General features: G+C 36.1%; 1 protein-coding gene across 1 annotated transcript; it reads right to left on the reverse strand.

Annotated features, from left to right (window-relative positions):
• Window positions 1-20,643: 20,643 nt before the first annotated feature.
• LOC131146751 (BAG family molecular chaperone regulator 7-like) lies at window positions 20,644-43,127 on the reverse strand. The gene is made up of 3 exons (XM_058096523.1): window positions 42,095-43,127; window positions 21,699-21,989; window positions 20,644-21,170 (listed from the first exon to the last, which is right to left on the reverse strand). Exons 1-3 carry the CDS (start codon window positions 42,941-42,943, stop codon window positions 20,940-20,942), a joined length of 1,371 nt encoding a protein of 456 aa, XP_057952506.1. The 5' UTR covers window positions 42,944-43,127; the 3' UTR covers window positions 20,644-20,939.
• Between the last annotated feature and the right edge of the window lie 28,962 nt (window positions 43,128-72,089).

The raw sequence follows: 72,089 nt of genomic DNA on the forward strand, positions 1-72,089 counted from the left end.
TGCTAGCAAACTATCATCCTCACTAGCATGTTGTCTCATTTTTTCTTCTTCTTTTTGTTACATTCAGGACCTGCGGCTGTGAAGGGCGATTAGACAAGGCTGACTATCTAATGGTCTCTATTACCTGCTTCCTTTCTCAAATGGAAGTCACTCTACTGCATCTATTTTCAACTCTTCTTCTTCAAATAATGTACACCAGTTTGTTTGATCTTTGGCATCAACGACTGGATCATCTCTCTTCTGATTGGTTACATTTGCTACTAGACTGTATTTCATTTTCTACTTCAAATAATCATGATTCTTGTAATGTTTGTCCACTTGCAAAACAACACAAACTTCTATTTGATGTAGGACGGGAATGGTCAACCTATGTCCTACGATTCAACCCTCACACAAGCATATACACTTAAACACTTCAATTTAAGAATTTAATTATCTGAACATAAACACAACAAATCATGCTTTATTTCACATGGTCAAGGGTTTTGAAAAGGTGTATGACATGTCCAGAAATTAAGTCCCAATTGGTTCTTTCACAAAGGAATCAAGTTATTTGCTAAAAAGTTGTTATTTCAAAGATTCAAGAATAAAAGTTCTATGTTAGCAAATTAATATTCATACAATTGATTTTAACTAGCAAGTACCAATATTGCAATCTATGAATCAAATGGGTTATTCAAAATGTGATTTTAATCTACTAGAAAGGGTTCACAAAATATAAAAAGGATTCAAACACAAGTACTAAAGTTACCAAGATATTGGTTTGGATGACTTGACGTTGTTCCACACGTAGTTAGGTCACACCATTGGTCCTTCATACAAGCTTTGAATCACAAGATGAACGCAGCAATGAAGTGTAGATGATGATCGTCGTGTGGGTGTATGAAGGTTCTGGCCGTATGGTGTTGATGGGGGCCATGAGAGTATTAGATGGAGGAGGGGTTGATGGAGTCGTTGGATAGTTTAGTGGTCTCTCACCACTTGATCTCTGAAGAGAACGTCGTAGCCTCACACTACTCACTCACAAGGAGAGGAACAAGCTTTACAAACTCAAACAAAAAGATGTTTCTTCAATATTCAACTTCAACTTCATATATCTTGTTCTTACAATAAGAAGACTATTTATAGGCATAGCCTGAGAGACAAAGCACTAAACACTCAACAACTCTCAACAACTTTCAACAATAACTCTCAATAACTTTCAACAACTTTCAACAACTTTTAACAACTATTAACCTAACACAATTAATACTTACTAAAAAACAAGGAACTTCAACTCATAAGCACACAAGTCAAGCTTAGTTGTCTTGCATTAACAATTCAAATTTGAAATTTAAACACATTCCAAAAGGAAGGCCAAAACCGTGTGGGACCCATTGGAGCCATGTGGGGGCCACATGGGTTTTGAGTTTGACTTTGCTTCAATACTTCACTTGGGTCTTCAAGCACCTAATAATCTTGAAATAACATATCCACGAAAAATATAAATTAACACAATAGCAAAGTCTTCACATAAAAAAAGTCTTCCATCAAAGAAGTAGAAGATCTTCAATTAATCCCATGTGTTCCTATAAAATAGATATAAACAATAGTGGACATCTGGAGGTTGTCCACCTGTTAGCATGTCAGCAAAGGAGTGGAGATCGGGAGGTCGTCCATGTGTCATCATTTCAGTAAAAGGGATACATAAGGCATGATGATCCCCATCACTATTTCAACATAGTCAATTTATATCAACCTTTATTTTTCAATTGATTCATGCAGATATTTGGGGTCCTTTTGCAACTCCTTCGTTACAAGGTTTTCACTATTTTCTGTCTAATGTTGATGATTATTCCCGATGCACATGGATTTTTCTGATGAAATCTAAATTTGAAACTCGTATGTTACTTCATTCATTTTTTGCTTTAGTTAAAAATCAATTTTAGACCACTGATAAGATCATTAGAAATGATAATGGTCCTGAATTTAATATGTCTGATCTCTATCATTCAAATGGTATTAACCATAAAAAATCATGTGTTGCTACTCCTCAACAGAACTCAATCGTGGAAAGAAAACACCAACATTTGCTTAATGTTGCAAGAGCAATTCGTTTTCAAGCTCATTTTCCATTAGCCGTTTGGTCTGATTGTATTTTAGCAGCTGGATATATTATAAATCGCACACCTACTCCTCTTTTATCAAATAAAACTCTTTATGAAATTCTATTTGGTAATCCTCCTTCTTATTCTCACATGAGAGTCGTTGGTGCGCTTTGTTTTGCTTTTACTCTTCCTTTCAATTGTCATAAATTTGATGCTTGTTCTCGTCGTAGTATATTTCTTGGTTATCCTTTCGGCATCAAAGGTTACAAACTATTTGATTTACAAACCCATCAAATCTTTATTTCTCGCGACGTTATTTTCCATGGGCATGAATTTCTTTTTGCTTCTTTGCCATCTGATTTTCTTACAAAACCATTGATTACTGATGTTGTTTTGCCCACTCCTCCAATAGATGTTTCTCTTGATATTCCTATTTTTTTCATCAGACACTCCATCTTCATCAAACAATTTGCCTTCAACTTCCTCTACTTTGCCTGCTTTTCCTTCTAACTCTAATTCTCTTCCTCTTCAACATTCAACACGCCTAAGACAACCACCTTTTTATCTTTGTGACTACCACTATTCTCTGGCCAGCAATTTTAACTCAATCCTTTCTTCTCTTCACAACTCAGAATAGCCATCCTCAGGAAACCCATATTCTTTATCTTCTATTTATCATATTATAATCTTTCTTCAGCCTATTGTTCTTTTGTATTAAATATTTATGTTCACACGGAGCCTCAATATTATCATCAAGCTGTTAAAATTGCTGAATGGTGTGATGCCATGGCTGCGGAGATACGTGCACTTAAGGAAAACCAAACCTAGTCACTTACTTCATTACCTCTTGGTCACAAACCTATTGGCTGCAAGTGAGTTTATCGTATTAAATACAATTCCAATGGTTCTATTGAATGATTTAAGGCTCGGTTAGTAGCTTGAGGCTACACTCAACAAGAAGGCATCGAGTATTTTGAAACTTTCTCTCTGGTTGCTAAATTGGTTTCTATACGTTCTCTTTTAGCTGTTGCTGCAACCAAAAATTGGTTTGTTCATCGGCTAGATGTAAACAACACTTTTTTACATGGTGATTTATCAAAGGAAGTCTATGAAACTTCCTCCTAGTTATGGGATTCATGGGGTGCATGATTTGGTTTGTCGTCTTCATAAAAGTCTTTATGGTTTAAAGCATGCCTCAAGGCAATGGTTTTCTAAGCTTGCTACTACTTTACTTGCTTGTGGATTTTATCAGTCTAAGTCTAATTCGAGTCTCTTTATTCAAAATTCTGCTTCGGTTTTTACTGCCCTTTTAGTCTATGTCGATGATATTATAATTGCCAGTTCTAGTATGGCTTCTATCACTGCCATCAAACAGTTTCTCCATTCAGTTTTCAAGATCAAGGATCTTGGTTACTTAAGATATTTTTTGGGACTTGAAATTGCTCGTTCCTCCAAGGGATTTTTCTTTGCCAACATAAATATGCTTGGGACATTCTACAGGATCCTGGTTTTCTTGGCTCTAAACCTGTCTCTTTTCCTATGACTCAATATCTTAAGCTTTCTTAGTCTGAGGGTACTTTGCTTTCGGATCCTTTACAATATCGACGTCTTGTTGGTAGATTATTGTATCTCACAATTACTAGACCTGATATTGCTTTCTCTATTTAAATACTTACTCAGTTCATGGATACCCCACAGTTACCTCATCTTCATGCTGCTCACTGTGTGCTTAGGTATCTTAAATCCTCTCTTGGAGAGGGTCTTTTCTTTCCTGCTCATTCATCTCTCAAACTCACTGGTTTTACTGATTCTGATTGAGCCAGTCGTCCTGATTCTCATCGATTGGTTACTGGTTTTTGTATCTTCCTTGGTAACTCTCTTGTCTCATGGCGATCTAAGAAACAAACTGCTATTTCTCGGTCTTCTGCTGAGGCTAAATACCATGCTATGGCAACTACTGCTTGTGAGTTAACTTGGCTTGTCACCATGCTCAATGATCTTGGTGTTTCGGTGTCTTTACCTATTTCGTTATTCTGTGATAATCAAGTTGCCATACACATCGCATCTAACCCTGTTTTTCATGAAAGAACAAAACATATAGACATTAATTGCCTCTTGGTTCGCAACGAAGTTCAAGCTAGGTTTCTTCATCTCCTTCATGTTTCCACTCATCACCACTTAAAAGATATTTTTACAAAGGCATTAGGGTCTGATGTTTTTCATCATCTTTTGCACAAGATGGGTGTATTGAATCTTTAATCACCACAACCATCATGAGGGGGCGTATTAGCAGCCAGCTTATAGCAGTAGCACATGTCAGCTACATTATTTGTTACCTGCAGCAGTATATTTTAGTTAGCACAGCAGAAGCAGCTTTCCGATTGTAGCTTTCCATGAGCATAGCAATAATATTTTTCACTTGGCATAGCAGCCAGTAGCAAAGCATTATAGTTAGCACATCAGTAGCATTACAATTGACTCACTCTAAAATGAGCAGCGCAAGAGCTATCCCAAGTATAAGAGTTATGTCGTGTAATAATTAGCCCAAAAGGCCAGATCGTCTCCTTAGGAAATGGAAATTAATTTCAAACTTGTGTAAAACAAAAAATAAGAAAATAATTTTACTATACACAGTTCAAATTCGTAATTTTGGATTTTTGAGAATTTGTGACTAAATTAAAATAACACGAAACATAAACTAAGAACTTAACACGCATAAAATAAATGACAAGAAACGAGTAAAAGTAAATAAACGATGGGAAAATTAACACAACTAATATTTCTCACTCAATGATTCATCCACACAATAAGATAAACGATAACAAAGTTAAATGCAGAAAATAATCCTATGTTAAACATTCGGACAATAAATAAATCCTACGTTTGAAATTTCGGACAAAACCCCAATGACGAAAACTTTATTACTTAAATTAGGCATTCAACCATAAAATCTTTAATTAAACACTAACTCAAAAACTAAACTTAACCCGATCAATAACTTAAACAAAAAGTAAACTCAATCCAATAATAGATTCAAACAAAAATAAATTAACTTAAACTTCAATAATAGATTAACAAAACTAAATCCCATGATGAACTCAACACCGTAACAACTTAAATGGAAATTAATAATTAAAACACAATAATAACTAAGATTTCAAATAAACTGAACTTAAAAATAAATATAATCCAGAAAATATTTAAATAACAAAGAAAGACTTTAAATAAAACAAAAACTGAAATTAACAATAACATAAACAAATATTTAAATGCAGGGGAGAGAGAGAGAGACCCAACAATAACTTTAAGATATGAATATTCAGTGTAATAATCAACTTAAACTAACAATAAAGTAAATAACAAAGGAGCAAAACTAATTAATTAGAGAGAGAGAGAGAGAGATGCACACAGCAGCGACGAGCCCTGCTTCCAGCTCAAAAACACGGCAAGCCCAAAGAGACCCAGCCACATGCCTCTCCAAAGAACGTGATCACATCACCCCTCTTTAGGCCCAGCTCATCAAACCCTACGAGTTGCATGCATGGACGGCCCACTGCATTTTGAAGCCCAGCGCCTGCCTCTTTCTCTATTCGACTTGGCTCCTTGTGTCGTGCATGGGCCTTTCCCACGTTAAAACTCATGGCCAGCCTTGCTTATGGCAGCCCACGCGGCCTCAGCTCCTCTTTGTTGGTTCACGCACGGCTCATGCAAACCTCAGTACTCCACGACCTTCAAAACGCACGCCCAATTTGCATGCATGGCATGCGGCCCATTGCATGGCTTCTTCATGCATGAAGCCCACGGCCTTCTCTTGCATCACGGCTCTCCTTCATGGCCCGGTTTCCTTATTATTGCATGTATTGTCCAAATTTTTAAAAATTATCCAGCGATAATTAAACATGAATATTCGTAAATTTATGACAAAAATAAGATAATCATCTTAAAATTATCAAATAAGCTCAATGATTAAAATAATGGACATAATTAAATATTCAATTAAAATGGTAACACTTAATTAATACATTTTGTTGTAATAATGGATCGGATAAGTAGAATGCACAGGGGAATAAAATACAGAACAAGCAAATCAAACTCAACCAGAAAACGTGAAATAACAAGCACAACAACAAGATGTACGTGGTTTGACAAAGCCTACATCCACGGAATCAATCGGTATAAAAATTTCACTAAGAAATTTGCAAATACACAATATACTTCACAATGATCTCTCTCATGTCTCACAATACTCTCAAATAGGGATAAATAGACATTCCTTCGGAGGTTTCCCTCCAATTATCCAACCACCCTAACGTTCAAATTCAAATTTTAAATTTCTTTTCGTAGCCCAAGCGCACTCGTCGACAAAAACACGGATTCGTCGACGAGTCAAAGAAGCCCAATCGTTGACGAGTCTATCTTTTCGTTGACGAATCTTTAACTCTGAGATTTTTAGGCTCTCAGTATCTACTCGTCGACGAACACAGAACACTCATCGACGAGTCTTCTACTGCCAGCACAAGAAGACTTCTCTCATATGTTTTTTTTCCTTTGTTTGTGATCTCACTAAGTATAAGAGTCACATACAAATATAACAATCTCTAACTTGGCGATTATACGCCCCTTAGGAGAACCTGAAAAACATGACTGATTCTTGAACTTGAAACCTTCGGTTGGGACCGCCTCCCTTCTAGCTTTTGGAGACATGCACCAAGTCCAAGCAATGCCGCTTGAACTTCCCAATGGCAACTTCAGCTTCTACCATCAACCCCGTTACAGTTGTAGATTCAACACCGGAAGACTTTGACCTAAGCTTCCAATAAGACCTTTCCACAATAGCTGCTACAAGTCTTATATCACCAAAACCCCCCTGCATAGTCTTCAACAAAACTAACAACTGACGGTTCACTCTGTTGCTTGTTGAAACACTCCATTACACAATCATGGAGAACCTTTGACATATCTCGAACATCACAACCCATCCTTGGGTAACGAATGGTAGACATTCCACAACAATTCTCCACACAACCTCCTTGAGACGGCAAACAAAGTCTCCATACGGTTCTATCCACAAAGCCACCCTAAGATAACACCAATCTCCCTACAGCTCTATCTATGCAAATCAGCAAACCAAGACCCATCTTAGTCGTACCCAACACATACCTGTCAAAAACTTTCAACAAAGTTCCCAACTAATCAGCCTCAGTCAAAGCATTTCTAGTAAATAACATGGTATTCACATACAACAGATACATCACTTCATACGTCATAATCACCCTCTTTCCAATTGGAAGCCTTTCTAATTTATACCTAAATGGTGGTCTAAATGCACATGGGCCCACCGTGATCCTATTGATTTCCCAATCTGAAACTCCCTGCAATACAACCAATGTCATTGTTGCCTGAGTCTGTTGCTCCACCTGCATCACATGCCCATTCATATCGTGATACTGTTGACCCGAGATAGAACTCCCCGCATTTCTTCCCAGAGTCCCTAACTTCATCTGAATCACATGATTGTTACTGCTGCAATTTTCTGTCATTTGTTTCCCTTCCTTTACCTGAGTACACTGCCCCATGACTTTAACAAAAAAATTCATGTCCTCGAACACCCCTTTGTTTGCTACAGGATCACCCAGCTTGCACTCACTTTTCTTATAACCCAGAAAGATGTATTGTCTATACATAATACCAAGTCTAGATCTTCCATCACTAGAATCGTGCACGAGTGGACATCCACTCACAACCGAGTTATTTACTGCAAAACATGCCCACAATTCACTTGCAACTTTTTCATCTAGCAATACCTTTGACAATCGGTCACATGAGAAATGCGCCATACTCACTTACATTACCAAGAAGTACCCTGCAAGCCCTGCATATAATCTGCCCTAGTCACAAAACTCCTTGAACAAAACCAGCGTACTCAGTACCAATGGTTGACATGAGGATTTCTCTCCTGATCTGGTATTCCACCTCAACCACAACACCTCAGCATCAAGTTTGTGTCACATGAGATAAACCAAGACCTTTTGTGATACATTCATGAAAAATATATGTTTATCCTTTGATGCTATCATCATCGGTCCCCAAACATCTAAATACATGTAGTCATCCATAAGCTTCAATTGCATATGCCACAAAGTATCTGATTTAGATTCAACAGTTGTAGCTCCACCTACAACGGTAACACCTGGCAATACATAAATATTTCCTGCTATCTTTTCTCCTTTTATCACTATATTGTTGCCTTCACACACTTTCATTTCTCCTTTTTCAAACTTGTAACAAAATCCATTACAATCTAAAATACCCAATGAAATAACATTCTTTCCTAGACCCTTAACATGCCTTACATCACATATGGTTCTTGCAACACTATCATGCATTTTGATTTTGACATTTCCAATACCAACTATTTTGCATGAAATATTATTTCCCATCAAAACACAACCACTATTGATTGACCTGTAGGTGTCAAACCATTTTCTATTTGTTGTCATGTGATAAGAGCATCCGGTAACTAGGATCCAAGAATCATCCGTGAGGCACTCTGATCCTGATGAAATACATAACATATCCCCATCACTGCACTCTGAATCTTCTTCCACTACATTTGCGAATTCTGATGGACCTTGCTGATTTTTCAGAATTCCCTTTCTTCCACTCTGGACATTCCGGTCTTATGTGCCCAATTTTACCACACTAAAAACATTTCACATCCTTCTTATTTTTTTCGGACTGCAACCGAGATTTGCTTTGGAACTTATGTCTCCCATATTCTTGATTAATTTTCACAACAAGTCCTTCATCATATGAAGCTTCATCGCTAATCATTTTTCTTTGAAGAAAACTAAGCAATACACTTGTCACCTCTTCCAAATTCAGGCTATCCTTGCCCCATGTAAGAGTTGTAACCAAATTCTCATAAGTTTGAGACTTAGGTAGGGAATTTAATAGCATCAATGCTTTGTCTTCCTCCTTGAACTTTACATCAACACATGCCAAATCACTCACAATTTGATTGAAAGTGATGATATGTTGGTTCAAATCCAAACCCTCAACCATCTTAAGCCAATACAACCTTTGCTTAAGAAAAAGTTTATTCGACAAGGATTTAGACATGGCTTTCTAACTTTCGCCACACAATCACTGGAGAATCCTCCTCCATCACATGATAGAGAACTTCATCTGCCAAACACAAGCATATTGTAGAAACTGCCTTTGCTTCCAATTCTCCTCATGTTGCCTCATCTATTCCAACCGGTTGAACGCTAAGTAGAGCCTTAGTTATTCCTTGTTGCACAAGTATATTCTTCATTCTCCTCTGTCATGAACCAAAGTTCTCGGTTCCATCAAATTTGACGAAGTCAAATGTAACAACCTGCTCATCTAATCATTTAATAAAATATAATAAATAAAATAATCAACCCGAACCCGTGGGTAGTGGGGACACCTGTCATACAAAGTGGAACCTAGGCAACAGTAAGTGTAAATCATCAACCTCATTACCACAAAATATATAATACCAGAGTTAACTGTAATCCCAAAGCAAAGTATTTATATACAGTCTCCAAAAATGTGACGCCCCGATTTTCGTACAATTTTTTTTTTAATAAATAAATAATCACGTCATAAATCCACAACATCCACAAATCGACCACGTCAACAATCCTAGTACCATTCATACAACCCGACCCGCATTGGGTACCGGGTAAAAAGTATTTTATTATATTCAACCTAACAGCGGAAGACAATATACACATATCAGTCAGAATACAATACCCAGAGTATCAACATACATACAAATATTCACACTACCTTCCCATACTAAAAATTACTATTCAACTCTAGGGGAATTACATCTCCCCTAGTCCAAAAACTCACCCTGTGTATCAGGGTCTCAGCTCCCTACTATCACGGAGTTCTATCACCCGGCCGGTCTCTGTTCCCTGAAAAATTTAAATAAATTGGGTGAGACACATCTCAGTAAGAAGGAATAAATTATTTACAGTGTATGGCCAAATGAGTACAATTATAATACACTTTACTTTTCAAATCACCATTTCATTTGAGAAAATACACTGATATTCACATACATATAATCATATAGATATACAACACAAGCTTTTATAAGCTTAAAAATCATTTATCAAATTCAATGATTTCCAACACATATTTACACGCGAAGTTCCTGAGAATAGGGAAGATTACCCGCCCATACAGGTAGCTTCCCTCTGCCCTAACACGTTATGCAGCCGGGTATAGCCACATCTGATACCCATCAGGGCACTCACCTTACTTAGTAAGCCCTCAGGCGGAGAGTTTCACTTCGCCTTAATTATTTATATTATTAACTCACACTGTTCCATTTCTCAATTTTATCATTCTTTATTTCTCAATTTCTATTCTTTCTTTCATTTCTCATTTTAGCCAATTTTATCATTCTTTCACTTTTCATTTCCACTTTACTTTCCGGCTCATGAGTATCCTCGGTATCAAATACCAACATCGCGTCTGTAACTCATGGCCACCCTGAGGATCTTTCTATACACGCCATGCTTCCCCCCATGGTCAAGGTTGTGCGGCCCGAAGGCTGGATCTAACCGCGGTTGGCCGACCCGGTTAGATCAAATATCATATCACATATCGCGTCTGTAGTACGACTGGTCGGCCTAATACCCTGATCCGGACTCAGGGGGCCCAACAACCCTACACAATGGCACAGTCGACTATCACGCCACACGCTCCAAGAGTCAGTGTGGTTGCACTAACACTACTCGCAACGGTACCGTGCTAAATATCATAACCATTCAACAGGGTTTACCACCACATACCCGCAATCATTATGCGGTATTGGCATTTCATCAATTATATTCCAGTATATCACAATTTAGTTCAATATAAATATTCTCATCATTTTCTGTGCACATTTCATCATCTCGTAATATCATATATCACATTTCATATATTTTTCACATTTTCCCAAAATACTCATTTCTCATACAAATAATTTGCACTCACAAATAAATACCACATTTCATTATTTTCTAATATCAATAATTCACAAAATCCCCTTTTCCAGGCAAAACATTTCTACTCATATAATAATACCACATTATTTTTCACTAATCAGATCAGTAATTCTCATTTCAATATTTTCTCAGAATTTACACATTATTATAATTTACACTCCAAAATATCACAATTTACAATTACTCAAATGCCACACAATTTATCTGATATTTATATCATAATAATTTTCAGACAAAATATCATATGCTCAATTTCACATAGTCATTCAAATAATAATTCTAAAAACACTGCTATAATTATTCCCCTTACCTGGCTTACTGAGAGTCTCCCTAGAATTCCAAATTCTACGCCCTTGGCGCCTGAAATTCAACTCCTGCAATTTGCATTTTTTCCCAAATTAATTAATCTATTTCTCCAAAATAATACCCATCTAGCATTCCCTAGACTCCATATACCTCAAATTAATATTTAAACTATTATTTAACACCCCCACTTATTTTTTCTAAATTTTGCCTGCGGGTCCCAAAATTACACCCGCGGCGCTCACCCGGGCCCTAAATTCCAGAAATCCCACTTTAGTTCCAAATGCTTAATATTTTAGCATTTCTAAATTAATGCTAACTAATTAAAAATAAGCCCCTTAATAATCGCCGCACCCCAAATTTGGGGTTTTGGCCCGACACCCACACGAGAATTCCGTCCCACTAGACTTGTAGAGAATCATCCCTAGATTCTCGTGGTGGTGTCCGTTCGTTAATTGGGCTTATATTTTGCGAGAAATTAAAGAAAAATGAAAAAATGGTTTACCCCAGGGAATACGCTTACGCCACTCCTACCACTGATCCGCTCCGGTAGAAATGACAACAGCGGCGAATGGAGTCCAGTGGTATCTTTGGATTTTTGATCGGGCGAAAATCCGTCACGAAAGAGGGAGAGAGAACGTGAGGAGAGAGAGAGAGATTGCAGAGAGTTACAAAGAAAAGAAAAGAAGAAGAAGAAGAAGAATAATAATAATAATAATAATAATAATAATAATAATAATAATAATAATAGATATACTTGAATCTCCTTAAGCTTGTTCAAGCTTCAGGAGGATAAATATTGTTATAATAATAATAATATTTAATTAATATTAATAATAATATTTTTTTTTCTTTTTCTTTTTAAATTCTTTTAATTAATTAATTAATTATTATTTTTTTAATTAATTTTATTTTAATTTTAATTTTAATTTTTTTTTTGGAATCATTCTATTAATCTTTTATATCTCTTTTTGGGGTTTTTACAAAAAATTTCCAAAAATACACTCACGTTTAGGGACCTACAATATGAATTTCCCGCCCCTAGATCAGAACTTACCCTCCTAGCAGGGTAGTACTACTCTATCTCAACGACGGCCTCGATCTGCAGGTCTTTCTGAGTTCCCTGAAAATCATTTAATGTTCGGGGGTGAGACACTTCTCAGTAAGGGAAAATAAACTAAATACAGCTGTGTGACAACATGAATACTTAATGATAATATAGATATACAGTACAAACTTCATACCAAAAAACATTCATCATTTAATAATTGCAAAAACATATACTTTCATATTTCTAATACATCATACTAATCATAACTGTCTGGTATAGCTAATAATATTGAAAACATACCCAGGATGAATAGCTAGCTGATGTCATGTATTACCCCCGATGACGGGTTGTGCAGCCTGAAGACAGGACCCGACAATGGCTGGCCAACAACTATCAAGTCAAAAATGTCTGTAAGTACGATGGGCTCGCCACAACCTAGTCCGGACTGCTAAGTGGATGTCTACAACTCTACATTGAAAGCCACACCGACTATCCATCTCCCACCCCCTCGTGGGGTGGTTAGCACCAATCTGAACATAGATATCTGATATATAAGCTACGGTACTGTGCTCCTAAAACTGAACTAAACTAACATCCGAGTTCTGATAACATATAGTACATGATAATATAACATTTAACATAAATAGATTGATAGCATTTCTCTAATTTCATAAATACGGCCTCGCACCAAACATTTCATAAATACGGCCTCGTGCGGAAATCATACGTAAAACACGGCCTTATGCCAAATATCTCATATATATCATTCGGAATAAATAAATCATTTATCATGTACTTTAAAATCATAATGTACTGTATTCTTTCATAATCTCTGAAAAACATACTTCATCCATAACATTGTCATATCATAATACTTCTCACGTAAAGTAATATTCATGCCACACATTTACTGTATAAAACCATACATTATATTCTAAAATCATAATTTCTGGCATCTTATACATATGTATACATTTCAACATAATAGTAGTATTTTCCCCAAATGTGCATTTCCTTCATAATATATAGATATAATACATGTTTTCCTAAAAAGAAATTCACTGATAAATAATAATAATTTGCATAGAAAATAATTGTTTTAGTTTATTCCCTTACCTGACACTGAAAGAAACCCCCTAAAATTTTCGATCCTGCACTCGCAGGGTTCCCCGTTCAACTCCCTGAAAATAATAACTCGCAGAACTAAACTTCAATATTTTCACGTGAATATCATTTCCTATAACTACAGTAAGACCAAATTTTGCATAAAAAGTCTTACTTTAACTCATAGATGAATTTCAACTAACTTCCACCAATGATCCGCTCCGGCAGATTTGGAGAGAACATCCCCAAGAGCGTCGTGGTGGCCTCAGATCGTCGATCCAGCGAGCGACAGAGCCAAAATCGAAGAGAGAAGATAGGGGAACCGAAGGGAGGAGAGAGAGAGAGTTCTGCGCCGAAAATTAAGCTTAAAAATGAAGTTTGGACTATTTATACACTGGTCTTCGTTGACGAGCCACGTCACCTCGTCGACGAGGTCAAGAAGGCTCCTCGTCGACGAACTCTCCCCTTCGTCAACGAAATTTAGAATTTTCCAAAAACCTCTCTCGGTATCTTCTCGTCAAGGAAACTTGTCTTCGTCAACGAAACCCTCTTGTACCCTCGTCGACGAATCCCCTATGTTCGTCAACAAGGACCTGATAAATTTCTTTAGTTATTACTCCCAAAGTGCAATGTCATCGGCGAATGTGAAGCGTTCGTCGACGAAGTCTGCTGCCTCCTTCTATTTATGTTTCCATTTCCCTCCCTCTTTATTATTTAAATACTATTATTCTTCGTGTCGTCACATCAAATCTTGCAGAAGATGATCCCAAAGTCATATCAACAATCTCTCTAATACCAATTTGTTGTGATAATGGATCGAATAAGTAGAATGCACAACAGAATAAAATACGCAACAAGCAAATCAAACTCAACCAGAAAACATGAAATAACAAGCACAACAATAAGATGTACATGGTTCAGCAAAGCTTACATCAACAGAAGCAATCGGCACAAGAATTTCACTAAGAAATTTGAGAATACACAATACACTTCACAAAGATCTCTCTTATGTCTCACAATACCCTTAGATAGGGATAAATAAACATTCCTTCGGAGGTTTTCCTCCAATTACCCAACCACCTCAACGTTCAAATTCAAATTTTAAATTTATTCTCGCAGTCCGAGTGCACTCGTCGACGAGAACAGAGGATTCATCGACGAGTCAAAGAAGTCCAATAGTTGACGAGTCTATCCTTTCGTCAACAAGTCTTTAACTCTGAGATTTTCAAGCTCTCGGTATCTACTCATCGACGAGCACAAAGCACGCGTCGACGAGTCTTCTGCTACCAGCACAAGAAGACTTCTCTCACATGTTTTTCTTCCTTTGTTTATGATCCCACTAAGTATAAAAGCCACAAACAAATATAACACATTTAAATATTTAATTACGCAACTTTGACGCGTAATCAACAGTTGTAGCTCAATTATTGCATTGTTAATTTAATTATTCAGTTGTTAATTATGTTATTGAGTTGTTGTATATATATACTTTGTAAGCTTCTTTTGGATTTTGAATAAGATTGACATATTTTCATACATTTTAATATAAATGATGGAAGAAATCTTCCTAGACTCGAATAAGACACCCATGAATTGCAATTTTGACAAGTTCTCATGTCCTCTTCAACTCTCAAATTGGTCTTCTTCCCACTCTTAAATCTTCAAATCAAAAAACACAATAACCTATAAATCACTCCTTTTACAGAGACTCCATCAGATAATTTGTGAATGCTAAGATTCAAGAAAATATTGCAAAGCTATGGAGTTTCAGGAAAAAGAGGAAGCCATCGAAGTGGGGAAGAGGAAAATTTGCTATTTGTCAGGGTGTAGAGATATTCACAGTTTAATAAACCATTTTGTAAAGCATTTTTGTATTCTCAAAATCATTAATAGTGGAATTATTTAAGTGGACAACGGTTCCATGGTGTTTTTCCTTTCTCACACTAAAAACGTTTTACACATAAAAATCATGTATCATGTAGGGGTGAGCAAACGGTCGGTTCGGTGAAATTCAGTTAATTAACCGAATTAACCAAAAATTTCAGTTAATCATTTCCATTAACCGAACCAACCGAATAAGGGATATTAACTTAACCTCGTCCGCCGAATTACCTGTTTGAGTAATTCGATTAACCGAATTTAATCGAAATTATTTAAAACTAATTATTAAAAACAGAATATAATTATAAATTTTTTTACGAATTTCACAGCTCATTTATTAATTTTATTAAAAAAAAAAGGATATTTTGCATCTATTCATTTTATTAATAAAAAAAACATTTTACTATTAATCTATAAAAGTGAAATTTACACCATTACATTATCCACCATGAGCTTAATTAAGCAAATCCTAATTCTCAAGAAAAAAAATCCATATTGAAACCATTAGATTCAGAGGCTCATATCTGGCCAGCTGCCCAGCTAGTTGCCTTATCCTGCTTAGATAAAATCTAATCAATTTAAAAATAGAACCCTGCTTAGATAAAATCATAAAATCTAATAAGCATACCAAACATGAAATTTTAATCAATCTAATCTTGAAATTCTTCCTAAAAAAACATAATCACATACAAAACATGAAATTTAATCATCTACAGCATCTGCTTGACTGCTTGGTCTTGAGGTCAAGAGTTCAAAGTCCCGAATATAATATTACAGACCAATTTAAACAGTTTGTGCAAAATAAAAACAAAAAATAAACATGAAATGCAAATTGTTTCTAAAAAATTAAAACAAAAATTGGGGCTTTCAATGCTTCATACATCAGCTATCACTTCATGGCTTATTACATTACAAACTCCCACTCTTTAGCTTCTGTGGTCTGTGCTGTAACCTGTAAATATATGAAAATGACAAACCATTAAAATTCTAAGTTTTCAACAATAAGCTAAAACAATAAATTATATATTGTCAATAATGATAATTGATAACATTTAATTTCTATGATAAAACACTTACACATTATCTTAATATGAAACTAACCCTTTGTCTTTCTTTGATTGGCTTTTCACTAATTGTGGACTCCAATGCAATCTTTGACAACTCTAAAAAATTGTATAGAAGCACTTGTAAGTTGTAATAAATAATCATTCAATGAACAAATGAAAATTTTTGACAATATGTAAATATAATATTACCTTTTTCTAGATTTTCAAGGTCATCAATGTCTTCTTCAACCTTAATTGGAGTATATGAACCCCAGATCCAATCTTGTGTACATATAAGAGCTTGCACAATTTTAGGAGTCAAAGAACTCCTAAAGGCATCCATAACACGCCCACCAGTGCTAAAAGCAGACTCTGAAGCAACTATAGAGATAAGTACTGCTAAAATGTCACGAACCATATATGAAAGGACGGGAAACCTTGGACTATTTAGCCTCCACCACTCCAAAATATCAAAGCTCTCCATGTCCTTTTCACAATCCTCCCCCAAATACCTATCCAACTCTAATTTATTATCTCCACCTCCAATTTGAGTCTTGTACTTTTGACACAAGGCTTTGAACTTTCGTTGTGCTACTTCCCCTTGACCAGTGGAGCTAGTGGAGCTTGAAGTTTCACTTCTGTTTGATTCTTCATTTTTAGATTGTGACAACTTCTTATACTCACCAAACAGCTCAAATGTTGTATCCTGAACATTTTTCCCCAGGCATAAACCTTTGTCACCTTCATGCATCGTAGAAAGTGCATATTGCACAAATCCAAACTTATGTCTCGGGTCAAGAACAGATGTAACAAAAATCAACATATCCATTTTGTCAATGTTTCCCCAATACTTGTTGTATTTATCCTTCATTTTCATGCTCATTAAACTCAACTCCAGGTCATCACTACTTTCCCACTCTTTTAGAAGACAATCAATCCCTTCATCAAAAAATGAATTACTTGTAACATACAAAGAACCTAAAATTTGTAAAGTGAGCTCATAGAAGTGTTCCAAAAACATTACAAATTTTCTAACTTTTTCCCAATCAAATCTACTTGGTATGTCATCCCTAGTCTCAAGCTCAATTCTTAATAAAGGATCTTCATCCTTAAACCTATCAAAAGCCAATTCATATTTTTGAGCCATGTCTAGCATCAGATAAGTAGAATTCCATTGAGTTCTCACATTTAGGCATAACATCTTTTTGCATTCTACTTTCTCTACTTCTGCACAACGCTTGAAAGTTTTCAACCTAGCTGGTGAATGCCTAATATATCTAACTGTGTCTCTAACACGAGCAACTGAATCCCCCATTTCTTTCAAACCATCTTACACAACTAGGTTAATTATTTGTGTAATACATATCATATGAATGAATTTGCCACCTAGAATGTCTTTTTTTCCAATTTGAAACTTTTTTTTTTTATGTAGGCGATTGCAACATCATTTGAACTTGCATTATCTACAATTATTATAAACACATTATCAACTCCCCAATCAAGCAAACACCTCTCAATGGCCATACCTATTTCTTCACCTTTATAACTATAAATTGGACAAAAGTTAAGAATCCTTTTCTTCAATTTCCAATCATTATCTAAAGTGTGTAGTCAAACATATATAATTGACCTTTTGCAAAAAAGTCCATGTATCAGTTGAGAAACTAACCCTTTGTGAGGAGGTTTTCAAAAACTTTTTCAACTTTAACCTCTCTTCCAAGTAAAGGTCATAACAATTTCTAGAAATTGTCCATTTTGATGGAATTCTAAAACAAGGGCATGCAACTTTCATAAGATGTTTGAACCCCATATTCTCTACAAATTTAAAAGGCAATTCTTCAACAATAAGCATGTAAGATAATGCCCTTCTTATTGCCTCTTGGTCAAATTTCCAATTTGTAAGTTGCCTCTGTGCCCTCTATGTTTTTTTAGGCTAGTTGATAATTTAATTATGACTGTTTTGTTTCATCGGCATATGAATTTTGTGCACATCTAACCATATATATATGATATCTAAGTGTGCTCGTACCATTTTTTTTTAGGATCAGCTCAATAATCATTATGACAATAATGACACTTACCCTTAATTTCACCAGATTCAATCATAAATTTACTCAAGTGATCCCACACTTTAGATCTTGGTCTCATTCTCTTCTTCAATATTTTTTTAGATTCAGTGGGAGGATTAGTAGCACTCTCACTTGTCATGTTGGGATTTGAAGGTTGATGTTGGGGATTAGCTTCCAAGTTTGCCACCTCCACATCCATAGATAAGTAATCACTCATTTTTCCTTTAATATCTAGAAAAAAAAAGGGTAAAGCGCAATAATAAAGTGAGTAAATATATTTTCCTTCTCCAAATGTACATTGTAGAAAGCACCAACACAGCATATTTATGCAATAATTACACAAATCCTTCAACTTAACAACTTAAATTTTTAAGTGAAGTGGTAATCTAACAATAATCAAATGCATAATTTAAATAAGCCAAACCACAAACAATTACAATCAAAATCAAATCAAATTTAAATTTAGACCAACTAAAACAGAAAAATTCATTTTCTTTTATAAATCAAATTGACTTCTTAACATGCTTGGAGGCTAAACTTGAATTGTTTCAAATTTTCAATGAAACATGACGAAAATATAGTAAACTATACAAAAATGATCAAATTTCACCTAGATCTGCTCCAATGGGTCAACTGCAAGTCCCTTGCAATTACCATGGGAATCAAGTCCTTGAAATCAACTAATCAGATTAAACTCGCATAAACCTTTTGATGATTTTCAACATCAAGGTGTCCAAATTTCTTACTTCGGAAGGAAAGCAATAGTGGTTGTAACAACAAAATTGAAAACATAATTGTTACCCCAAATTTGCCATTCATTTCAGTTTGGGAAAAAAAATGTCACATAATCATTGTTTTAACAAAAAAAAAAAAATCCAAACTAGTAATATAATTGTGAACATGATACTATTTTCAGTTCAGACCCATTTTTAAGTAATGGAAATGGTACAGAACCAAAACAACCATAACTAACCAAGAAGGAGAACTGAGAAAGATTCAGGACAGGTGAAGTCGCGAAAAGGGAGAACTGAGAGGGATTCGGGAATCGAGACGTCAGGCAAAGCCGCGAAGAGGGACGTCAAGTGAGCTGATTAGCCGAAGAGGGACATCAACTGCGGCAACTGCCAAACTACCGAAGAGGGCCATACTGAAGACTAAAGAGGGCTGAGAAGTGGAGACGCCGAGAACTCAAGAAGGACCGAAGGAGAAGTGGAGGGAGAACCCAGACCAGACTCCAGATCATGCGGCGCAGAGATAGAGGAGATTGGAGAGTGGAGAGGACAGCCTCCGCTCCACCTTTTTTCCCCTATCCCTAACCCTAACAAGTAACAAACTAACTTATATGAATTTATATTTGAAATTTAATTAATTATTAAATCGGTTAACCGAATTTATATTTCCTATTCACCGAACCGAAACCTGATTCACGAAATTTTGGTGAAGCTTAACCGAACCGACCAAACCATTTTTTTTTTTTTTTTGCCCAAACCGAACTGACCAATTTCAATCGATTAATTCGGATTTCCCCAAATTATGTTCACCCCTAGTATCATGTGCTTGTGGTGTTTGAATGTATATTTTTCGCATATGTATCGCTCTATTTTATAATTTCGTGCAGATTCACACAAAGAGAGAGTTCGAGTATTGTTCTTTATCCCAACACCATTCCCTACTGTTGAAGTCTCATTTGGAGAGGGTAAAAAAAAAGCATGATAAAGATTCTTTTGTTTCATGTAGAGTGATAAAAGAAAATAAACATAAAAAACACATCAATAAATAAAAATTTACTTTTATGTGTCATTGACATTTAATTTTTTTAATTTTTAATCATATTAATATAATTTTTATACTTTTAATATTATTAAGTATATAAAAATATAATTTTTTTCTCATTTTTCTTTTCTTAATTTTGACTGGGGAAAAAGACCCATAATTTTTTTAAACCCTACAAATATAGGACTTCCATACTCTACAGTAGGACAATAGAAGGAAGCGAAAAACAGAATGACAGCAGAATGAATCGATTTCATGCCAACAAGGTGTCCAGTTACCCAACATAAGCAAAGCAAATTTAAACCAAAATGGGAATTTTTTCATAATAAATAACATACTCGGTTTAGATGGTACAGACAGCTCAGCACAACAAAGAACAGCACTCTCCAAACCTGGAAGGCAATTAGTGGATAAGTTCAACCACAGAAAATTTCTGTCGCCATGGCAGAAGTAAACCAACTTTACAAGTCTGTTGAATCTCCTCCATGTCCCATTCGAGAGGAGAAATGATTCAAACTACATCTTCCAAATTAACACAGCACAACAACATGGATGAAAACCTGAAACGGAGGTCATTAGCTGCATCACTGTCTTTACACGCATGCCTCAAAAGTCCTGGCAGCCTTCTCTTCTTCATCAATGATTTGGACAACCTTAGCCACACCAGCTGCAATATCCTTCTGAAAGGTGCCGTTAGGCATATCAAACATCCTTCGTTTCATAGACAGGGATTTCCCGAGAGGTTGGGGATCCACCACATCAAGCATTGCTTCCAGCTCATCCACCATTGACCTTTTTGCAGATCGCACCATCATATCAGCCCCCTGATCCAGTGCAAGGCATCAGCGGTTAAACCAAGCTGGACAACATAGATAATTCACAACAACTCTATTTTCAACTGTTATGAAGCTGTAGGAATGGATAATATGAAAAGCGGAAACTCAAATTTTGGAGTTCAAAACAGTAGAGAACCGGAATGGCTGATCAATCTTGGGACTGAAATTAAATCAGGAAATGCTCTGGAACATTTCCTTAATTTTCCCACTCAAAGGTGACCCAGTTATGGCAGCTATTGTAAGATTAACAGATTAACCAAGAATCATAGATCAGATCAAGCAATTTAAGTTGTTTGAGACGAGGAGTGAGATTAAGAATTCCCAAGCTCAAAAGATTTGAAGGCACATTAAGTGCAACTACCCCCCGACATTAAATAGCCCCATAGATGTACTTATAAACCAACCAAATAGTCATCATCAGAGTCGCAACAATTGGATTTCAAGTAGTAGCATTTTCATGGTGCTCGAAAAAAGTTAGCTTCGTCAAGTGTACTATTATGAGAGAAATAATATTACCTCAATAGCATCAACAGTGAGTAGCAGGACAATGATCTTTTCAGAAAACCTCTGGCGCTCCACTGCATCATGTGCTACACGACTGCGGTATGAGAAGTTGTTGAACAATGCCCTGATCTCCTTCAGCTTAGTCTTGGCAATTGCCAGCTCTCGAAGAGCACGAAGTGCTTGAGACCTACGAATTAGATAAGCTCTGAAGCTCACCTGGATCATTAATGCTGCATCCAGGGGCGAGAGCTCCTTCTTCTTACCCTTGCACTTCCTATCAGCTCCAACTCTCTTAGCAAATGCCTTGTTCCATGCCAATGCAGAAGACAAAATTCAGCGAAGTGAAAATGAAAATGTTGGTGCAGATATTCATGGTATCAGAAGCCATTAGATGAATGAATATGTATTATTTCAATAGTGCAAAACTACCTGTCAGGAATCATTGTTTAGCCAACCATCAAACTAGACCTTGTGGATCATATTGAATATTTAACGATACATTCCATTCCTTGCTAAAACACCGATCCTTGTTTCCAGAAGAAAAAGCAATGAGTTTATGTTTATGTTCTTAATTGGAATGATTACCCCTGGCCTAATTTTATTTTAAAAGGATATTAGTGCTGGCCATGGGAATGCCGTGGGAAAGTCTTTTCCCACGAGGGGATTATTGATTTTTTAATGAATCCTAACCACTCTCCATTCCATAATGGACAATGCCTATTGTGCCAGCTCAACCTTTCATCAGTGGAGACAGAATAGAACGTCCGTAATAAAGACGCTTACTGTCTACTCTTGACTCAATACACTTCCGCTACTTTTTGTTGACTATTTTTTACATTTACTTTCTGTATGTCACCAAAATTAAAAGAAAAAGAACAATTTATTTGGGTTAGGAGAAAGATATTATATTGCCATAACTTAGTTCATTAGCGGATCTAAATACAATGTCAAAGATTATATTGCCATAACTTAGTTCATAAGCGGATCTAAATACAATGTTAAAGTTTTCCTTAATATACATGGTGAGCAGGTCCTCAATTCACAATAGCATGCCCATCCGTATCGGGTTCATTTGACAAAGAAAAAGCACAACATAGCAAGTGAAGTTTGGTGTATCTGGAATTAAGGGTTTGAGAGATCATGCATACAAACTGCATTTCTTTCCTTCTTTGATCTGGAGTGAAGTTCTCCTCACTTGCAGGGGAAGGATTCTAAGCCAAACCAAAGAAATCATAGCATTGGTTTTGCATTCATTTATCTTTTTTCTCTCTGTATCTGCTTTACTGTGTGTTTATCTCATATCTTCAGGAATCTATTATACTCCTTGTAAACATATAAAAATGTAAATCATTCTGTGAACAAAAATAACTGTCTTTTAAAAATAAGATAAAACATTCCTAAGAAAAAGTTCAATAAAAACAATATAAATTACAATTACAACATTTGTTATATATAGGCTGAGATTTGAACTTGAAAAAAAAAAAAAAAAAACTTTACAAAGCTTTGATTTATACCAGTTAAGAATGACTTTGTTTCTGCTGCAGACTACTAAATTATTTTTAACAATTTAAAATTTTGACATTGTTTAGGGTGAAAGGAGTTATAAATCATGTCACTTACAATTCTCATTTTCAGTTAAATCATGGTTCTTAGAATGCAAAAATATAGAGTTAGCTAGAATCACAATTCTGAAACAAAAATGAACATGTTGTGAGAATCACAAATCTGACCAAAATGGCAGGAATGGAGGGGGGAAGTTGGTGAGAATTGGCAACGAAAAATTGTTTTTGCCCCCAATTTACAAAATAATCCAATTAATTATTGTAAAGAAACAATAAAATAGGAAAAGCAAGTCAATAACTTGTGCAAAAGAATTGTATAAAACTCAGTTATAATACATCCATTCTAATAAGTATTATTGGGATTCTAAATGGATTGAACTGAATTCAAAAGAAATGAGTCCTGCTAAAATATGATTCCAAGCACATTATTGGTGTTATTGATCTATGAACTTCAACAAATATAAAAGTATAATAACTTCTTATTACTGTCAAAATCAAAAGGTCAATTACACAAATAAAAGACATCGGTTTAGTTAAAAGAAATAAAACAAAAGCAACTGCTCAAATGTTAAATAAGACAGACATCCTAAATAAATAAGTCCCTTCACAACTTCTAAAACTCTTGCAAAAGTGTCTGATACGGTTTAGATGAACCTAACTTCCGCAGTATCAGAGTAAAATACCCAAAAGCATCCTCTAGACAAAAATCAAATTAGTCACTTGCAGCCACTTACATGAGAAAAGTGACTACTCATCATCTCCAATGCACTAAATCTTGCACATGTAATGCTTTTTTTCCCTTTTTTATTCAAGGACATGTATCAAACAAGAATAATAGGAAATGTCTGACAGTTGCACAACACAACATGCATTATGAAATAAATAAATAAATAAATAATCATAGAGCCCACCAAAACTGAGAGATTATTTGAACTTAAAGAAGGCTTTTTTTTTTTTCCCAAATTAAATGAAATTGTCACTGGAGGTGCATCAATATTACTGAAAACTGAAACCGAACCCATGTTTCATTTTGGTACGTTTTTCAGTTTCAGGCACTCATTTTTCAAAAAACAGTGACTTTTGATTTTACATGTAAACCAAGACAAAAATTCGAATTAATTTTACATTATTTTATTAATGTTTTTTTTATTTTAATGCAATACTTTATTTGTGTTTATTTAGCTTTTTAATGTTATTTTATAATCAAGCTTTTTTTTTTTTAAACATTAATTGTGTATACATGTGCACCACTCAATTAATTAAAGAAGTGAAGGAAAGCATTTAGAGGAGAGGGAGAGGTCATTTTGTGGCTGCTTGTTCAATGTGGGACAAGAGTTGTTAGGTCCCCCCCTTTGTCCTATATCGATTGTTAAAAAATATGTTTATTTTTATTTATTTATTGTGGCTTTTATCACAGCCATTGGATTGTCTCTAAATCCAACGGTTGTGTGGTGTCGTATATATATTTGTAAGTCATAGGAAAATATAGGGATTGCTTGTCATTTTGTGCAAGGAGAGCTAGAGGGGGTTCTCTCTAAGAAGAACTTTTCTTCAACGGGTTGAAGGTGAAGGGGTGTATAGGGGATCTAGGATCTGGGATCGGGGAGAAACTGATCGGATCTTGTACTGTCATCGTTTCATAGTGGATTTTTTCTCCAGGTGCACGCTCCGTGGACGTAAGCAACCTTGTCGAACCACGTAAAATCTCTCGTCTTCATTTTTCTGTGAATGTTCTTTGTGTGATTTATTTTGTTGATCAGAAGATTAAAATCGTTGCGCATCAACAAGTGGTATCAAAGCACGGTTTCGATTGGGTGCAGATTTGATAGATCATATCATATCAGATTTAAAAGTTTTTTTTTTTTTTTGTAACTGAAGTTTGTTCGCGGGAGTGCTCAAGAATTAGGGTGGTTCGTTCAAATCGGATTGAGGTACGCGAAGATTTAGATCAAGTGTTGGAAAATTATTTCGGAATTTTTCAATTGAAGGAGGATCATTTTTCAATTGAAGGTGTGGAAAAAAAAATTCAGAAGAAAAAAAATTTTCTGCAAATGAACATGATGAACAGTGCCAAAATTGGGTGACAAACCCAAATTCATAATCGGGTCGGGTCAGAGCGCAGGTTGAGGCACGGATCCTCTCCGTGGAGCGCTGAAGCAGGCACCGTTGCTAACGTCATCCTGACAAGTGCTGACGTTAGAGGAGAGAAAAAAAAAATTTAATGGCGAGTACTTTGACGGCCAAGTTCGAGGTGGAGCCCCTTAATGGGAAAAATAATTTAAGTTTGTGGCAAAGCACTGTAAAGGATGTGTTGGTCCAACAGAAACTGATTAAGGCACTGTATGGGAAAGACAAGAAGCCAAAGACCATGTGAGATGATCAGTGGGAGGAACTGGAAATGAATGCAGTAAGTACGATTCGCTTAAGTTTAGCTCCAAAAATTAAATACAATGTGTTGAATGAAACCTCACCAGCCGAGCTTTGGAAAAAATTGGAGAATATTTATATGTCCAAGTCCCTAGTTAATAAATTGTATTTGAAGAAACAGTTGTATCAGTTGAGGATGACTGAGGGCATAGAAGTCAGAGACCACCTCAATTATTTCAATAAGAAAATCATGCAGTTGCTCAGTATTGAGGTAAAAATTGAGGGGGAAGATAAGCACTGATTTTGTTGTATTCGCTTCCCAATTCACTTGATACTTTGAAAAGCACGCTACTGCTAGGTAAGGAGACTCTTACAATTGATGAGGTGACTACTGCCATTCTGGAGAGTGAGAATTTTTACAAACCAGGTCATCCAAGACATGGAGAAGGATTGGTGGCTAAAAGCGAGTCTAGCCAACAACAAGGCAGGAATTCTAACAGGGGTAATTGGAATCAAGGGAAATCTTGATCCAAATCCAGGGGTAAGAGAGGGAACTGGAGGAGTGGTTGTTTTTATTGTGAGAAAGAAGGGCATATGAGGAAAAGAGATTTAGAGGAAAAGAACAGAAAGAAGACTGAGCAGGCTACTGTAGTGTATAGTAGTTCATCAGTTTTTCATGGCGATTTTTTGGTTGTTACTACAGGTTCCAGTGACTTAGCTGATACCTGGACTTTGGATTCGGCGTGCTCATATCATATGTGTCCATACAGGGACTGGTTTGACTCCTATGAACCAATCTCTGGAGGGATAATGTTGATGGGTAATGATGCTTCCTGTGGTATTCTTGATATTGAAACGGTCAAAATCAGGATGTTTGATGGGATGATTAGAACCATCAAGGATGTGAGGCATGTTCCAAATCTGAAAAGGAAACTGATTTCCTTGAGCACTTTGGATAGTAATGGTTTCTCTTTTTTAGTTAGGGATGGTGTGCTGAAAGTGGCTAGAGGTTCACTGGTAGTAAAGAAGGGTCATCTGAGGAACAATTTGTACACTCTGTTGGGTAGCACAATGACAGGTGGAGCTGCAGCTAGTACTTCTTCAGATACAGATGATACTACTCTGTGACATATGAGGCTGGGTCACATGAGTGAGCGTGGTTTGCAGGAGCTACAAAGGCGAAACTTACTGGGAGATACTTGTTGTAAGCTTAAGTTATGTAAATACTGTTTGTTTGGTAAACAACGTAGGGTGAGTTTCATAACATGAAAGCATACGAGCAAAGAGGTGCTAGAGTACATTCATTCATATGTATGGGGTCCAATACAGGTACAGTATCACAATCGTGCTAGTTATTGTCTCATTTATTGATGACTTTTCCAAGAAAGTCTGGGTGTATTTTCTGAAGCACAAGAGTGAGGTATTCAATAAATTCAAGGAATGGAAAGCTTTGGTAGAGAAGCAAATAGGAAAACAGGTGAAGTTTCTGAGATCTGACAATGGACTGGAGTACAAAAACAGCCAGTTCATTGACTTCTATAAGCAAGAGGGGATCACTAGGCACTATACAGTTCCACATGGGCCACAGAACATTACTATAGAGGGCAAGGTGTATGAGGATTCAGGCTAATCTGCCTAAGTCATTCTAGGCAGATGCAGTGAGTATGGCATGCTACATGGTAAACAGATCTCCTTCTGCAGCTATTAACGCAAAGGTTCTTGAGGAGGTATGATCAAGTAAGCCAGTAGATTAATCTTTGTTGAGAATATTTGGTTGTCCATCATATGTGCATGTGCAGGAACAAGACAGATCAAAGTTAGACTCTAAGCCCAAACCATGCATATTACTTGATTTCCAAGGAGTAAAGGGGATACCGGTTGTGGGACCCTATAGCACGGAAGGTGGTCATTAGCAAGGATGTGATCTTTAATGAGGAAGCCATGTTGAAGCAAAATGAAGATAAGAAGGTGGAGTCTGATTCAGCGGGAGTACCTATTCAGGTGGAGCTGGACAGTATTCAGAATTCAGGTATGGGTAATACTCAGACTACTGTTGTTGATTCTGTTGCACAGGATACAGTGAGACAGGCTACAGTTCCTCAAGAAATTCCTCAAACAGGTGATAGACATGAGCCTATAGGGCTAGCCACCGGTAGAGAAAGAAAGAATGTTAAGCCTTCGGTCAGGTATGGGTTTGAGGACTTAAGTTGCATTTGCTCTGATTACTAGTAGCGGAGATCCTTCTGATTTTTAGGAAGCAGTTCAAAGTTTTGAACAAGATAGTTGGCTTGGAGCAATGGTTGAGGGAATCTCTTCATAAGAATGACACTTGGGTGTTGGTTCAGAAGCCCAAGGACAGGAAGCTGATTGGTTATAAGTGGGTTTTCAGAAAAAAAGAACCTACTTCAGAATAAGAAGAAATAAATTATAAGGCCAAGTTGGTAGCAAAAGGAAACAAACAGGAAAAAGGTATAGATTATAATGTAATCTTTTCACCTGTTGTTAAGCATGCTTCTATTAGATCCTTATTAGCATTGGTTGTCATGCATGATTTAGATCTGGAACAGACGGATGTAAAGACAGCTTTCCTTCATGGTGAGTTGGAGAAAGATATATTTATGGAGCAACCGGAGGGGTTTGTGGAACAAGGTAAAGAGCACCTGGTATGTAAGTTGAATAGGTTTCTTTATGGTTTAAAGCAATACCCTAGGCAATGGTATAAGAGGTTTGATTCTTATATGTTGAGGATTGGGTATGTTAGAAGCAGTTATGACAATTGTGTTTACTTCAGATTGCTTAACAGTGGTGTACATGTGATCCTTATGCTATATGTGGATGACATGTTGATTGCCTCTAACAGTACTGATGGGTTGAATGTGTTGAAAGCCAAGTTACAGGATGAGTTTCAGATAAAGGATCTTGGTGCACCTAAAAAGATCCTTGGCATGTTGATAAATCAGGAGGGACAGACAACAGAAGAAGTTGTGGTTGCCACAAGGTAAGTATATTAAGAAGGTGTTGGAAAGGTTTAACATGTATAAGGCTAAACCGGAAAGTACACCTCTAGCTGCTCATTTTCAGTTGTCTGCTAAACTGTGTCCTTCTACCGATGAAGATAAGTTGGATATGGCTAGTGTGCCTTATGCCAGTGCAGTAGGGAGTCCAATGTATGCTATGGTATGTAGTAGACCAGACTTGTCATATGCAGTTAGTTTGATAAGCAAATATATGGCTAATCCACGTAGAATGCATTGGAATGAAGTGAAATGGATTTTCAAATATTTGCGTGGCACTTCTGATTATGGTGTCCTATTTGAGAATACTGATGATTGTAATGTTTAGGGTTATGTGGACTCCAATTATGCAGGTGATTTGGATAAGAGGAGGTCTACTTCTGGCCTCATTTTTACCATGGCTGGTGGTTCCATTAGTTGGAAGGCTATGTTGCAACCTACTACAGCTTTGTCTACTACAGAAGCTGAATACACAGCTTTGGCAAAGGCAAGTAAGGAGGCTTTGTGGTTAACTGGACTGATTCAGGAAATTAGTGTTATGCAGGATATATTACATGTATTCTATGATAGTCAAAGTGCGATACACTTGGCAAGGAATCAGGTCTACCACTCTCACAAGAAGCATATTGACGTGCGGTACCGTGCAGTTAGAGGTTGGATTGAAAGTGGTAAGTTCCAATTATTGAAGATCCACACAAATGAAAATGCTGCAAATATGCTCACAAAGCCTATTACATTAGCTAAGTTCAAGCGTTGTCTGGACTTAGTTCACGTAGTCTCTTGTTGATTGTTGACAGAGCATCCCAGAGCGTGGGGATAGAATGTTGTGTTTGACTATGATTAAAAGCCAAGGTGGAGATCGTTAAAAAATATGTTTATTTTTATTTATTTATTGTGGCTTTTATCACAGTCGTTGAATCGTCTCTAAATCCAACGGTTGTGTGGTGTCATATACATATGTTTGTAAGTTATATATATGTTTGTAAGTCATAGGAAAATATAGGGATTGCTGGTCATTTTGTGCAAGGATAGCTAGAAGGGGGGTTCTCTCTAGGAAGAACTTTTCTCCAATGAGTTGAAGGTGAAGGGGTGTACGGGGGATCTAGGATCGGGGAGAGACTGATCAGATCTTGTACTGCCATCGTTTTATAGTGGATTTTTTCTCCAGGTGCATGCTTCGTGGACGTGGGCAACCTTGCCGAACCACGTAAAATCTCTCGTCTCCATTTTTCTGTGAATGTTCTTTGTGTGATTTATTTTGTTGATCAAAAGATTAAAATCGCTGCACGTCAACATCGATCAAAGGGCAAAGAAGGGGCTCCTTTGCCCCAATAAATTTCCAAGCCCCCTTAACTCGCTCTTCTCAAGTAACCCATCATGGAATGGGCCAAATGGGTCTAAACTTTAAGGCCCAAGATTAAAACATTGATTTTAGAGCTTTAAAGTAGCCTAGTTTTTTGTTAACCTAAGTTCACACCTTTAAAAACCATTAAGAAAATGAACTGTTAAACCAATTATATGATTTTATTAAAAAAAAATTTATCTTTGTTTTCAATTGTTTTGAACTTTCAAAAACTAATCAATTTGATTCAGTCTTTAAATTTGCCCAAAACTAAACACAACCAAATCAATCACAAGCCTACTTATAACTTGCATAAATCACACACGTGTAATGAGCTGACAATTGTCAGCATTTCTGTTTTTTTTTTTTAAAAAAAAATTGGTTATGACATTGCGCATGCATGTGGTTCACATTCACCTTGAATAATTTATTTGCAGAATTTATGCACAAAATGAGAGAATTTTCTTATGTTTTCTAAGATAATTTGTGCATTATTGTAATTTTCAAAAAATTCATTTTTTACACAAATTTTCATGAAAATAAATGTTTATTTTCCCATTATTTTCATAAGTTAATTAGTCCACTTTCGGCTTTCCATAATGACACTAGCATGGCTAATGTATGTCACATGCCAGGGTCATTATGCAAAATTTATGTACAAAACATGTGCAGGTTATTATGCTGGCATCAATCAACCATCACAACACCTTTGTTTTAGCTAAAATCCACACAAGTTTGGGATGCTACTATTTGATGCCATACAATAACATTTTTTATATCTTTATTGAAAAAAAAAAATATTGACTCCACAACTTCAACATGTGGTTCAAGACAATGTCACTTTTTTTTTGAAAAAAAAATTCTTAAAGAAAAAAAAATTAAAGTCATCACATGTCTGGAGCTCAATATCTTCAATACATGAATCTACCCAATTGCATAAATTGTTTCAAAATTCCACTACTTTAGAGTTCTAAATCCCATAAACCTACAAATAAATAACTAAAGTGAATAGGATTTGGACTAGACACACTACGATGGTTTTTCTTTTCTACTTTTTTATTTTTATACCTACAAAACTCCTTGGCTGAAATTGCCGTGCAAATAGGCTGAAGTGCCACACCTAAGTTTGTCCAGTACCTTGGGATGAAATGTAAATTCCTACCAATAAAATGTTCATTGTATAGGGATTTGATACTTCCAAAAGAAAATTATTATCACAAAACAAATAACAATGCAAGAAAAAAAAAGTGATAACAATGCATAAATTTTATTAATCCATAACAAGGATTAGACAAGGAAAGATTAATCCTAAATTTCACCGGATGTTTATTCCTTTTCTATTCCATATATGATGGAATAATATAAAATTATGCATAACTAACTTCGTTGTAAAGTTATATCCATATACATTATACAACTTATATACTATTCAGGTCGTATGACATTCTATGAACCAAACTTAACCTTAGTTTTGTCACATTAAACATTGATAGAGCTCCCTCAGCCAAAACCATTTTAGGTGGTCTTAAATTCCAACACAAATCCCATGAATGATGGTCTCAAACCACTCCTTTTCTAACTTTCAACACGTGAAATGAGACCCATTTTTTTGAACAAGATGCAATGATCAAAAAAAGTAAACCCTACATGTACACGTGTCAAGATAAGAATGGTTTAAGACCACCATTCATGGGGATGACAAGGCAATCTAAGACCACCTAAAAAGTTCTCACGTGTCACTCCTTGTCAAGAGAAACAAATGAAACCTACAAGAATGCAAGAGGATGTGATGATATCTTTGTAGAGGGAAGGGTTGGAGCCAGCTATTGCCTCCAAACTTGCTGCATGTTGTCTCATTCTAGTTGGTTGCCACTCAAATCAAGGAGTATATGCAACGTATGTTGAGAATTCCTCTTTGTGAGCTTGTCCCACATTGAAAAAAGTGAGTGGATGATGGGTGCTTATATATATGGTTGGGCCCAAGACCCAATACGCTTAAGCTCTTGGGTCAAGCTGGTGCTCACCCATGTGTATCGTAATCCTCTTTGAGCTGCATCAACCCTTCGGTTTGAGAAGAGTACTAGCGGAGTTGTACGAAAGAAGACAATTGAGTTATTGGACAAAGGATTTCAAACTAATATATAGAAGACTCCTTCCTAAGCATTCCAAAACAACTTCTAAGGGCCAACCATCAATCAAATGCTTTAAGGTTTTGGTCATGGAACTGCACAATGTCTGAACCTAGTCATGGCTTTTGCAGAAGAAGAAGAAGAAGATGACAATGATGGTGTTCAAGTGTTTGAAGCTAAAATAGAAATCCCAAGTGACTCAGATGATGATGGCAACATGAAAATCTATTTATGCTTTGACATATGGTATCTTCTCACAAGGTTGAAGAAAACGAAGATTGGGAACAGAACATATTTCAAACTTAGGTGACTTGTCAAAAGCCGCTTTGTGCTTTGGTTATTGATCCTGGTAGTTGTAAAAATAAGAAGTTGTGAAGGACTTAATTTGGAAGTTGAACCTCATCCCAATTCATACAAAACTACTTGGGTGAACAATACCAACGTAAGGGTCTGTGATTGCTTGCTTAGTTTCAAAACTGGTTTGGTTGTGGAGATAGTGCAGTGTGATATCCTTCCTCTCAAAATTTGCCATGTCCTTTTAGGTTATCCATGGTTATTTGATAGGAAGGTGAAGTTTACAACTTGCTCCTTTCTTATTAAGTGAGATGATCCTATTCGTGGTGGTGGACTCCTAGTTATTATTCCAAACTTGACAAAGTTGTTCTTTTCAAATGAAGGAATTGATGTAGGATGAGAAGCAAGTATTGGGATGGATCATTTCAACCCAATTTGGAGGCCTATGCCAAAGAAAAGGGTTAATATATTATTAGGACCTAAAACCCAAATGTGCTTAGTTCAGAAGTTGTTTATTATGTGTTTAGTTTGCTTGTAGTAGGACTATGTGTTTTGGGGGCTTGTTTGTATTATTTTGTAATTTAAGAATGTATTTGTAATTTCATGTAATGTTAGGTATATATATATATATATATATATGTAACTTCATGTGTTAGAGGCTTTCTTATAAATAATGTGTGAAAGCCATGTAGAAGTTGTTGATGAATTTGAATTGGAAATGAAAGTGTTTGTTTTGACAATTTGATTTTGTAAGACTAGATTGCGCATGAGTTTTTTTTTTTATAGTTAAATTAGGATTTTGGGGGCTTTGAAACACAAAAGTAGTTTGATTTTCAAAATATTCACAGATTTGAACTATTTTGCATCTCAAAGGGGTGGACTAACTAAATCCGCATCTTCAAGCTGTAAACGCACAACATTTTTTTGAAAAAATAAATTATTACAAAAAAATTATTGTCGTCCTAAATCTGCATCTTGAAAATGTGGGCTCAAAGTTCCGATAATTAAAGAAAAATGTTACATAGCATGAGAATGTTGGGATAACCAAGTCGGAAATCAAAGAATAAAACCACACACGCAGAACAAAGATCAACACCAAGATTTATGTAGTTTGGCCAATCCCAACCTATGTCGACCTGGGAGAGATAGCTACTATATTTCTTTGGGAAAAAATAAAGGAGGAGACAATTCTCACTCAAACTCTCTCAACTCTCACAACTCTCTCTGCCTACACTCCTGCAATTAAACTCACATCCCTCATTTTACCCTTCACTGGTGCGTCCTTTTACATTCACAACACACACACACACACATATATATATATATACATGAAGGAGAGAACAATCACTTGAGAAATTTGCCGAAAATCATGCTCGAAAGTCACTCCTAGATGTCTGCTCACCTTCCATGTTTTTTGCCTTAATTCTCGGGAAAGGTATGGACCCATCAATTCTCCCCCTCCATACCCATCAGAGGAGAATGCAAGCAACCATTCTTCAAATGGCATCCATCTTGACTATGTCTCTGCATAATTCCAACTTCTCACGAGTCACTACTTTTGTCAACATGTCTACAAGGTTCTTGTTTGAGTGGATCTTCACTAGCTTCAATAGTTGTTGCTCCATCACTTCGCATATCCAACGATAGTGAATGTCAATACGCTTCGTTCGAGAATGGTACATTAAATTTTTGCTCAAGTCGAGAGCACTCTGACTATCACAATGTACTTTATACTCTTTCTATGTGACACCTGATTTTTGGATAAACCGCTTCAGCCACAACATTTCTTTACAAGCTTCTGCTGCGGCAATGTACTCTACCTCTATTGTAGATAAAGCAACACACTTTTGCAACTTGGATTGTCACGAGACTGCTCCCCCTGCAAAAGTGAAAAGAAATCCTAAAGTAAATTTCCTACTTTCAAGATCACCTATCATATCGAAATCAGCATATCCTTCCAAGAATGGTTCGGCTCCCCTGAAACACAAGCACATCTTTGATGCATTCTTCAACTCCACGCATCTTTGTTGGCTATGGAGATGAAAAGTTTGAATACAAGCTATGGGATCTAGTAGCAAAGAAGCTGATAAGAAGTAGAGATGTCATTTTTGACGAAAAAACCATGCGTATGAAAACTTTGAAAAGTCCACAGAGTCTACTAGTTCCAATTCTAGTGCTCAGAATATCATTCTTGATCCTGCACCAGTATAGTTGCCCACAGACAACGAAGATTTGCAGGATGAAATTTCAAAATCAAAATAGGAAGCAAATACTGCACCAGTATAGTTGCCCACAGACAATGAAGATTTGCAAGATGAAATTCTGAAATCAAAACAAGAAGCATATGCCAAGGGTGTTGAGCAAGGGGGGCAACAATCCCCTCCGCCAGAAGCTATAGAACCAGAAGTAGTTCCACCAGTTGAAGAGCCTCAGCCAATACGATCACAGAAAGGTTGCACATTGATTCCGTCGAAGAGATATCCAGAGTCTGAACATATTCTCCTTACTAATGAGGGGGAGCCAGAGAGTTTTCAAGAAGCTCAAAATCATCCAAACAAAGGTGAACGGCTGCAGGCTATGCGGGAAGAGATGAGTTCTTTACAAAAGAACCGGACATATGAATTGGTAAGACTTCCTAAAGGAAAGAAAGCACTGAGAAACAAATGGGTGTACAAGTTGAAGAAAGATGGCAGTGGAAAGATCATCAAACATAAATCTCAGTTGGTCGTCAAAGGTTTTCAACAAAACAAAGGTATGATTACCAAACTAAAGCAAGAAATGTCCAAATCCTTTGACATGAAGGACCTAGGCCCAACTCAAGAGATATTGGACATAAAAATTGTTCGTGATAGGAAAGCAAAGAAATTGTGGTTGTCACAGGAAAATTATGCTGAACACGTGCTTGAAAAGTTCAACATGAAGAATGCAAGGCCAGCCACTACTCCATTGGCAAATCACTTCAAGTTGAGTAAAAGATTGTGTCCCTCTTCGAGGAAAGAAGTGGAAGAAATGGAAACAATTCCATACTCGTCAGCAGTTGATAGTCTTATATATGCAATGGTTTGTACAAGACCAGATATTGCCTACGCGGTAGGTGTTGTGAGCAGGTTTCTTTCAAATCCAGCCAAAGACCATTGGGAAGCAATTAAGTAGATTTGTAGGTACTTGAAGAATACATCAAAGATGTGCTTGTGTTTCATGGGAGCTAAACCAGTCTTGGAAGGATATACTGATTCCAATATGGCAGGTGATCTTAATAGTAGGAAATCTACATTAGGATTTCTTTTCACTTTTGCAGGGGGAGAAGTCTCATGGCAATCCAAGTTGCAAAAGTGTGTTGCTTTATCTACAACAGAGGCAGAGTACATTGCTGCAGTAGAAGTTGGTAAAGAAATGTTGTGGCGGAAGCGGTTTATCCAAGAACTAGGTGTCACACAAAAAGAGTATCAAGTACATTGTGATAGCCAGAGGGCTCTGGACCATTGTAGTCAGAGGCGTAAGGCTAGCCGAGGCGTGAGGAGAAGGCATGCGCCTCACGAATTATTAAAATGCTGTAAAATGCCTATTTGGGATAATTAATATATGAACATATGAATTCATAGCAATATTAGAATTTAAAATGCCAAAACATTCAATAGAAAAATTGAATATTTAATGAAATTGCCAAGGCCAAAAGCATCAACAATTCAACATAGTTCAACATCAAAATAAAAGAGTACAATAAAAGATTTCAAAGTATTATGTATTAAACTATTATGTATTATGTATTAGTTACAAAATAGTAGCTAAATTCAGTAAAAGAAAAAGTATTATGGATTAGTTATAAACTTGCATTAGATTACATATTTAATTACATAAAATATTATAAGAACTACGAAGTAGCTGGCAATAGATACATATAATATTATAAGAAGAAGCAACACGCAGCTGAAAGAAGAAGAAGAAGAAGTAGAAGCAGCAGCAAGCAGCAGGCAGCAGAAAGAAGAAGAAGAAGAAGCAGGCAGAAGGAAGCACGCAGCAAAAAGAAGAAGAAAAAGAAGAAGACAACGGCTTACGAAGGTCCGAAGGTTTGAAGGCTCAAAGACAAGCTCACTGCTGGTTCGAAATGTCGAAGACGAACTCACGTTGCTGGTTTGAAGGCTCACAGACGAACTTGCGAAGTCTCCAACTACTTCGAAATGTGGAAGAGACACTCGCAAAGGGTCGTGCTGGTTCCAAATGTTGAAGACGAACTCACCCTGCTGGTTCAAAGGCTCAAAGACAAGCTCGCCAAGGTTCCTGCTAGTTCAAAGGCTCAAAGACGACTCACGCTGCTGGTTCGAAGGCTCGCAAAGGCTTTAGTTGGTTCGAAATGTGCAACAGTGCAAGACGAACTCACGAAGGGTCGTGGGGCTTCGAAGGGTCGAAGAGGGCTAGGGCTCTGTTGGTTCGAATCGAATGAGGGCTAGGGCTTTGTTGCAAAGGGCCTTTGCCTATTTCTTTATTTAACAGGCTCAAAAATTTTAAGGCGCGCCTCAAGTCGCCTAACACCCCAATGCGCCCCATCTCGCCTCTTACAAGTCGCCTCGTCTTACATGGGATGAGGCGCTAGCCTCCTCGCCTATCTGCTAGGGGCGCCTAAGCCGCGCTTTTGATAACTATGCTCTGGACTTAAGCAAGAATTCAATATACCATTCCCGAACAAAGCGTATTAACATTCACTATCATTGGATACGCAAAGTGATGGAACAACAGCTATTGAAGCTAGTGAAGATCTACACAAACAAAACCTTGCAGACATGTTGACAAAAGTAATGACTCGTGAGAAGTTTAAGCTATGCAGAGACATAGCCAAGATGGATACCAATTGAAGAATGGTTGCATGGATTCTTGCATGGAAGGTGAGCAAACATCCTAGCCTTCCTCCATCTCCTACAAATTTTTCTCCACTAAATCAGGAGTGACTTTTGGGCATGATTTTCCGCAAATTTCTCAAGTGATTGTTCCCTCCATGTATATATATGTATGTGTTATGAATGTAAAAAGATGCACCAGTGAAGAATGAAATGAGGGATGTGAGTTTAATTGCAAGAGTGTAGGCAGAGAGAGCTGTGAGAGTTAAGAGAGTTTGAGTGAGAATTGTCTCCTCCTCTTCTGTTTTTTCCCAACGAAATATAGTAGTTATCTCTCTCCCGTGGACGTATGCTGGGATTGGCCGAACCACGTATATCTTGGTGTTTGGTGTTGATTTTTGTTCTCTGTGTGAGATTTTATTCTTTGATTTCTGACCAGATTATCCCAACAAGCGGTATCAAAGCATTGTTGGGGGTTTCCGACAAGTTTTTCCGAGTTGTTCAAAACTTCAATTCGGTCATACCACCGTGTAGTTCGTGTCGAGACGGTCACAATGGTGAAAATGGCGTCAAAAACAGACTCCAAACAAAGCCACACGGGCCGCCGCAACATCCCAATTTCTTACCCTATTTTTGCACATTAAACGTGCTACAAATTTTATTTACTGAAAATTGAAGAAGGCTACCACGTCATCGTGCCACATCAGTCGTGGGTCCCCCTTGCCACATCATCGCGGGTCCCACTACCACATCATCAATTCCACATCGATAGTGGATCCAACCTTGCCACATCAGTAGTGGATCCCACTTTGCCACGTCATCAGTGCAACGTCAGCATAGACGACATCATAACGGCAAGAGAATATTCCATTAGTGAAGTAATATTCCGTGACCAAGTCAACTCACTCCAAAACAGATTTTTGGGATGAGTGAGCCCATTTCAGGCTTGTGTTTTACCAGGTCAGACTTGTTCCTAAGGGTTTTAGGCCGTTCCGGACACAACTTTTGTGTGATTTCGCTCCGATAACATCATCTGAGCAAGTAGGAACCAAAAGCTCAAGTCCATTCCATGGAGGATTCAGGATCTGGAATCATGGTCAAAGTGACGACATCAAATTATACTCTATGGAGACCGAGGATGGAGGATTTCTTGAATTGCAAGGATCTGGTAGATCCACTGGAAGATGAAGGTAAGAGACCTGAGTCAATTTCTAAACAAAATTGAGATTAAATGAATGAGAAAACTGTTGGTTGTATTAGACAATGGATAGATCACGGTGTATTCCATTATGTTACCCAGGAAATCGAAGCCTATGCCCTCTGGAAAAAGTTGGAGGACATGTATCAAGCCAAGACGACTAAAATAAAGTCCTCCTTATGAGACGACTAACAAGCATGAAGCTAAAAAGTGGAACCTACGTAGCCGAGCACACCAGTGAGTTTCAAAACTTGGTGAACCAGCTCCTCAACGTAGAGTTGAAGCTTGATGATGAAGTTCAAGCCATATTACTACTCAGTTCTCTGCCATACAGTTGGGAGACACTGGTAGTATCCCTAGGAAATTCAGCTCTTGAAGGCAAACTTACCATGTCATTGGTCAAGGATGCTTTACTCGGCGAAAAAGCCAGAAAAAAGGATGCAGGCATGGATCAGGCGCATGCCCTTGTCACCAAAAACAAAGGAAGACCTCAAGCAAATGCGAGAGGTAGGAGTAGAGGCAGGAGCAGAGGCAAAAGTAGAGGATGGTCTTAGACACGTGACGGCAAAAATCAATAAGGTAAATATACTTGTTATTATTGTGGCATTGCAGGATATTTTAAGAGGAATTGCCACAAATTTCAAAGAGATCAAGGTCAAAGCAGCAGCCGACCGAAGAAGGAAGGGGGTGAAACTCTGGTCATCCATACGGGGGACATATCACTTCTCTCAACTTATGAAAAGACGTGTCTTCACGTAGCAAGTCAAGATACTGAGTAGGTGATAGACACAGCAGCTTCATATCACGCCACTAACAGTAATTTTTCACTTCATACAAAACAGGAGACTTTGGTACTATAAGGATGGGAAATACCAGTTTTTCGAAGATCGTGGGTATTGGCGATATTTAAATCAAGACGAACGTTGGCTGCACGATGATTCTAAAGGATGTTCAGCACGTCCCTGACCTTCAACTCAATCTCATTTCTAGAGCAGCCCTCGATCGACGGGGCTACAACAACCATTTCGGAAATGGCAATTGGAAGCTAGAATAAGGAGTCATGGTTGTCGCCCGAGGACACATTTGCAGTACCCTGTGCAAGGCCCATGTGAAAGTAATGACAGACAGCCTCAATGCAACAGTTTTCTTATTCATTTTATCTCAATTTTGTTTAAATTGACTCGGGTCTTTTACCTTCATCTTTCAATGGATATGTTAAATCTTTGCAATTCAAGAAATCCTCCATCCTCGGTCTCCATAGCGTATAATTTGATGTCAATTTGACCCTAGCTCCAGATCCTGAATCCTCAATGGAATGGACTTGAGCTTTTGGTTCCTACTTGCACAGACGATATTATTGGAGCGAAATCACACAAAATCGACTGCACGGTTGTGTCCGGAATGGCCCAAAACCTTCAAAACAAGTCTGACCCAATCAAAAATAGGCCTGAAATGAGCTAACTCTGCCCAAAAACTCGTTTTGGAGTGAGTTGACTCAATAGCAGAATATTACCTCATTGACGGAATATTCTCTAACCATTATGTCGCTATCTATGTTGTGTGGCGCTGATGATGTGGAAAAGTGAGACCCGCTACTGATGTGGCAAGGTGCGGCTTGCTGCTGATGTGGCACTGATGATGTGGCAGTCAGATCCGCGGTGATGTGGCAAGGAGACCCACAGCTGATGTGTCACGATGATGTGGCAGCCTTCTTCAACCTTCAACAAATAAAATTTGGAGCATGTTCAATCCACAAAAACAGGGGAAGAAATTGGGATGTTGCAGCGGCCCTTGTGGCTTTGTTCAAAGTCAGTTTTTGACGTCGTTTTCACCGTTGTGACCGTCTCAACACGAACTACACAATGGTATGACCGAATTGAGGTTTTGAACAACTCGGAAAAACTTGTCGAAAACCCCCAACAATGCTCTGATACCACTTGTTGGGATAACCGGGTCAGAAATCAAAGAATAAAACCACACACATAAAACAAAGATCAACACCAAGATATACGTGGTTCGACCAATCCCCATAGAGGAGAGATAGCTACTACATTTCTTTGAGAAAAAACAGTTGAGGAGGAGACAATTCTCACTCAAACTCTCTCATAGAAAACTATAACCCATGGCTCATACATTCAACCAACAGATTTAGCTTTAAAAAATGTTACGATGGTTTGAGAGTCTAATGTGATGGCAACTATCAGCAATCCTGCTTTTCTCTTTTCGTTTTTCGATAGAAACGACACATGCAAGTGGTTCACGTGCAGCTTGCATAATTTTTTCACAATTTTTTTTTTATATTAAGTTTGCATGAAATGAGATAATTAATTTTATTTTTTTTGCTAAGATAATTTGTACATCATTGAAATATTTTAATAAATTCTATTTTTTTACATTATTTTGAATTTCCATAAATTCTTATTTTTCTTACATAAATTTTGCATGAAATAAGGATTTTTTTTCATTAAGATAATTTATTTGTCATTTTGAACAAACCATGGATTTTTTTCATAAATTTTGCATGAAAAAAATGATTTAATTTCATTATTTTTTTTTGCTAAAATAGCAATGCGGATTATTTTTTATAGAATCTTTGTTAGACATTTTCATAAAATTAGATAAAAAATCACATAATACGAATGACAATTGCATAGGGATTTGATACTTACAAAAGAAAATTATCATCTAAAAACAAAATAACAATGCAAATTTTTTTTCCATGATCAAGAAATGACTAATCCTAAATTTCCTCATTGAAATGTACGTCCATTCCCATCCCATTCCATATTTGATGGAATAACACAAAATTTTGCATAAGTATCACTATTGTAAAGTATCATATCCATGTACAATTTATATTCTCTCTATGTCCTACTACATTCTATGAACCAAACTTACCCTTCATTTTTTTGCACAAAATATTGACTAAGCTAAGCTCCTTGGGGCAAAAAAAATTTAGATTGTCATACAGCATTATGTCAACCCTATGAGTGATGGTCTCAAACCACTTTTATTTCAACACGTGACTAAGACCCTCTTTTCGAAAGATTGAGAAAAGCAAACCTATACACGTATCAAAATAAGAGTGGTTCAAGACCACTACTCATAAGATTGCCATGATGATCTACGAATACTCAAAACTCTCTCACCTAATCCCTCCTTAGCAAGTGAAACAAATGCAACCTATAAGCACCGATGAGTTTACTAATAAACTCCCCTAAGTGAACAGGACATTACATTAGCAATTTTACAAGCAGCAAAAGGTACACTTTCACTAATGAAAAATACGTAAAGAAAACGATTCCTCCACGTAAGATTTAGAAGCCACAAAATTGAGACCCACATTTAACAACACCTTGTCCAGTTCCATGTGCTAATGTGGCTTCCTCCAACCATTGTGGGTTCCAAATCTTACGTGTAGGAACCGTTCTTTTTAAGTATTTCTCTTGCCCAGCCAAAATTGACCTAGTTGCAATTCCGGGTATTTGAATAGAACGTTTGGCTCTCACAAGACAGCATTGGACGCTAGATCGCTCAAAAACAAAATACAAATGAGATAAAAGCAAGCAACGGTATAAGATCCTGGAACAAAGAGACCCAAATCATACAGCCGCACGGGATTAAACATTTCAGTTAACAGTAATAAAGGGTAAAAACGACATTTACTAACCTCCCTTAAGACGACAGCCCCGTGATGAACAGGTTCTTCAATCTCCACCACATGCGTGTCATGCTCTTCCCTCTTTTTCCCCTTCTTGTCCTTCTTCTCCTTCTTTCCCGATCCGCTGCACTCATATGCACCATCCTTCGATGCCTTGAACGTGTACGTCCGACGTATCGGAATCCCCCCGTCCTCACCTTTGATCTCGGCCGTCCATTTATAGTTCTTCACGAGCCCACCGTCCTGTTCCACCTTCACAGTCTGTTTCTTCTGATTCTTCCCTCCCTTGATCTCCCTTGTCTGCTTATAGTTCTTTAGTAGCCGACGACCGTACTCCTCCTCCTCGTCCTTCTCCTCCTCCTCCACCTCCACCACCGGTTTCTTCCTCTGATTCTTCCCTCCTTTGATCTCCGCCGTCCATTTGTACTTCCGATCGAACCCGTGCTTCTCCGGGCTCTTGATCTCCGCCTCCCACGTGTACTTCCGGTCCTCGCTGCCGGTCCAAGCGCCGACCAGGCGATCGAAGCTAAGTTCGAGCGCGGAGACTCGGTCGGAGAGGTTTCGCAGGTAGAAATCGGTCCCGAGTCTTCCGAGTCGCTGCTCAAGCCTCCTGTAGGAAGAGCAAAACGGCGACGTTCTCTCGATCTGAATCAGATCTGTCACTGTGTCCAAGACGTCGAATGGAGTTGGGTTAAGGGAGGGCCAATGGTCCAAGAGATCGAGAGCTAAGCAGTGATCTTCGGGTTCCTCGACGAAGAGAGATGGGAGAGGTAGGGTTTTGGGGGCGAAAATGGAGGATTCTCTGACGAAGAAAGATGGATATGGCTCAATGAGCTCGATTCTTCTGAGTCCACTCATGGCTACTTGATTCGGTGACTGTAGCAGAGAGTGGTGTATTCGGAGAGAGACAGGACCGGTTTGGGAGGGGCGCTGGGAGTTTAAGAGCTAATTCGTTGAGGTCCGATAGCGGGTAGATTGGTCAAAAAGGTTGCTGACAGTGACGAGGGCAAAATTGGAAAATCGTTTGGTGAAAACAGCTGGCTGGGTTTGGTAGAACAGACAGTGGATCGCCGCGTAATGGAATCATTAAATGCCAAGTTTTCTTTTCTTTTTTTATTTATGAAATTTAATAATAGAGTTTTTAAATTTTTACAAATCTTTGGGGATTTAAAAATATAATTTTTTTTTTGAGATTTGTTAAAAAATATATATAATTTTTAAATATATTTTATAAAAAGATAAATTTTTTAAAAGGGGGAGATTTATGTTCTTTTTTATAAATTTTAGAATAATTTTGTAAATTAATTTCATAAAGAGTTCCTTATCTTTTTAATAAATCTTCCTGAAATAAATATTTTTTTTATTTTTTTTAGAAAATATACCTACTTTGACAAGAGTAATTAAAAATTTTAACACTCATTATAAAAAATAAATAAATAAAGAGTATCGGGATAGAATATAAAATGATACGCTTATTTAAAAAAAACATTATGACTTATTTTTTGAAAATTAAAAAAAATAATATAAATTTTCTGTCAATATTTGTAAATAGACAAACACATAAAAGAGTATTAATATTGAAAAATTAACTATAGATTTTTGAAAATTTAAAAAAAAAAATTATGCAATGAGCAAGTTTACACCAATTTATCAAATTTTAATTTTTTTATTTATGTAAAAGATAAAAAATATCCAATTAACATTAAAATAATGACTAATGAAAATTCATATATTTTTGTTCTTACTTACAAGTGACATTAATATAATTTAACGTATTAAAAATAATAGTGGAGTAACAATAATATTTTTTAAAATGCTAATGACAACTCTCAAATTGATAATATTTTCTCTTGTTTATTTTTATTCAAATTTCCTCTTTTATTTTTAGATAAAAAATATTTAAAATACATATTTATATTATACTTTCAGAAAACTTTTAAGTGGTCTCATAGTAAAAAAGAAATATACTATTAGAATAATTGTTTCAAAAATAAGATAATTTAAATTTGTAATGAAAATAATTTTTTATGCCATAATTATCTATTTCTTTATTTCATTTTATTTCTAAAATTAAATATAATATTTAAATCATCATTAATTTATTTTTTTCTAATTTTTAATACCATCATTAATTTCTCTCTGAAACTTAATATGCAAAATTTAATATATAAAAAAATTATTTGACAAGATGAAGTGATACTAAAATAGAGGAAAATTCAAATTTATTTAAGTGGACAAAGAAGAGAAAGAGAGGAGGATTGATTATATTTTAAATTAAGGAAAATGAAATAAAACTATATATTGAGGTCTTCTAATTTTTGTGAAGAATGACATAAGCTTTAAGGCGTTAAATGAATAAGTCTCCCATATTACGGGGAGCCTTAATTTAGATAAGTTTTCGAGTGAACAGATTAAAATTCATATTTGACTTTATTAAGTAACAGTTCAATTCAAATAGTTTATGACGACCAACAAGTAATCCACCATCCTTAAGAATAATTTTTTTTTTTATGATTTAATGAATAACTAATTTCATATTACAATAATTAAAGTTGCGTTTGAATCTAATTATCCATAAAAACATTTATAAATGTAAAATTCATCCAGATTTAAATATAAAACGAACTATTTGGTAAATTGTAAAATAATTACTAAATATAAAAAATAATTATTCATTGAATTACAATTATAAATGTAAAATTCATCAAAATTAAATAGAAAACAAACTATTCTAAAAAATTGAAAAAAAATCAAAATTGTAATTTTTTTGTTAATATAAAAAAAATAAAAAAATAACCAAATTCAATAAAAAAAATTTAAATAATTATAATGTTAGCAAAATAAATCGAATAGAATTAGATGAATAGTATAATTATCGAATTGTAATTTACATTTGACCCATCGTAATTAAAGAATTTTTATTAATTTTGTAAAGTGTAATGTAGTTTTTATTTTTGTATATAAAAGAAAAATGGAGCTTTATTATTATTATTTTTTTTTTATTTTTTTTTTGAAGAACGCCAATCACGCATCGCTTAAACTATTTCTGAGATGAAATAAAGTAAACGGTGAAGGAAAACCGTAAAGGTCAAAGGTTGCATTAATAAAAAAGAAATGGGCCATGTGAAAGATGCTCGCCTTTGTTTATGGGGAGGAGTCGAAATAATGCATAATAATATATTATATATATTTATAAAAGTAGTAAAATAAGATATTAGAGAAAGTGAAAAGTGGGGCCGGTAAAAGTCAAGAAGACGACAGAATATTCTGAGTCATTAACCGATGCGTGATTTGATAATGTGGTACAGCCGGAGATATGCGCACCCTGACGCGTTACTGACAAGACCCACCCCATCCCATCTTCATCTTAAATTCCGGCTCTATCTACATTAAGCAGAGGCTCAGATCTGGTGTATCCGTTAGCCCAAAGCGGTCCATAACAACCGATCGAATTTTGCCATGTCTCCGAGAGTTAGATAGGAAACTTTTCCGTTGGCAAAAAGGGTCAAAATCCGACGAATGACCGTAATCAATTTTTTTAAATTTAATTTAAATTTAATATAAATTGACTCATTTATAAACGAATCAATTAAGACCTGATCTGCTTATTAGGTGTGTTCGGATCGGGTTATCCATAAGGTGACCCATTTATGACTCATTTAAAAATAAAATGAGTGTATTTTTAAAAAAAAAAATTATGTCATTTTATATTGTTACCTATTTTCCCTTCTTTTTTTTCTTCCTCAACTTAAGTTTCAAAAAATATCTTGAAAGTTACTCAAGTATTTTATAGGAAAAAATGGTTTTGAAATTTCATTTTTTTAATCATTTTAAAAGTTACCCAATATTTTCAGTCACATGGAGATAAAGTAGGTTTAAAGCTTTTAAAAATTATTTCAAATTTTCAATTTAATTTTCCTATGAACTTATATATCAAAGTGATGATACTGCTAATCTTCACCATCAATGTGAAATATATTTCACCAAATAATTCCTCTTTTAATTCAAAACAAATGCATAATCTGAACAAATTAGGTATTAATTCTTTTAATTAGGATTTTTTATAAAAAATGGTAAAAAAAAAAATGATATCTCAAAACCACTTAAGCTTCCTTAATTAATCATAGAGATGGATATCATTAATCTCAAATGTTATGATCCTCAATCATTAATAATCTCAATACTGCTTTCAAATAATATTTAATATTTTGTCCAAGATAACTCGTATATAAGTAAAGGAAAATAATAAGTGTCTTGAAAAATCAACTATGAGATTATTTAAGAAATATATAGGGTGTGGGTGGACCCTACAGTGCAATATGGTCCCCACCACACGTCGTCTTTTGGGGATTCCTCCTTTTTTTGAATATCAAAAAAGTTGATACTTTATTAGATATAGGGATGTAAATGGGTTAAGTTTACTTGTAAACTACTCGAACTCAACTTGCTCTGTGATTTGATTTAACTTGATTCTATTTGAATAACTTAATTAGTTGAGTTTGAATATTAGAATACTACTAGCGAGCCTAATCAAGTTTTTAATTTTATTATTTTTATATTTTTTGTCACATTATATCTATTATACATATATCTAGATACCCCATTTTGTTCAGGACTTATATAATACAAATTGGACAAAACACAGAAAAATTTCTAAATACAGGAAAAATGAATTTTTACAATGAAAAAAAAAAACAGGTAATGAAAAATGAAATAAAAATAGTGGGTCAACATCTTCAACTTCAAACTTGCAAGCACAAAAGGAAAAAGAAATTAGACATGTGGGAATATGTACAAGTAACATGTGAGTAAAATCATAGTTTAATGCAAATATAATTTGAACTATCAATTTAAACTGGATTGATTACTTAAATGCTGTTAGAACTGATTGAATTGGGTTCGTCGAGCCGATAACCAGTGGGCTTACGAGGGAAGAGGGGGAGACATAGAAACAGAGAAACAGAAGAAAGGATTTGCTTATTACAAAATTGAGAAAGATTTGTTGAGGGTTTGAGTGTTTGAAATTGAGAAGATGAGGGAAAATAAAAGATTAAGAAACTTGAATTGCAGAAGCAGTGGGAAATTGGCAAAAGGAGATTAATGCAAAGTTCAACCAAAGAAAGAAACGGGACAATTTGAAGTTAGAGGTTGGTTCCTTAAAATTTTACACTATTTAGTTTAATTTTAGGCATGTTTAAAAATTGAATTTTGGAATTTGAGTAGTCTAAATTTGGACAATATTTGAATAGAAGTTAGATTTTAACCAAATCAATTTGAGAAAACATTACAAAATCATCTAAATAGGTGGGGGGACCCGAAAAGGAATATCATGATTTGGATCCAAATACCCGACCACATTTGATTACCTGACATCCGACTTGAAAACTCGAGTCCAGGTCAACTGACCCAAATACCTAACCCAAGTCCAATGACTCGGATCTCACCCAAACACTTGAACCTAAGTCAATATTGACTTGGGTCGGCTTAGCCCAATTAACTTGTTTCTTCTCTCTCAACCCAAATGGGCCTAATAGGCCTGATCTAATTAAACTCAAACCCAATTTAAGCCCAACACCCTAAGACCTAGTTAGGCTTTACCCAATTAAGCCTTATCAACCTAAGTGAGTTTGAAACCCTAACCAAATCTAATCGTAGTTAGTTTAACTTAGCTTAAGCTCTTCCTAAACTTGTTTAGTTCCTTATAAAACTCGAGAAAAATTTTCCAAGAAAAATAAAACTGAAGTAGAAAAAAGAAAATTAGAAGCAGGGAGGAAGGGGATTTACCTAAAGGTTTAGGTATATGGTTGGGAAATTAGGATCGATTGGCAAAGAGCATGAAACTCTCTACCACTTAACTTAATTTGAGGATTTGCAAAATAAAAAGGGAAAGAGGTTAGAGAGAGATCTGAGAAGAAGAGAGAAAAAGAAAACAGAAATCAAAAGAGGGGGGAGATCTTACCCTAGCTCCCGCTGTGCGTGGCAAGGGCCACCAAAGGAGATGACAACCATGCAAGTCAGAGAGATCAAAAGAGAAAATAGAAGGATTCGGGGAAACTGGATAAGAGAGAGAAAGAGACAAAGCCATGCTAAAGAAAAAGAGAGGAAACAGAGAGGTGAGAGTGTAACGACCTGTTTAAATACCGTATATTATTTTTTTTTATACAAAAATATTTTACATGCTCTAATACCAAACTGGGGTAACCCAACCATAAACCTAAGCAGCAAGAAGCAGAAACTGAATAAACACATTTATATGTAAATATATACAATACCATACCATACAATACCAATACCAGAGTACTAACATGTTCCCCAAAATATACACATATTACTGTTTTTCCCAAAATACCCTCAACCATGCTGAGATATATAAAAACTCTTCCAAAATATACTCACTCTCTAACATGGCACTACTGAAGCCCCTCTATTTGTGAGTCTGGTCTGCTCGCCTACCTGGATCACCTGAAAAATGTTTCAACACTGTGATGAGCCAACGCTCAATAAGAAGATATATGTTATTACTAGTGTGTGACAAATGAGCTACTATACTAAGAAAATTTGTTTCCATATAATCATGAATAACCGGATACAAAAGTACAGAACAAGTAATAAAATACACCACCCCTTTCCATGTTGCTTAACATAAAAATATTATAGGTTATAATTCAAAATACTTCTAGTGTATATAAGTATGGTCCCTATTTCTGTAAATCCGTACGTACATAATAGTAACTGAAACTGTTCCCTGTGGCTATCTGTGTGTCATGACTTACCCCCTCATAACAGGGTTGTGCGGCCCGTAGGCGGGATTTACCTTGGCTAGCCAACCAGGAATAAATCACTATACTCCATGGATTGATCTGCTCACCTCAACCCATATCTGGATGGGGAGTCTAACCTCTTCAAGGGCTTAGGTGATTGACCTTACCACGTATTATCTAAATAAGTGGTTGCACTCATAAAGTAACATAATATCTGTGGCAACGGTACCGTACTCTATAGCTGCAAGTCCTACAAGGTCTGATACTATATAATATATTTCTATATACAACTATTTGAATTCCCATGATTCTGAAATAATCGTAATAACCATGATATTGCATAACTGTATTGTAATTCATACGTTGTATTACTGAGAACTGTATAATCATAACACTGAAACTGCATAATCATAATACTGAAAATCGTGTAATCCTGGTACTGAGATTCATAAAATCATGGTACTAAAATATCATAAAATCATAATATTGAAATATCGTAAAACATGTATTCGTACTATATTCATATTCAAAGTCACACGATACTATAATACATAATTTTCATCATTTAATAAATTGTATAATATTTTAAAAATACCTAACATAACAAATTTTCTTTACCTGACTACTGGAAAGCCCCTATGGGATACTAGCTTAACACCCCGCAGGGCTTCCTACAAAACACCCTGAAAATAATATTTTCCAAAATAGAATATCAATATTTCTCCACCTACATCATTTCCTATAACTATCATGAATCCAAAAATAGGCTAAAATGTCTTACCATGAATTTGGAATGAAATCCAACTTTGTTTCCCCCACGATCTGCTCAGGTAGATTTGTAGAGAACTTTGCCAGGAGCGTCGTGGTAGCCTCAAATCTTCGATCCGGTGACTGGCGGGTCCAGAATCGAAGAGAGAAGTGAGAGGATTCGTAGGACAGAGAGAGCGGCGCGAGAAATGAATAAAAATTCGGTTTTTATCTATTTATAGGGCTAGATTCGTCGATGAGACACATCACTTCGTCAACGAATCTTTCAGTAAATTCGTCGACGAAGCCTTGTATTCGTCGACGAAATTTAGAGCAGCCCAAACCGTCTCTCGGTATTTTCTCGTCGACGAAACCCTGTGTTCGTCGATGAAGTTTGACAATTTCCTGAAATTATTATTATCCCCCAAAATGCAATGTCGTCGACGAAGTCTTCGGCCTCCTTCTGTTTCTGTTTTTATTTCTCTCCCTCTTATTATTTAAATAATATCATTCTTCGGGTCACTAAAGAGAGAATGAGAGAGAAAGTAGAAGCGGAAAGAAAGAGAAAAGAAGAGAGAGAGAGAGAAGGAGATAAGTTTATATATATATATATATATATATTAGTAGGACACGTGTCACTCTATGGACAGTGACATGTGGTACACTAAGGATCGTGCATTTGGGGAGTAATATGGCGCAATCCTGGTAACTACGAAAAAGAATTCTTTTAGTGATAGTTTTAAACCATCACTAATAATAAAATCCGTCACTAATATTCATTAGTGACAACTTAGTGACTTTTATGGAGTGGTAACTATAACGGCGATTAGTGAGAATTTTCAAAATCGCTACTAATAAAAGAGTATTAGTGATGGAGAGTGATCTTCATTAAAAGAGTAGTATCGTCACTATAACTAACACAAATTTTGGGCTGAAAATCGTAACTAAAGACATACTATTAGTGACGGTCTTAAAATCGTCACTAAAACTATCCAGTCTGTATTTTTTTTGGACGACCAAATCGTTGCCATGACAACGATCCATGGCAAATCCCTAATATGAATCGCGTTCTCCCACATGCACTAGTGACGTCATTTTAATGTCACTGTGTTGCGAAAAAGAAAAAAAAGTAAGTAGTGTCACGTATCACCACCGCTGGGTAACATGTGGCCACTCTTCCCAATCTCGTCAAACTCGGTTCAAACCAGTTGAACCAGTCTAACTTTTTTTGAACCGCTGGTTCATTTATTTAATTTTAAAATTAAATTTTAATTGATTTTTTTAATTTTTTTTTAAAATGTAAAAAATAGTAAAAATCAAGAAAAAGATTTAAAAAATTAGAAATGAATAAAAATTACTTGAGTTATTTTGGCTTGGATAAAAAAATGAAAAATATAAATATAAAAAATGAAAAGAAAAGTCTTTAAAAATTTCAAAAAAATTACAGAAAAATGTTTAAAAATTTTCAGCAATATATATTCTATTTTTTGTGTGTGTATCCCAATGATTAAATAAAGGATAAAAAGGTATTTCATATCTCACCTATATTAGTTCTGAAGGGGTTTATCTAATAAAATCACATCCTTTAGAGTTCTTATTAAACATTCATAAATCATACATTATTTTGCATTTATTTTAAAACTTATAATATTAATTTATTTTTATGGAGTTAATTAAATACCATTAGATTCAAATTTGGTATTATTCATGGTAATTAGGTATTGTTTATAGATTAGGTGTGTAGGGGGTGTTAATACGTTCCCTTCGCATAACTGAACTCCCGATCCCAACTCTGATAAAAGTAGACTGAGACTACTGGTTTTTTGACATAAGATTAGTCTAAAAATCAGTCAACAAGTAGTAATTAGGTGAATTAATCACACCTAAATAAATAACAAATTAGTGGCACCTTCATCAAACTTTCAATATTATTATTTCTCGCCATTCCAGACCCTCCTCTGAAATGTTGCAACAATATAGTTAATATCATTTTATAATTAAATTGATCTTATTCGAGTTAATCTTGAGTTTTAGAAATTTGTAGCTGAGTTGAGGACAAGCTACTCTTCACCAAGACATTTGAGGTGTAGTAGTCGCTCCTTTAAACTATGTTTTGAAGAGTACCCTCCTCCCCGCCCCCCACCTTTTTTTTTTTTGTTTCGACATATTTGTTCCTATTCATGGTCGGTAATGTTTGACTTTTGAGATTCAAGAGGTCTATATTTCGAGTTTTTTCCTATTTTATTATTAAAATAAAATAAAATATTTAATAATACTCTGTTTGGGAAAAAATTTCCTAAACTAATGCTTATGTAATCTCGCAGTATTAAGTTGCGAGATTTGAATACAAAGGACGAATAGAAAGGTGACACGTGGCACCGTCGCGAATTTGAGAATTAAACAAATCTCGCAGGTTAGTCCTGCGAGATTTGCACGGGGCGCCCTGCTTCTCTCTAAGCCTTCCTCTACCGGCCGTTGCACCCTCACCTACCCAACAAACCAGCTGATACTTGGATGACATTTCAATGAAAGAAATTTAAGAATTTTAATTTCTCAAACAGAAAGGCTCCAAGCAATGGGAACAGTGAGGAGACGCCGACCCAGGTGTTGACGTTCTTGGCGGCGGTGGTGAGTGGCTCGTGGAGACCCGTCGTGAGGTACGTGATGAGGTTCCCCGCCACGCCGTAGTACGAGAATCGCTCCGCCGTTTCCACGGCTGCGTATACAAACATGGAAAATTTTAAAAATTGAGAAAATTTGAAATTAAATGTGTCGAAGAACTGAAAATTGAAACTGAGAAATTAAACGGAATGGGTCGGAGAAGTAAGGAATTGGGGGTTTACAGATTATGAAAATGGCGGATTTCCAGCCGCCCTTGTTGGGGTTTTGGTGGGGAGGAGAGGCGACCCCGTTGAGTACGCTCGTGTTCAGTTCTTCATTTTCGTTGATGTTCATGACTGGAGTTACAGAGCTGTCCATGAAAACAAGACGTTGAAACAGAGTATCAACTTTCAACTATCAAACTAAAATTCTTAAATTTCTTTCATTGAATTCCAAGTATCAGCTGACATACTATTTTAATATTATAATTATGAGTTATGGCCATGGGTCATGCAGTGCATTTCTTTGTTGGGTAGATGAGGGTGCAACGGTCGGCAGAGGAGGAAGGGTGAAACAGAGACTTCTCAATTTTTAATTCCGTTTAATTTCTCAGTTTCAATTTTCAGTTCTCCGACACATTTAATTTGTATAAGCAGCCGTGGAACGGCGGAGCGATTCTCGTACTACGGCGTGGCGGGGAACCTCATCATGTACCTCACGACGGGTCTCCACGAGCCACTCGCCACCGCTGCCAAGAACGTCAACACCTGGGTCGGCGTCTCCTCGCTGTTCCCATTGCTCGGAGCCTTTATGTTTGAGAAATTAAAATTCTTAAATTTCTTTCATTGAAATGTCATCCAAGTATCAGCTGGTTTGTTGGGTAGATGAGGGTGCAACGGCCGGCAGAGGAGGAAGGCTGAGAGAGAAGCAGGGCGCCCCATGCAAATCTCGCAGGACTAACCTGCGAGATTTGTTTACATCCCACACTACTACCCATGCCACGCGTCACCGTTTACGTGAGCATTAGTTTGGGAAATTTTTTCTCAAATAAAATATTATTAAATATTTTATTTTATTTTAATAATAAAACAGGAAAAAACTCTCTATATTTCTGTTTCGGTTAACATGCTGCTGCTGTTGTATCCGACAATAATAATAATGAATTTATAGATTTTGTTTTCTTTATTACTTGGACTGCCCTCATGGACCGTTACTAATAAAAAACCTTGGATTATAGCGTGATGGGGATGGAGATGGAGAGGGGTCATGATCATCTGGGTTTATCAGCTTGAGAGTCAAATCAGCGATAGCAAGGTGGAAAATAAATCGTTTGGGTTATTCTGGTTGGAGGAATGGTTATTTTTAAATTTAGATAGAATGTAATGAGAAAAAATAAAAATTAAATGTAGTATCATTTTTTTTTAATTTACTGTTCTATCTAATATGGAAGAAAAAAATGTTTTTGAAATAAAGCTTGTGAATAGTTTATTTGTTATTGCTAAAAAATTAATAATATGTTATTTATGTAAATTATTCAATTTTTATTGTAATTATTCTATTGCTAGAATAGCTGCTGCCCAAAATGACTAATATTAAGGGAGAACAGTGAGAAGCGTGGGAAAAAAAAATTAAGTCTTAGTGAAGTGTAGCTTGTCCTCTCCATAAGTTCTCCATAACTACTCTAAGGAAACATTTCGAAAAAAATATAAAAATGCACTTCCAAAGTGCTAAACAACATGGCTTACACTTTTTTTTTCAATCAACAAGACAATAATCCCCAAAAATTAAGTAATATGCAAATTTATATTAATTATGCTCAATTATGAAACAAAAAAAAAAAGCCAATAAAATAATTGTCAAAAAAAAATAAATAATATTCCTCTATGGTAAATCAATACGTAATTCTTTGTAGGAGGTATTAGTATTTTTGAAGTAGTATCTTGAGAAGCATCCTAACAGGAGAATGTCAGAGTGTGGAGTTTATGGCTGACCTTGTATCTTATCGGGATGCTTTTCAAGATGTCGAGAAAGAAGTATAGGAAACAGTCTCTCGTGTAAGATTTAAAATCCGGCAAAAAAATACCATGATATCCTTTGAACCTATATAGGTGAGAGTTATGGTTTGTGGTGGTGTAAATAATGAAATATCACATTACTTTAGTGGTTTATTGATACATTTTCTTTTGATTGGTGGATTCCAAATCTTTTTTTGGAGGAACTGTTTCTTTCAAATATTTCTCCCGAGATACCATATTATCATCCCTTTGAAAGCTAGGGGCTCACTTGGTTGTGCGAAACATTATCCATTTTCTATTTTCCAGTTTTCAAAAAATTATAAAAATTTCAAGTTATTTTTTTTATAGTTTTCCAAGATTCCTATTAAAAGATACAAAACAAAGAATTTGTTTGATTGTCCAAAGTTAATTTTTTTGTTTTTTTATTTAGTTAGGGTTTGGCTTACAGTTGAAATTGGAATTGGAATTCATTGAAATCGAAAATGAAATTTTATATTCCTCTCGTGTTTGGTTCGACAAGGAATCGGAATAAAAATTGCATTATGTATTTGGTATATATAAATATAGGAATCGGAAATGAGCCTAATTTACCAATTATGTCATTATAGTACAAAAATTTATTTAATTAATTTAGTATGGAATAAAAGCATTATAAATATGTAATTATTAATACAACAACAACAACAAAACCAAGCCTTAGTCTTACTAAGTGGGGTCGATTTTATGAATCATTTTCCGCTAATTTATGTGATCATGGACCATTTCTTTTGATAGATTTAAGAATATTAAATCCTTACTCACTATCTCCTCCCAAGTTATTTTAGGTCTACTCCGACCCCTTTTACTACCCCCCACAGTAACTAAGTCGCTCTTCCTCACAGGTGTACTATAAGGCCTACGTTGCAGGTGTCCATACCATCTGAGTCGTCCCTCCCTTATCTTATCTTCTATAGGAGCTATACCTAACTTACCACGAATATGTTCATTCCTTACTTTATCTTTCAATGTTATACCACTCATCCGTCCAAGCATCCTCATCTCGACAACTTTTACTTTTTGGATATTATGTTTCTTCGTCGCCCAAAATCCTGATCCATATAGCATAGCTGGTCTTATAGCTATTCTATAAAACTTCCCTTTCAATTTTAAGGGTATTCTACGATCACATAGCACACTTGAAGCACTTCTCCATTTTACCTAACTTACTTTAACTCTATGCATTACATCATGTTTAATTTCTCCTTCAACTTGCATAATAGATCCAAGGTATCGAAATCTATAAGTTCTATTTATTTCTTCATCATCAAGTTTAACTTTGTCTCCAATATTCCTCCTAACATTACTAAAATTACATTTCATATATTTTGTTTTATTTCTACTTATCCTAAAGCCTCTAGATTCCAAAACTTCTCTCCATAATTTTAACTCAGCCTCTACTCCATCCCTAGTTTCGTTAATTAATACAATATCATCTGCAAACAACATACACTATGGAACCTCCTTTTGAATACTCTTAGTTAATTGGTCCATCACTAAAACAAAAAGATAAGAACTCAAAGCAAATCGTTGATGTACACCTATGGTAATTGGAAATTCTCTAGATTCTCCATCTATAGTCTTTACACTAGTCATTACTTCATCGTACATATCCTTAATGACATCGGTATGCCTACAACATGTACCTTTTTTTTTTTTTCTAAAACCCACCATAGAACTTCCCTAGGTATCCTATCATATGCTTTCTCAAGGTCAATAAATATCATATGCAAGTTTCTCTTCTTTTCCCTAAACTTTTCCATTAATCTTCTTAAAATATAAATAGCTTCTGTGGTAAATCTCCCAGGTATAAAACCAATTTGATTTTCTGAGATCTTCGTTTCTAACCTTAATCTTTGTTCAACAACTCTTTCTCATAGTTTCATCGTATGACTCATAAGTTTAATTCCACGATAGTTATTACAATTTTGAATATCTCCTTTATTTTTATATATAGGTATTAAAGTGCTTTTCCTCCATTCATCTAACATTTTCTTAATTTTTACAATTGTATTAAATAAATTAGTTAACCATATAATTCCGTTATCACCCAAACATTTCCAAACTTCAATTGGAATATTATCTGGTCACATAGGTTTCCCATTTTTCATCTTTTTTAGTGCAAACTTAACTTCGTTAACTCTAATTCTGCGAATAAATCTTATATTTTTTAGTTTTTTCCTCATTTGACAACTCTAAATTTAAGTTTTCTATTTGGTTTTCATTAAACAACTTACCAAAGTAACTTCGCCATCTTTCTTTAATATCTTCGTCCTTAACCAAGACAATATCATCCTCACTTTTTATGCACTTTACATTTCCTAAGTCCTTGCTCTTCCTTTCTCTAGCTTTAGCAAGTTTAAATATATCTCTTTCCCGTTCTTTTGTACCTAATCTATCATACAAACTATTAAATGATCTATATTTAACTTCACTAACGGCCCTTTTTGTATCTTTTCTTGCCTCCTTATATTTTTCAAAGTTATCTCTATTTCTACATTTTTGCCACGTTTTATACCAAATTTTTTTTGTCTTTATGATTTTTTGTACATCTTTATCCCACCATCAACTTTCTTTGCTATTCGAGAATCTTCCCCTTATTCACCTAAAATCTCTTTTACTATCTTTTTAATAGAACTAGCTAATCTATTCCAAAGAGTATTTGTATTTATTCCATCCTCTAAGGTCCAATCCTCATCTTTGATCATTTTATCTTTAAATTTTATTATATTTTCTTCTTTAGGTTTCACCATCTAGTTCTCTTACACTAGTTTATTTTGTCAATTTTCTTCCATTTTTCAATACATATATCTAACACTAAGACTTTATGTTGTGTGGTTAGACTTTCACTTAGAATAACTTTACAATCCTTGTATGCTAAACGATCTACCCTGCTAGTTAAAAAAAATTCTATTTGACTTCTATTTTGTCCACTTTTAAAGGTTATTAAGTATTCTTCTCTCTTCTTAAAGCAAGTATTCATTATACTAAAATCATATGACATAGCAAAGTCTAAGATCATCTCCCCTGACTCATTTTTGTCTCCATATCCATATCCTCTATGTATCCTCTCATAATTTTTATTATCTCTTCCAACGTATCCATTCAGATCTCCTCCTATAAATATTTTCTGAGTCCCTAGTATGCCTTGTATAATACTATTCATATCTTCCCAAAATTGTCTCTTAAGATTTTCTGCTAAGCCAACTTGAGGAGCATAAGCACTAATGATATTTATTATCTCTTGTCCTAATACCATTTAATTTTTATAGTTCTATCATTTATTCTAATTACATCCACAACGCTATCTTTTAAGTTTTTGTCTATAATAATGTCTACTACATTCTTATATTTTTCTTTTCCAGTGTACCAAAGTTTAAATCCTGATTTATCGATTTCTCTAGCTTTCTCCCCCACCCACTTAGTTTCTTGAAGGTAAATTATATTAATTCTTCTTCTAATCATTGTATCCACAATTTTCATGCTCTTACTCCTAAGTATCCCTATATTCCAATTTGCTAATCTAATCCTAATTTCCTGAACTAACGTCTTTACCTGTCCACGTCCAGAATGATGTAGGAATCGTCGCATATTTGACACCGTACCCGGGCGCCGACACGGCGTGTCGCTTCGAGGCAACGACCTAACCCACCCTCGCCCACTTTTCGCTACACCCAGGTGGTTCAAGTGCAACGCGTCACTCGTAGGGGACGCCCCAGCAAATATTCGGTAAGGATTCATATCATAATGATCTGACAAATTTTACGCTGGCTGTCAGCTACCTAACGCAACCTTCCTCCTTAACTCGGGCTTGGGACCGGTTGTGTGTGAAAAAATTAGGACATTAAGTGCATCACAGGCGGAGTTAAATATGTAATTATTAATACTATTATTTTATTAAGCTATACAATAAATACTTTTTTTTACGAAAAAATCATTTTGATAATTATGTGCTTAATTATGCTTTGCGTATTATATTTTATTATATTTTTTATTATCATATCGTTTTAACTATAATGCTAATATTATATTTTATCGTATGTTTTTTTTAAGTATTATTTTTTAATGTGTAATTTATTAAATGTAAATAAAAATCTCATATATTATAACACTAAAACATAATTTATTATTCAATATAAAATAATAATATAATAAAACAATCGCATGAAATTTTATTACATAATAGTATTTTATTCTTTTTATTTATATATTATATTATATTATTTTAAGGTTACTTGTAATAATAACCACAATTATATCATAGTATTCTATACTTTAATGCTATTTTATTACTTTTTTATGAGTTATAATATTATTATATATAATATAAATATTAATAATAATTATTAAAATATATCATATTTAAAATATTATTATATATTCATATTTAATGGTGTTATAATAATAATATTATTTTATATTTATGTGATATATTATATTATATATAGTATTATATTAATGTTAATTTTTATATTTATTTAGTATATATGTCTTATTATATTATATATAATGTTATATTATAATATATATCTGCCTACGTATATGTAATATGCAATAGTATTATATATTTTTCTATACTATACCATCATTAAATCTTACTATATATATTTATGATTGATGATATTGAATAACTTATCTTAGTTTGTTTATTTTTAAGATTAAAAATAATAATATGATAAATCATTAATCATATCATAAGTATATCATAATATTTAACATTTAATATTGTCCTAATTTTTATATGTTATAACATTATTGTATATAATAAAAAATATTAATAATGATTATTTAATATTTATATTAAGATGTATTATAATAATTTAAATATTAATAGCGATATCATAATATTAATATTATTTTAATTTAAATATTAATAGCGATATCATAATATTAATATTATTTTTTAAGTTTATGTAATTTATACTATATTATATTAATATAAATGATCATATTATAATAAATTCTTATTTTCAAGAATCTAAATTTGACTAGGAGTAAGAATCAGGAATCAAAATATAGACAAAAAGAAGAATCCTATTCCTGCATGGAATGAAAATCGGAATAAAATAACTGTTAAACAATTGTTAGGAATGGGAACCAACCATTCCGATTTCGATTCCTAAAATTGATTCCCAAATTACTCGAAGTTTCTTCATTCTAACTTTTCAACTTCAAATTTTAAATTTTACTAGATTTAAAAAAATTCGAAACCAATTTTACCAATATAGGCCTTAAATTCTACCAACTAGGATCTCCTCCGGGAATCAAATCCATCACAAAGTACTTCAATACATGCATAAACACATTCACAAAAACATATAAACATCTAACTATATACATAAATTTATATATTATATATTGAACACCAAATCTATTAATTAAGGAAACTACGTACTGCAAATTAAATTTCACACACCAAAATAATACATTCATGCGTCAAGTTTTCTAGGTAGGAGTAGGAAAATATTCTCCCTGCCCGTAGTAACATTGAAAATTACAACCAGAAAACCCTACCCTCACCGCCAACCCCATCAAAACCACACCTACCACCATTCCTCTCGCCATCACCCCCCAGTACTCCCTCCAAGCCCTAACCCTAGCACCACTCTCTGCCTCCGCCACTGCATCCGGACCAGCCTCTTCCTCCGCCGCCGCCTTCTCTTCCACTGGCACTTCGTAAAACACTTCATGGTCTTCAAAACCCGGCGAAGCCGAGTCCGAAAACCCCTCCTCCTCGTTGAGGCAGGACTCGGTGCATGAACACACTGATCCGGTGTCAATGCTGTCGGGCGCCGAGTCCCTAAACCCATCCGGGTGGCGATACGCTGTCTCAAGTTTCTCGAGCCTCGCCGCGATGTGGTCCAAGTGGTGCGGCCTCACGGGGTGGGCTGCTGCGTACTCCGCCGAGAGGAGGTTCTTCAAGAAGACGAACTGCTTCTCGATGCCGCCAGGGTCGGAGAGGAGGAGGCGGGATGGCGACTCGAGGGGGGAGAAGACTTGGTCGATCAGCACTTGGGATTCGAGGTCTTCGAGTTTTCTCTGCAAAAGAGCATATCTGTTCTTCATTTGTAGAGCGCTGGATCCCTTTAGATCTTTCTGTAATTGCTTTTGTTGTTGAGTGAATGTTTAGAGAGGAGAAGGGTTTTTCAGTTATATTGAAGAAGATAATTTGAAATAAATGAGAGTGGGGCGTGGCAGTTACGTTGTATGGCTATGTGACGGTTGAGGCTTGAGGGTGTATGTAATACATCTATTGCCGCCTCTTCTGTTGGCGCGGGCTTTAATTAATTTGGCTAAATACTGACAAAATAAATCTTAATTTTCCCCCCTTAATGTATAGATGATTTGTGACTTTGGGTTGAAATTTAGGTAATGATCACCCGTGGGTCGTGGTCCGTTATCTTTTACAAAATAAAATATATTTTAAAAATAATTTTTTTTAAACATCTTCTTTTCGAATTATCTTTACATTTGAAAGGATTTTGAGAGAAAATTGATAGACTGAGATACTAAGTTTAATGTTCTTGTATTTAAGAATCGATATAAAAATAAAAAAGTTTGAATGTATTATTATTTGTAATTAGGCGCTTGTTGATAATTAGGCCATAAATTTATTTGGTGGGTATGTGTATAGATTATTCTTGCAATTATGAATGATTCAAAGTGAACTTCAACTTGTTTAAGTAATTTGTTGAAATCCCGAGTATCCTTGGGAATATTGAGTAAATTAGAAAATTGGGTAAATGTAGAAGATTGTATATTGTTCTGTAGGGAGATTGTTTCCTTGTTTAGAATTTTTTTTTTTTTTATCAGTAAATGATAAATTATATTGATCAAATGGATATGTACAAAAACTCTGGACATACTCAAGAGGAAGGAAGCAAAAACTTCCATCAACAAGATCTACATTATTACATCAAACCTAGGCATTTCCAGGGGCAATAAGCCATCAAAACTAACCAAAAATATACCATAAACCAAAAATCAATTAATGCAAGAATTAAAATACCTTAGAACTCAAGCCATCACCAGACAGAAAGCCATAAAAATGATGGATATCCAATCCAAGAGGAATCAAGGTGCAGCACCCTCCAACAAGCAAAGCCGTAAGACGATGAGCAGCACGGAATCATTGATCAGCCCTCAAGCTTGAAAAGGATCATCAACTTGGCCAGTACACCATCCACAATGATAAAGAAGACCAAGACCAAGATGAAGACTAGCAACTCGAACCACCTCCAAAAGAAAGCCATGATGATAACCGAAGACCAAGTAGCCACTTGGAAGCTCAAACCACCACCAGCATAAACCATAACAGAGGTTCAATCCGCCTTCCGTAGAGAATCATAACAAGAAACCATGATGGAGAAACCATCCAATCATAAAATCTACATCATTCCATCTCCAGTAGATGTACCGGAAGAAAACCAATCAAAAGCCATGATAAGCCATCAGAGAGAACTTCAATAGGATATTTCAAGAATTCAAGAAACTCCAACCACCTCAGAATAGTCCGAAAACCCATTAAGAGATTAGAAGGAGGAAAAGAAAAGAAATGAAAACGGGAGGATAGAAAGGGGAAATCGGGAAACACATTATTTCAAGAATCTCCAGCCTCAGAATAGACCGGAAACCCATTGAGATGAATTATTTAGAATATTTGATTGTATTATATATTATAAGATTAGGATGTACATGATTCAGAATTCAAGAAATACAAAAATTTCATTCTGTTTTCATGGTATCAGAGTTAGGGTTTCTAAACCTTAGTTAGCAATGGCCAATGGCGCCGTCAACAGCAAAGGGTTGTGCTCCTCTGAAACTTTTGACGATGACTTTGAAGCCACCTCCATCATGGGGTCTCTCGGATCGGGTCTAATGGTGGCATCGCGGCGACTCCGAGAACTCCAATCGCAGCCGGCGAACAAGACTTGCGTCAATTTCTTGCAGAAGAACCCACAATGGGTGTCAGTATTGTACGACATCTTCGTGTGTCTCTAGTGCTCTGGCAAGCACCATGACCTCGTTGCTCACATTAGCTTCGTCCGATTGGTGACAATGGACTCCTATTCGGAGATCCATCTCAAGAAGATGGAGGATGACAGCAACGAGTAGCTTAATGTCTTCTATAAGCAAAGCGGCGACCATTTCGTGGATGACCTCTTGAACTTCTCGTCCGACATAGGCGATGACGACGATGATGACGACAAAACCAAAGCGAGTCTACCTTCTTCTATTTCTATCTTGACCAAGCTGGACCTCGATGATTGCAATTGTTCGTTCCTTGAGGTTGCAGAAGAAGAACAGGAATGACTATCGAACAAAGATGCCTTCCTGAAGCAACAAAGCCCAGTGTCGGTTCTTGAAACAAGCAACAGTAATAGTACTAGTAGGATGCATTCAAACTCTCATAGGAAGGTAATGGAGATGAGAAAGCTGAAGCAGAGTGAGGTGGTGATGAAGTCTCTAGATATGTCCCCACAGGATAAAGCGACAATAATTGCAAACGATGTTGCATTTAAAAATTATGGAGGGGAGCCTTTTATTGATGGAAAAATGTTGAGGCAGGGCCTACCTAGTTCAGTACTGGATCAAACCTCATTTAGTTATTATACAACTTCGTCTTCCACAAACATTTTTTTAGGTTTTTTAGCCCAAAGAGGTAATTGTTTGCAAGCCTTGAATATAACCTCTAAATCCAAAACTCCTTGGATTATTGATTCTGGTGCTTCTGACCACATGACCGATGTCTATCATCTTTTCTCTTCATATTCACCCTGTGCTAGAAATTTGAAAGTTAAAATTGCAGATGGATCACTCTCGTCTATCGTAGACAAAGGTACTATCCGACTCTCTGAATCCATCAGACTAGAGTTCGTTCTTCATGTTCCTAAGTTATCCTGCAACTTACTATCAATTAGCCAGTTAAATAAAAACTCCAATTGTTGTGCTAAATTTCTTCCCTTTCATTGTGTTTTTCAAGACCTATCATTGGGAAAGACGATTGACAGTGCTAAGGAGAATGAGAGACTCTACTACTTTGAAGAGGCTAATGTGAGTGAACAATGTAAAACTGCTATTTTTTATTCTGCATATGTTTCTAGTGATAGTGAAATTTTGTTATGGCATTCTAGGATAGGTCATCCAAATTTTCAATATCTAAGACGTTTATTTCCTTCCATTTTTTCTAATAAAACGTCTTCTGAATTTCAGTGTGAGATTTGTGAACTTGCAAAACATCAACATAATTCCTTTCCTAAATCCACACACAAACAATCCAAACCCTTTACTATGATTCTTAGTGATTTATGGGGGGCCTCACACTCTCTTAATCGCACTCACACGAGATGGTTTGTTACTTTTATTGATGATCATACTCATATTTGTTGAGTTTATTTGTTGAAAGGTAAATCTAAAATTTGTTCCATTTTCACTAGTTTCTACTCCATGATTCAAACACAATTCCAAACTCTCATTCAAATTCTACATATTGATAATGGTACGGAATATTTCAATGATATCTTGGGACATTATCTTCAAGAAAATGAAATTATTCATCAAAGTTCCCGTGTGGTTACTCCTCAACAAAATGGGGTTACTGAACGTAAAAATAGGCATATTCTTGAGGTAGCTCGGGCAGTGATGTTCACTACAAATATAAAAAATTATTTTTGGGGAGATGTCATTTTAACAGCTACATATCTCATTAATCGAATGCCTAGTCGAGTTCTTTCTTTTGCATCTCCTCTCTCGAAACTCTAAGAATGGTTTCCCAACACTCGGCTCCATGCCAATCCCTCTCTAAAAATCTGTGGATGTACTGCATTTGTTCATGTTCATGCTCATAATCGTGATAAATTGGAACCTCGTGCCATCAAGTGCGTTTTTATTGGTTACTTTCCTACTCAGAAAGGCTAAAAATGTTATGATCCTATCATGAAAAAGTTATTTGTTAGCCTTGATGTCACGTTCTTTGAAACCACTCCTTACTTCCCAAAGCCCTCTCTATAGGGGGAGAAATGGAGTGAAGATCAGTTCTTTGATTTTTCTGTTGATGAATTTGTGTCATACACTGAGTCTACCATTGCATCATTTCCTGAGTCTACCATTGTATCATTTCTTGACCTATTATGCACAAAAGATCACTTAACCTCAGGGGGAGATGCAGAAAAGCAAAACAACATAGAAATACTTGCTTACTCAAGAAAGTCGAACACAAAGAATAGGGAGAATCTCATACCTGAGGCACCAAGAGCATTGAAACCAGTGATAGGTTCGAGCAACCATGAGTCCACGCCCAATCCCGATCAGGTAATAGATGGTCATGAGCTCCCTTCTGATAAGCTTGTACTTGATGACATCAATTTACCCATTGCAGTCAGAAAACAAACCAGGTCATGTACTCAATATCCCTGGTTTAAATACATGTCTTATAAAAGCTTGTCTGCAAGATGTCATGTTTTTACCTCTAACTTTGACAGGATGAAAATTCCAAAGAATATCCAAGAAGCCCTGGAAATTCTTGAATGGAGGGAGGTTGTCATGGAGGAAATGTAAGCCTTGGAGATAAATGGAACTTGGGATGTTATGAATTTGCCAAGAGGGAAGAAGCCAGTTGGTTGTAAATGGGTCTTCACAGTGAAATGTAAAGTTGATGGAATATTTGAACGATATAAAATCAGACTCATTGCAAAAGGATTTACACAAACTCAGGACATTGACTACACAAAGACATTTGCACCAGTGGCAAACTTGAATATAGTTTGGGTCCTTTTGTCCTTGGCAGCTAACTTAGATTGGATACTATAGCAACTTGACATTAAGAATGCATTTCTAAATGGCGAATTAGAAGAAGAAGTCTACATGATGATACTACTAGGTTTCAGTAAGAAAAGTGAAGAAAATAGAGTGTGTAAACTCAAGAAGTCCTTGTATGGACTTAAGCATTCTCCCTGAGCATGGTTCAACAGATTTGCAAAAGTAATAAAGAACCAAGGATATCGACAAGGGCAATCAGATCACACTATGTTCTTCCAACAATTTGAAAGTGGTAAGAGAACAATTTTGATAGTGTATGTTGATGATATATTCTTAACTAGGGATGATATAGTAGAGATGGAAAGATTAAAGAAAGTCCTAGCTACTGAATTTGAAGTTAAATACTTGGGACAAATACGGTATTTCTTGGGAATGGAACTTTCTAGATCAAAAAAAGGTATTAGTGTCTCTCAGCGAAAGTATATCATTGATCTCCTAACCGAAATTGGCATGCTTGGATGCAAATCTAGTGAAACCCTAATTGAAACAGTAAAGAGGGTCGAAGACTGCGGAATACTAGTTGAAAAGGAGAGGTATCAGATATTGGTTGGTAAAATAATCTACCTATCACATACCAGACCTGATATTGCATTTGCAGTAAGTGTACGTGGTAATCCAACACATGCATTCACCAAAAAAGACTCACCTAGATGTTGTGTACAAGATCCTTAAGTACCTCAAGGGCTCTTTGGGCAAATGACTCTTCTTCAAGAAATGAAGTAGAAATTTTTACTGATGCAGATTAGGCAGGATCAGTGGAAGATAGAAGATCTACCACCGGATATTACACCTTTGTATGGGGAAATTTAGTAACTTGGAGAAGCAAAAAACATAATGTAGTGGCTCGAAGTAGTGCTGGAGATGAATTCAAGGCAGTTGCACAAGGAATATGTGAAGGACTATGGTTATGGAAACTCTTAGAAGAGCTACAGATTCCGATGAAATTTCATATCAAACTCTATTGTGACAACAAAGCGGCCATCAGTATCTCTCTCAATCTCGTTCAACATGACAATACTAAACATGTGGAAGTGAACTAACATTTTATCAAAGAGGAAGTTGAAGAAGGAACCATCTGTATGACTTATGTACCTACCAAAGAACAAACTGCAAATATCTTTACTAAAGGGTTAGCACGATAGAACTTTGATGATTTTATTAGCATGTTGGAGATGATTAATATCTATGATCCAACTTGAGGGGGAGTGTTGATGTAACGCCCCAACCTGGGCCTTCCAGGGAGCACTACGTCTCTTCTCCTCCACCTGGACCAGACAATAGGGGGCGGGCCTTATCGGACTAATGACTAGCCCCACAAACCAACACATGTCCTTTTCAATGTGTTTTTGTCCTCACTCACATACTTCCTGAGAAAACTTCCTAGGTGATCACCCATCCCAAGATTGCTCCAAGCCAAGCACGCTTAACTATGAAGTTCTTATGGGAAGGCTCCCAAAAAGAAAGGTGCACCTTGTTGATATGGGTAGTAACATCTAGTCAGTTTAAGTCTTTTATTCATGGGGTATCACAGGGTGTATATGTAACCACGGTATTCCTCCGTCATAAGTGAGGGTGTGTAAGTATGTGTATGATGGGACTGCGCTGCAATAGTTGCCAGTTTCTTTCTAGAGTTGCATGTATGTATTCAGTTGTATGAATGAGTTCATGAATGAGAGATGGAAAATTTCGAGGACGAAATTTTTGTAAGGAGGGGAGACTATAAGAACCCGAATCGTGATATATGGGTTTAAATAATTAAGAGAGGGGTAAAATTGGAATTTGAACAAGCTTAGTCGACGAAGCCAAAGTTCGTCAATGAAGGCCTTGTATTTCTTATCGACGAAGTTCAGAGACTCATCGATGAGGAGAAGCCGAGAGATTTCGGGAAACCAGGGATCCCAGGCTCGTCGACGAGGTCACCATCTTGTCGACGAGGTCGCCATTCGTCGACGAGGGCAGCCGGGTCAAAGGGCTATAAATATCCTTTCTCTTTGCTTCCAAGATAAGAAAGATAAATTCTCTCTCTCTCTCTCTCTCTCTCTCTCTCTCTCTAGAATTCATCCTACACTTCCTCTCTCTAGATTTCTTCGCCATTTGTCGCGAGAATCGTTAATCCGAAGTTACCACGAGGATCGTGGAAGGATTCTCTACAAAATCTATGGATCGGAATCCCGTTTTGGAGATTTTTGGGTTTCAACTTAAAATCGAGGTAAGGCTCGATTTTCTTTTCTAATCCGGTAGTTTGGTAGAGGACGGAGTTATGAGTATATTCTGTACTGTGATTTGTAGGTTTTGGAACTCGGTTCGTTGTTTAGGAACCTTAGAGTTCGAGAATTGCCATTTGGGGAAAAGGTAAGGGGAATCGTGTTTATATCAGTTAATTTTGAAATCAGACTCGATAGAACTGTGGTTCACGGTCCTGTGTGTGTTTTGACTACTCATTTGGGGGGATCTAACGGGAAAAAACTATGGGTTTTTCATGATTACAGTTTTGGGAAAAGGGGGCGACGGGTTGCATCCCTGGTTTTGTTGAAAACCATATGTATATGTTGATTTATACTGTGTTATAGGGATGGTCGTGCCTTGACTTGTTTTACATTGTATATGTTTGGAAAACCATGATTTTAGATTACCAAATAGGTGTAGTTTGTTTGGTTATATAAGCATGCATGTTTATGTTGTGTTTGGTTGAAATGCTACTAGGAACGTGGTTCCGAATTTGTTCCAGGTACTAAGAGTATCTGGCTCTATATTCGAGGGCATATTAAATCATTGGCCATAGGTTGGCAGAGTGTCAAGCTCTATATCCAAGGGTGTTAGCCTATCTCGGCTGATCACCGAAGGGTGTTGATCCACCAGTTTAGCACTGATACGATGCCATGGGAGTCGGGGACTAGCCATGTTCCGGTGGCGCCGTGTTTTGCAGGTTGGCTACGGGCCAACGCCGTATGTCATGGGTCGGCTTCGGGCCAATGGGTGTGATGACAACGGGTTTGCTGATCATATGTCTGTGTGTGTGTGTATGCGCTGTTGTGAAGTTAGTACTGGAACTGCATTTAACTGTGTGTATATTGCATCATGATAACACTGAAATGTCACACATCGATATAACCTGCATTCTTCCTTACTGAGAGGTCTTTCACCCCTGCTGTAAGTACATATTTTCAGGTCCTTCGAGTAATCGGAACTAGCGTCCTTGTGTCGGGAGCGTAGTGGCCGGTGTATTGCGGGTAGCGCTTGGGTAAGTGCTAGGAGTTATGTTTTTGTGGGTTGCTGTTTTGAGACATGTTGGGGACCTGGTTGTACATTGTATGATAGGGCCCTGTTTCTGCTCTTGTATAGACTTTGGTATGGTACCATGCTTGTATAGAAAGACCGTTTTCCGCTGCGTATGTTCTGTTATGTTTGGATGTATATAGGGTGCTTGGGAACCCCACGGGGTCGGACCCTCATCCTTTGTATTGTATCTTTAGATGTTTTATTGGATACAGGGACAGGTTAGGTTACATTTTCACCCATGGGTCTCATTTTCGGGTTTAGGGCGTGACAAATACTCTCTTGTAAAAATGATTTTTAAAAGTAAATGAAAGAGAGTGTTCAGAGAGTATGAAAATTTTGACCCCAAAATGATTTTTCAAGTAAAAGAATATGTGGGGGGACTTTGATTAAGAAAAAGATTTGAGAGAAAAGTTAAGCTAATCAAAGTTTCTAATCTTAGCTTATGAAGGGGTATATATAGAGTCTGTGAATTTTTTGACCATTGGGGACACACTAGGTATTATTAGAAAAGTTTAATTAAATTTTAAATCCTTTTTAACATTTAAAAATAGCCCAACCTGAGAGTTTTGGTCGACTGAGCCATAAGTTCGGTTGCCCGAACAGACATGAGAAAAAGGCAATTTTGAACTTTGGGTGCCTGAAAATTGGTTCATATGGCTGAACTAGGTGATTTTAAAAAATGTCCGAGATTCGTTTGCCCGTCTTTAAGTTCGATCTACCGAACTTGCATGTTCGGTCATCCGAGAGTATTTTGAACTTAAACGTTTGGGCGCCCGAGTTAGTGGAGAAGGACATGGTACAAGTTCAGTTGACTGAAGACGTTACGGTCATTTAAGTTCGATCGTCCGAAATTAGGTCAACTATTTGACCAGTCAACAGATAGGTCGACTAAGGCAGTTTGACTTGCTTGGTTCAGCGCCCGAATCCTTTTCAATTTTCAACCTAGGTTATATTTTACTCCTGTTATTTTCCTTAAGTGAAGTGCAGGGTCCTAAGGTCTCTCTAAGGTTTAGGCATTTTAATTTACCCTAAAAAACTTGGCTTTGGTCGATCGAAGTTAGCCCTAAGGTCTGTCTATGGTTCTGTCTGAGTACTAAGACATATCATGCAGGATGTATGCAATTATTGCATACCAAAATAGAAAAATTAATGGCATATACAACTGAAAACATGTCTTCTTCTTCTTCTTCTGCGCTTCCGTCTTCATGGAGTATGCCAAATAATGTGTTCTTTGAGCTCCCTCTGGCTTCCATCTCAGACCTCTTATGTGTGTGTTAAATTATAACCTTTTCAATCACTAGAAACACACATAAGCAACTTGTGGTTTGTCATTATCAAAACCAGGGATCGGACTCAAAAATCCAACAATGGAACACACGATATGATCGGGCAATGGCAGTACAACCTCTCAGCACAATCGGTGGTGGAGGTAAATATGAGGTCAAAGAGGAGATTGATCTCCAGGCTCTTATTGTTGCACTGGAAAATAAAGAAGAAGAATTAGAAAAAGAGAGTAGTTCCGAGCAGATACAATCAATAAATTGGGTTAACAAAGCTCCAAATCAACCATTCTCGAACACCTGCCATCTTGAATGGAGGAATCACCCGAATTTCTCATGGGGGAATGATCAATCTGGTCCATACTCTTCAAAGTTTCAGTAGCCTCCTCAATCTTATGCACCACCTTCGTAGCCAACATATTATCCAGTTGCTCTTCCGCATCAGTATCAACCACAACAGATCTATTAGAGCTACACACTTTCATGATTTCAATCTAATGAAGCTCCCGTTCAACCGACAACATCTTTCGAGGATAGCATGGAACAGATGGCTAATACAGTTCAGGAATTCATGCAAATTAACACTCAGACCATAAATGAATTGCGGGCACCATTAATGAGTTGAGCACGCAATTGAGTACCTTAGAAAAAAAGAGGAATTTCCAGCGCAATCTCAGTCTGATCCTTAGGTTTACCGACAACAACATCAACAACAAGTACATAATGTCTTAGGGGATTCTCTTAAGACAAAGAAGGCCGTTAGTACTCTGAGAAATGAAGAAGAAGTTTCCCTACTTGAAATACCCATCGATAGACAAAGAGTTGCTTTGACACCTGAAATTGCAACTGAGATAGATAAACCTAAAGAAAAGTCAGAGGAAGTGAGCCCGGAATTGAAAGAGCTGTCATCCCAACCAGATACTCAAGTGCAGTCTGCAATCGTGGAGCCGTCATCCCAGCCAGATACTCAAGTGCAAGTGACAACCATGGAACTGTCATTACCCACTGTAGTACATGTCAAGGATTGCAATGCCGAAGTGAATCTCTGCAACTGTAAGGTAATTAGTGCATCAGATGAAGAAGTTGAGTAGAATGGTGGGACTTCAATTTTCAAGGAACCAAGTAAAAATTTTAATGTTGATGCTTCTAAAGAACTAAAGGTAACTGTTCCGACATCTTTCTCTCAAAACCATTGTTGGACATTTTCAGCTAACTAATCAAAGAATGACAGTGCCTAATCCGGTTCCTTGCTGAAGAATTCTCTATTGCATATATTTTGGGCAAATTGTTTGCATTCAAAAGTAAGACATGTATAGAAATAATTAGCTAACCTCCAAGATTCAAACCCGCGATGTGGAAAAATATTTATTAGATCCTTAAACCTCCCCCAACAAGCCTGAATAGTCTCGTCACCCTTCTGTATAAACTGACCGATCTGCTCCTGCAAGTACTGGGTTCTCTGAAAAGAAAAGAATTTGTGTAAGAAGTGCTCATCTCTTTCACAAGTGCACCTCTCTTATTCTCCAATCTTGTTTGATATAATACTTAAGAGAGAAGTGTGAGGTTTGCTTTGTATTTAATATTTGCTCATTCAAAGAGCATTCTCATTGTAATCATTTACGTCGTGTAAGTTTCTTTGTGACGGCCCGATTTTCATACAATTTTTTTTTCCTCAATGATAAATAAATAATCACACGTCATCCATAATATTCACAAATCGGCCATGTCAACAATCCTACTATCATTCATACAACCCGACCCGTATTGAATATTGGGTAAAAAGTTATTTTATTATACAACTTAACAGCGGAAGATAGTATATACATATAAGTCAGAATACAATACCCAGAGTATCCATATACACATATACACAATACCATTTCATATTCAAAAATAATACAACCCTAGGGAATCACACCCCCCTAGTCCAAACTCACCCTGTATATCAGGGTCCCAGCTTCGTATGATCACGGAGCTCTACCACCTAGCCTATCTCTGTCCCCTGAAAAATTTAGATAATTTGGGTGAGACACATCTCAATAAGAAGGAATAAATTATTTACAGTGTGTGGCCATATGAGTTCAATTATAATACACTTTACTTTTCAATCATCGTTTCATCTGAGAAAATACATTGATATACACATTCTCATAATCATATAAATATACAACACAAGCTTTTATAAGTTTTAAAATCATTTCTCAAATTAAATAATTTTCAACACATATTTACTGCGAAGTTCCTGAGAATAGAGAAGATTACCCGCCTATACAGGTAGCTTCCCTTTGCCCTAACACGTTATGCAACCACGTATGACCACATCTGATATCTATCAGGGCACTTACCTTACTCAGCAAGCCCTTAGGCAGAGAGTTTCACTTCGCCTCAAATATGTATATTATCAACTCACACGGCTTCATTTCTCAATTTTATCATTCTTTATTTCTCAATTTCCATTCTTTCTTTC

This window comes from Malania oleifera, chromosome 13 (assembly GCF_029873635.1).
Source record: "Malania oleifera isolate guangnan ecotype guangnan chromosome 13, ASM2987363v1, whole genome shotgun sequence".
In the NCBI taxonomy this organism is placed as follows: domain Eukaryota; kingdom Viridiplantae; phylum Streptophyta; class Magnoliopsida; order Santalales; family Ximeniaceae; genus Malania; species Malania oleifera.

Excerpts from the sequence above, each read along its gene's own strand:
- LOC131146751 (XM_058096523.1), bottom strand. The coding sequence starts at position 42,943 with ATGAGTGGACTCAGAAGAATCGAGCTCATTGAGCCATATCCATCTTTC. Across the intron at positions 21,990-42,094 it reads GGGCTGTCGTCTTAAGGGAG|GCATTTGCTAAGAGAGTTGG; the intron begins GTTAGTAAATGT and ends GCATGGAACAAG. Across the intron at positions 21,171-21,698 it reads TCACTGTTGATGCTATTGAG|GGGGCTGATATGATGGTGCG; the intron begins GTAATATTATTT and ends GCACTGGATCAG.